Source organism: Eulemur rufifrons, chromosome 19 (assembly GCF_041146395.1).
Source record: "Eulemur rufifrons isolate Redbay chromosome 19, OSU_ERuf_1, whole genome shotgun sequence".
Classification (NCBI taxonomy): domain Eukaryota; kingdom Metazoa; phylum Chordata; class Mammalia; order Primates; family Lemuridae; genus Eulemur; species Eulemur rufifrons.
The window spans coordinates 35,450,254-35,522,342 of record NC_091001.1 but is presented as its reverse complement, the minus strand read 5'-3'; the positions used below and the strand labels follow the sequence as shown (position 1 = coordinate 35,522,342).

Here is a 72,089-nt window from a genome sequence, read left to right as displayed (position 1 = left end):
TAATGGCACTCAATGAATAAAGTCTCGTCCTCCTAGCAGATACATCAGTTTCTTCCGCCATTTGTTCAGTTGACAAGAAGCTCAGACCAGGGACATCCCCCTGGAAGGCAAGTGAATGGATCCTCCTTCCTCCTCTCTCGTTCTTGAGGCATAATTTTTATAAACGTTCAGTGTTCAGTTATTTTTTGCTCACTCTGTAACAGTATTATCTGCAGTTTGCAGAAAGTTTGCATAACTCACACAACTCCTACATGTGGAGGAGCCATGATTAGTTTCAAGCAGATGACTCTAGAGCTTATGTCCTTAACCACACAACGGACTCCTTCAAAGTCTGTGCTGATGGCAGACCCTCCTCCCTGTCCACGAGGCTGGGTAGCATGGATGGCATCAGTGCCTTTCCCTGACCTCCAGCCTCTTGTTGACCTGGGCCAGTGGGGATGGGCAGCGATGGAGCGAGGAGGAGAGTGAGGTTGGGGCATTTGTTCATCCTGCCCAGAGTCTGCACTGTGACCCTGGGCCAGGTCACACTGCTCTCAGGTGGACCCTCTACTAGCTGCCCTCTCTGGGCTGGAGTAATCCCTCTTCCTCTTGCCCCCTCAGTCCCAGAGGTACCCCAGGTGCTGTGCTGTCCCTCGAGGTCTCCGACACCATGCCCACATTCACAAATGATCATTTTATTAAACATTCTTGAATGATGTAATTTGAATGTGACCCCCAATCAGACCCCCCAATGCCTCTAGACCCCGAGTGCTTGTCCATATGTGTTTTCAATGAACTTTATCCAAACTGAGTCAAATGGCTGAGTATGATACTAAGGAAAGGTCATATCGTCTTCAAGTCTACTGTGCTGTGGTACACTAAGCTTTCCTATTTTGAAAGCTCTTTCTCATTTTTAATTTCAAAAAGGTTATCTGTGCCCTATGTAGCACGTGGATCTTATTGCCTGGGATGTCATAGACGGTGACATTCAGGATATTTTGAGCCCTTTCTTCCTCTCAGCTCTCCTGGGACATAGATTAAAACTGTCATCTTCAATTAACAGAGAAGCCAACTCCAGCAGAAAGCCTGACTTTCTCAAGGTCACTACAAGTTGATGAGCAGGGAAACATTCAAGCTCTGACTTCCTGCCTTTCCCATCAATTTCTTAGACTTCTGCAGAAACTGTGTAGTGTATCCATTTTCTTCTTGGTGTGGTTAGTCTATAGGATAAGCTATATGGAAAACAAACAGACAAACAAAAATTAACATTCAATTTCCATCACTCTTTATTGAGGAATTCAAAAGAGACTGAGGCAGCCCTAAACTCTGAGCTTACTGTGTGTGCAGATGCTGTTGGAATCGGTGGTCACACTGAGTAGCCCACTGACACCTTTTAGGCAGCTCCTCACTTCTCCCCATTCCAGCTCCTCTATAATCCCCATAATTTAACATAATTTGAAAACTTTTGTGGCCCCAAAATAGCAGCATGGGATGCTGCAATGTACCAGTTTGTGCCACTTTACTATGTATTCATAAATCACTCTAGATTCTAATTGGAGCCTAACTTCATCCGTCTGAATTTTTTTTCCAGATAGAAAAAGGTAAAGTTTATTCTTTAGAAAATAAGTTCACAAAGGACTATATGTGTGATTCTAGACAACTGTGCTTTGAAAGTTTAAAAACAGTAAGAAGAAAACACAGGACAGACTCCTGGAGCTCTTGTGAGAACGTACCTCCTTGGGATTGCGTGGGGCTTATGTTTTCTCAGAGGTAATAGGGCAAGAGTCCTACCCCACTCTGATCCTGAGGCCATTCATGCTCTCCCAGCCCTGTGTCTCAGGGCCTGCAAGTGAATTCCACCCTGTATTCACTCCCTCCTTTGAGGAGCCCTCTGCAGCCCCTTCCGCTCTGACTGTCAGGAGTTGTGGGAGGTTGGGGACTGAGCTGAGTCTTATTGACAAATTTTCACTGCAAATGGGGAACTGCAGTCTCAGGCTATGATGACAATGGATACTGTCTGTCTCAACCATCTAGAGACATTAACATGCTTAACCAAGTATTACAAGATTTTTAGCAGCCGCTGTGAATAAAACACAAAATGCTGCAGCTCGACCTCTTATTTCTGCTGATGGAGGCTGGGAGAGAGACGAGGGCCGATGTGGGGGGTGTGAAATCAATGAAACCCTTAGTCTTCACTTGGTGGAGGGGTTGTAGTCTCCTCCCCAGCCAAACTGTCCAGAAGAATTGTAAACAAGAAATGTATTTGCTTGATTTAAATTTTTCCCAACATTTTATTGCGAAGAAGTTTAACCATATAGCAAAGTTGGAAAATCTTACAGTGAACACCCATGTTTAGGGGCTGAACTGTGTCCTCCTAAAATTTACGTGAAAGTCCTGCCCCTCAGTATCACAGACAGTGAGCGCATCTGAAGATCAGGTCTTTAAACAGGTAGTTTGGCTAAAATGAGGTGTTAGGGTGAGCCTTGACCAGTGTGAGTGGTGTCCTTACAACAAGAGGAGACGAGGACACGGACGGGCAGAGAGGGACATCACGAGAAGACAAAGCTGGAAGACGGCATCCGCAAGCCAAGGAGAGAGGCCTCAGGGGAGACCAACCCTGCCCACACCTTGATCTTAGACTTCCAACCTCCGGACGGAAACAATAAGTTTATGTTGCTTAAACTCCAAGTCTGTGGAATTTTGTTATGGTGGCCTGAGCGAACGGATACGATCCATATGCCTGTCACCTAGATGCTACCATCAACACGTAGCCATCTTGCTTCATTACACACCTGCTCATCCTTCCATCCCTTTGTCACCCATTGTTCCCACCTGACTTAAATTCACCTCAGCCCAGAGGCCTGTGAGCTACGAGAGACAGCTCTGAACTGCGACTCAGCCCCCAGTGATCCTCCAGCACGAAGATTTCAGGCTAACCTGGTCACTGAAGTTATTCAAGGTAGAGCCTCAAATGGGGCTTCAGAGGGTCGTGGTCACATTGCAGTGTGTTGCTGATGAATCCTTTTTCCTGGAACCCGGGCTCAGGCCCACCATGTGAATTTTAGAGCCCCGCTTCTGTGAGGAGAGGACCCCTCTTCAACGGCTTCACTGAATCTGGGTGGGGTGGCCCTCCAGGGAAGAGGCCGGAGGGGGAGATGCCTTCCATTTTTGTCTTAGGAAACAGATTCAGTTTGACATCCTTGTGATCTTTTTTCCTAATCAATCTGCACTTGACATTTAATATGTGCTCATGTTTGACAGCAGTGATAACCATGCATTTCTGCTGCTTGAGTAATTGTATGCCTGAGGAAGGAATGGTAAACATAGGAATAAAAGCAATGGCTTTTTGTTTCTTGGATAGAGAGGATCTAAATTCTAATGATATGCCTCACAGATCTCTCCTTAAAAATTCCTGTGTGCCGCCATCTGTATCTGTGATGTTGCCCTGTCTTGTCTGTTCAGTGTCGGTCATTCCACTTTTAATCTGACGCGGCAGCTTGGCTGTGAGCTCTTAGAGGACGGATGAAGTCTCGGACATACGACTTGGCCCTGCCCCACCCACCCCAGGTCCCTCCCCCTGCTCTGCTCATGGTAGGTGCTTACTAAACATGTTTGGAACGAAGAGCCCAAAGGAATTTCTATTTATCTTTTGTGGGCACCGATACTCTATGCCTCCATTTTCTCCTGATAGTTCATCTCTCAGAAGTCATGGCCCTGGGGTTTCTGTAGCAACTAGACAGAGTCAAAAGGTCCTCTTGAGTCCGCTGGGCAGGGGACTGCAGGTGGTGGACGTTCCCTCTGTGACCGATGCCTCTCCTGTTAGCGCTCATCACGCCCACCACTCTGCCCAGCTGAGTCTCCCCTCCCGCAAGGCCCAGCTGGGCGCTCCCGTCGCTAAAGCTGTCCCTGAATACCCCGCTCATGGCAGTCCGTGGCAGCAAGTCACCAACCACCAACCGTGGCAGCAACCAGCCACTTTCTGGTAATATATCTAACAAATATAAATATATATTAATATAAAATAGGATTTTTCACCTTTAATACTTTTCATTTTAACATTTATCAAGTGTGGAATAGTGTTAGTAGTACTGCCACAGATATGCCCCACTTCATAGGCGGAGGGTACACACTGGGTCCGATTACTTTTACTAATCAAATTTCACTCTTAGGAGCCCCCATTCTGCCAAACCCAAGAGAGCTTTTTTCCCTCCCCTTGACTTCTGGGTGCCAAATCTATCCAGGAGGTCAGTTTGGCGTTTAGTGCCTTCTAGGGTGAAAACTGGAAAATTCATTAAAGCAGAGTCTCTTAAACTTCCGTGCACGTGTGAAATGCCCCGAAGACCTGATCTGTTGGGAAGAAGGCCCAAAGCTTCCACGTCTCACCAGCTCCCAGCACCTCTGTCCTGGCAGGCTGGGCACCCTCTTCCATTGCTGGCCTGTGCCTGCCTGGTCTCCAAACCGCTGCCTGTGGGGGGGTTTACTCAGGCATCCGAGGCCTCACTGTGGTCACTGGTATGCTGTGACCTCTCGAGGCTCTGGCTAAAGAAATCCTCTTGTCCGCAGTACTGCAGTCACTCTGTGACACTGCAGGCTCAGTCCCCACCAGGGCAGATTTGTGGTCACATGGCATTTTCAACACACGCTCACACACACACACACACACACACACTCTCTAAAGAGCACAGGTAAAATTCCTCCAGAGCTGCACTGTAAAATTTGGTAGCTGTGGTTCCATGTGCCAGTGAGTCTAGTCTGAATTGGGATGAGTTGTAACTGTAAAATACATGCAGAATTTTAAAGATTTAATAAAACAGCGTTTTTAAAATGAATATAAAATATCTCATTAATAATTTTTATGTTGGTGTAAGGAAGGGAAAAACACTTACCTTCTACCATCTCAGATTCAGTGCCTGGGACCTGCAAATTCAACTGACAAAAGAAAGAGAGATAACAGGAGGAAAGGCACAAAAATGTTTTGATGTTAATATTTTTATGTGCATGAGTACTGCACAGAAAAGAAGTGAAAATCCAGAGAAGTGGTTAGACTCAGGGACTTAGACACCATTTTAACAAAGGGTGATAAACTGTGGAGAAGTGAGGGGCTTGAGGCTTCCAGGACTGAAAAGTGATGAGGAAATATATGGGGGGACCACTGGTAGGTGAGGGTTATTTTAGTAAGATTTGTCTGCATAGATTTTTCTTGATGCTGGCTCCCGTCTCTTCATCCTGGTGCAGGAGAGAGGGGAATCTCTCCCCTGCTGTTAGCAGAAAGGGAGAGAGCGGACAACTCTTCTTGTGTCTGCCATTTCTCAATTGCCTTCAGCTCAAAATAATCAATATGCCAAAGTAATATGGCATATCCTGATCCTCTTCATTGAAATGACAATGCTTTATATGACTCAGGTTAAATAAAATATATCATGAAAATTGATTTCACCTGTTTTTCTTTATTTTTTAATGAGGCTAATAGAAAATTTATAAATTTCTTATGTGGCTCACATTCTATTTCCATTGGACAGAGCTGCTCTAGGGAGAAAACAGTTATTGTAAAGCAAATTATTAATATTTTGATGGGCCTTGGACAGTGAGACAATAGTCCATAGAGTAAGATGTAGAGAGAGGGAGAAACCACAGGGCTGCAGACAGGAGCCTCAACTGGTGGATATAGCAGGTGACATCTGGTAAGAGTGAGGATTCATAACATTTAATTAATGTTGTTTTCAAGCTAGTGGTGTGAATCTTGTTTGTCCCTGTTGAGTTGCAGGAAAGTCTGCTCAAAGTCAAGGGTGAGGGGCTGGTTCCAGCTCTCCCTGGTGTGACATGAAGTTACAAAGCCACAGGTTGTGGAGTAGGGAATGGGACTTCATCAGAAGCAGGAAATCCAACTCTGAAGCTGTCCTCACTGTAAGGACACCATGAGCTTTCGTGAAAATGCAGAATCCCTGGGGAGACAATTGAACTCATGAAGAAATCACGGGATGGGCTTGTGGGTCTTGCAAGTGGGGTGGCCTTACAAGAAAGTCCACTCAGGTGTCATATTCTGGGCAGTGGTCACTCTACCAATGAACACAATGTGGTTTCCAATGCTTTATTATGAAAATTTAGAGACATACCACAGAGTTGAAATAATTTTATAATGGACACCCATTACCTAGATTCTACCATTAACATTTTACTTCTAATATATTTAAAAAAGTTACACATTGATTTATCTATGGAATCCTCCATCTATCAATCAATCTTATTTTTGATGGATTTTGAAGTAAATTCATCAATATACTTCTCTCTAAATAATTCAGTGTTCATATTCAAGGGGATCAAGTTATGCCACTCCAAAATATGCAATTTTGGCAAGAAGATTATTTTGAGCCATAGACAATCGAGAGTCAACACAAGCAGGAAGACCTCTCTCTCCTCCCCTTTCTGTCCAAAAGCAGGACACACATTTCCCTGTGTTACTCTCTGCTGCACTTGGAAGACGAGAGCCACTTATCCATCACCAGAGCCAGAGGTGGCACCAAGATGAGTCTGCATAAACAGACTGAACTACAATAACCCTTATCTTTTATTAGTTTCTCCCAAATATTTCCTAGTCACCTTCCCACAATTTATCTCCCTTAGAAGCCCCTACCCCCTTTCCGTTGTTAAAATGGTATATAAGCCCCTGGGGCCTAACCACTTCTTTGAGTTTCACTTCTTTTCTGTGAACTCTCATGCATCTAAAATATTAATAAAATCTGTATTCCTTTTCTTCTGTGAATCTGTCTTTTGCAGGTTAAATTTACAGTCCCCCAGTGGGTGCATCTAAGAGGGCAGAGGAAAAGTTTTTCTTCCATGACAATATCATTAACTATAGTTCAATACAATGTAAAAGTTATATACAATTAATATGTAGTTTTCTAAAAGGATACAACTGTGTAGCCCAAGCTCTTATCAATACCTGGAAAATCACCCTCTCCCCAGAACAGCCCTCATGTCCCCTACCGATCATCCTCACCCCACCCCCAAGAAGCAACTACTCTTCTGATTTTTTCCCACCATAGATTAGTCTTCCCCTTTCTAGAACTTCATGTAAAGGAATCATACAGTTCATATTCTTTTAGTAAGAGTTCTTTTACGCAACATGATATTTTGAGATACATCCATGTTATTGCAAAACACAGCATTCTAACAGCAATTTCTCTCACTAAAAGAAGCCAAAACAGTTGTATTTCTGCTGGACTAAGCATGCACTATTGAAACCGCCCATTATAGACTTAACAAAGGGCCTCAAGGTGGGAACAGTGGTAGGGGCTTGAATTCAGCGAAGGTATTGGCCTAGTTAAAAAACAAACAAACAAACAAACAAACACACACATAAAAAAACAGCCATTGTCTCCTAGCTTGCTTTCCTAAAATTACCATACTTACTACTCAGGAGTCATGTAACTCATGGTCATAAGATTCGTAGATTTCTTAATTGCTCCCATAGATAACATCAACATTGTAAAACCTAAGACTGGTCATTGAGATATTTTCCAGTCTCTGCACTTGGGTGGACTGATTGACACCTACTGGATCCGTGGCCATACTTAGGAACTGACTCAACAGGTCCTGCAACCCTCTAACTGGGAACTGACTCAGGGCGAGAACACAATTTCTGCCTCCCAACCCTATGAGTTCATCCCCAGCTATTCAGCAGACCCAATTCCCTAGCCCTTTGTCTGGCCCCAAAATTCTTCAGGAGGTGGATTTGAGAGATTCCTCCCATCTTATTGCTCTGCACTCTGCGATATTAAACACTTTCTCTGCTGCAACCCTTGCTGTCTCAGGGTCTGTCTCAGTGTATTGGCTTCCTTTTGAGCAGTGGGCAGTACAACCCGGTTGAGTGGTAACACTATGGAATTTAACATAAAAGTATAGAGCATCACTACAGTTCTTATCTAATACTATCTTTCTGACATTGATAATAGTACCAAGAAATATCTGTGGCCTCCATAATCTGTCTCACTCAAAAAGGTCCATGAAGTACAACAATACTCAAACATTGTGTCTTCCTTTTGAGGACATTTGATAAATTCCTCAACCATAAATAGATCATAATGCTGCTTTAATCTATGGGTATTCAATTTTTTCTAATTTTTTATTGTGGTAAAATACATATAACATAAAATGTACAATCCTAGCCATTTTAAGTGTACAGTTCAGTGGTATTAATAACATTCAGAGTGTTGTGTGATTATCCCACCATATGCCTCCAGAATTTTTTTGTCTTCCCAAACTGACACTCTGTCCCCATTAAACACTAATGCCCCATTCCCCCTGCCTCCAGCCCTGGGAAACCACCATGCTACTTTCTGTCTCTATGAATCTGACTACTCTGAGTACCTCATGGAAGTGGAATCATTAGGTATTTCTCTTTTCGTGACTGGCCTATGTCACTAAGCATGATGTCCTCAGGGTTCATCCATGTCATGGCATGTGTCAGAATTTCCTTTCTTCTTAAGGTGATAAGGAGGGACGTATTTTGTCATTTTCCTATGTGGTTTCCATATGCCTCATAGCTTTTTTGTCCTTCATTTCCTGCATTATTGTCTTCTTTTGTGTTTAGCTAGTTTTTTGGTAGTGAAATGTTTAAATTCCTTTCTTATTTTCTTTTGTGTATATTCTATAGCCATTTTCTTTGAGATTACTATTGGGATTACCTTTAATATCCTAAAGTTATAACACTCAAATTTGTATTTCGAACCACTGGACTTCAATAGCATACAGAAACACTTTATATCTTTGTCTCTACACCCTTTCAGTTGTTGATGTCACAAAATTACATCTGTATACTTTGTATGTCTAAAAACATAAACCAGTAGTTTTAAAAAATGCATTAGTCTCTTAAAATATGTAGAAAACAAAATGTGGTTACAGACCAAAGCTATAATAATACTGGTTCTTAGAATAATTTTTTTCAAAAAAATGTATTAATATTAGTCTCTGAAATTATGTATAAAACAAAAGGTGGTGTTAAAAATCATCATTACAATACTACTAGCTTTTATAACTGGCCAAGTATTTACCTTTACTGAGATCTGTGTTTCTTCATATGGCTTTGAGCTACTACTGTCTAATATCCTTTCATTTCTATCTGCAGGACTCCCTTGAGCATTTCTTACAGGGTAGGTCTAGTGGTAACAAACTCCATTAGCCTCTGTTTATTTGGGAATACTTTAATTCTCCCTCAATTTTGAAGGACACTTTTGCCAGATATTAATATAGAATTTTTTGGTTGATGGGCTTTCTTTTTCTTTTAGCACTTTGCGTACATCAGCCCATTGCCTTTTGGTCTCCAATGTTTCTGATGGTAATCTGTTTTTTTGTTCTTTAATATATTATTATTTTTAATTTTTTATTGATACAGGATGATTATACATATATATGGATACATGTGATATTTTGATTACACACATTCAATGTGTAATGAAAAAAACAGGGTATTTAGGATATCCATCACCTCATACACTTATCATTTCTTTGTGTTGGGAACATTTCAAGACTTCTTTCCTAACTATCATGAAACATATGATATATTGTTAACTAGTTACCCTACTGTGCTATTGAACAATAGAACTTACACCTTCTATCTAACTGTATGTTTGTACCCATAATCGTAATAGGATCATTGTATGTGATGAATCGCTTCTCTCTTGCTGCTTTCAAGAGTCTGTCTTTGGATCTGGACAGTTTGAGTACATTGCATCTCAGTGTGGGTCTCTTCGAGTTCATCTGCCTTGGATTTTACTGCACTTCATGAATGTTTATATTCGTGTCATCCATCAAATTTGAAAAATTTTTGGCCATTATTTCTTTGAATAATCTATCTTCCCTGTTTTCTCTCCCTTCTCCTTCTGAGCTACCACAATGCATATGTGGTTCTGCTCAATAGTGTCCTCAAAGTCCCTCAGGTTCTACTTACATTTGTTCAATCTTTTTTCCTTCTGTTCCTCAGACTCAATAATTTCCATTGTCATATTTTCAAGTTCACTGCTCAAATCTGCCTTTGAATTCCTCTAGTGAATTTTTTATTTTAGTTATAATACTTTTTAGCTCCAGAACTTCTTTTTGGTTTCATTTTAGGTTTTCTATCTCTTTATCGATATTTAATTTTGCTCATACATCATTTTCTTTACTTTCTTCACATTTCCTCTAATTCTTTGAATATCTTCAAGACAGTTGTTTTTACCTAGCAGATCTGACATCCATTAGGTTTCATTCAGGAACAGTTTCTGTTGGTTTATTTTTTTACCCTTCAAACAAGCCATACTTCTTTGTTGCTTTGTATCCTTTTAGATTTTTTGTTGAAAATTGGACATTTATATCTAACAATGTGGTAACTCAGGAAATCAGATTCTCTACCTCCCCCAGGGTTTGCTATTTTTTTTTGTTCTTGTTTTGTTGTTGTTATGTTTTTGCTTTTTAAACTGTTGTAAGTGGTCTCTGTGTTGAGGATTAATCTGAGGTGTCAACCTAAGGTCTTCTCAGGTATTTTTTGAACCTATACTTTTTCCAGGGTATGCATGGTCATTTTCCAAATTCTGCCATAAATGTGGCTGCCTTTGAATGTCCTAGTCTTTAATGTCTGGTTCCCAAAAAAGGAAAAGGGAAAATAAAGGAGGAGGGGAAAGGGTCCTGTCCCTTTAAATCTCCTGGAAGTCACTTCAGCCAGAGGGAGAGGGTCCAGCAATTATGAGGGAGGGGCAACGACAATGGCCACCTGCCTTTATGTCTGTACCTCTGTGATTGGAACACACAGATATTTGGAGGACAGGGTCCTTTTTGTCCACCCTGGCTCCCACAAGCTGTGTGCAGTTTGCTCCAGGAACATGTGCACAGTTGCCTGCCACGTGGCTGAAGGGTGGGCAGTGTGTAGCTGCTACTGTGCTAAGAGCTGAAGTTGACCAAAATTAACTAAAATTTACCTCCAAGACTTCCCCTGGAAGTTACAAGACTTCAGTGGACTCCAGAGCTCCAGAATAGTTGTGTCAGAGAGATTCTGCCAGTGCCATACTTGAGTAGGTGGAGACAGATTCCTGGAGCTCCCTACCCCACTGATTTCCCAGAATCCTCTTCCTGTGTGTATTAATTTTATCATATCTGGAGATGGTTTTGGTTTCAGAAGTTTGCTATCCATTATGTTGAGTAGAACTTCATCAAAAGCTGTCCCTTTGTCTAATAGTCTAGGATGGATAATACACTTTGCCCAAACCCAATCAATCTATAATAAGACCCATTATTCTGCATAAACTTTCATCTTTCACAATGGAAAGTTTTTAGTCCTCTTGTAGCTTGGCCATTTTTGTTGCCCCTTTATAGATTTTCAATAGTTTTATTATGTCCTTTACCAATATGGAGTCAGCAGATACTTATCATGGGCTTTCTATGAGGGATGTGCTACAAAACTGGTGAAAAAGACAAATATGGTCCCTGCCTAAATAAATCTTAACTAATTGACTTTAAGTGGGCAAAGTGGTAGGAAAGAAAAGTTCAGATACTATGATAAAGTACAACATGGGCCCTAACTTAGTCTTTCCTGAGAAAAGGCATCAGGCAGGGATGACATATGATCAAAGTGAGGTGGCCAATGCGGTACCCATCAGTCCTTAGGACGGATTGATGAATTGATCCATCAATCATTAGGCTGAGAAAGCCAGCCCCAGACTTCAGAGCTGGGAGCACACACTGCAGTCACACTCGGCCACGTATCATTAAGCAGTCTGTTGAGTTTCTGGCTGCGCAATTCTTTGCCACTTCGGGTTTATGGCCATTGATTCCCAATTCTTCATATGGTTCCTGGCACATAGTTGTGTTCATCTGTTAAATGACTTTGAATGTTCTCATATTTGCAGAGATAAAAAATGCTACTTCCCATGCCCATAGGCTCTAATCTGTACGTGAATAAATATGAATAAGTAGTAACAACGCATATGTTGAAAATATGCCTTCTTAGAAATCTATTACGATTTTTTTTTCATTCTAGGAGTTTCATCAAGAACAATGGAAATCAATAGATTTTAAAGATGTGGATTTTACAAAAAGTATCAAAGTCTTTATTATACTTCAATGCTTTCCTTGAAGAAATAATGTCAAAAAAAAAAAAAAAAAAAAAAAAAACCTTGTGAATTGGCTCCTGGGAAGTTTGTAAATGATTTCTTTCTTGTTCTTTTGTGTCCTTATAAAAAGTAGCCAAGCTCTATTCCTATAAGCTGCAAATTCTAACAGAAAGCAAATTCACACATATGTATTAAATTTCCTAAATTCTCAGCATCACTTGTAAACCATTTCTTCTTAATATGAAAGTAAGGGCAGCAAAGTTGACATGTTAGTCAACATTATAGTTTCATTATGAAGTCTGTGTTTTGTCTCAAGTCTCTCCTGAAATGTCCCCACTGAGTTAGGTGATAATGGCAGCCCTCAGACACCCTGTACAGAGAGGCAGGGGACAAAAGAATCCCAGAAAAGAAGCAGGAAAAGGTGTTTGGTTAAGATTTAAAATTAATTGGGGGAATCACTGAGCCAGAGAACAGACAGGGAAGCTGCTTGTCAGCCTGCAGCTCACGGTGGCAGCAAGGGTGGGAATTCACAGAGCAGAGGACGAGCTGGGTGAATATCTGCTGAGCACATGAGCGACAGATAGAAACAGGACGCAGCAGCCTCGACTCTTTGAAGTGGGTGCTGGTCCCTGCTTGGTACCATCTCCTGTTGAGGGACTGGACTCACCCATCGTTTAAGGAGAGGGCACAGTAGATCTAGTTAATTCATGTGGTAGTCAGACTCTCTAGAACTTAAGTACAAAGCATAATGTGATTTTCTTTGTCAAACTATCATATGTTTCAGTTCAGGAAAGAAACCACCCATTTGATGTAGCTCCAGTGTCCTAAATCTACATGAATTGTGTGTTGGCTGCGGGATTATGACAGGTCTCTGACATTCTTTATTCAATAAGCAAACATTATTTGAATGCTTACCCTGTGCCAGGCTTGGGGCAAATTTTTTTTCCAAGTTGTTAAACAGAAAGGAGGCAAGGGAGAACTCAGGAAGACCAGTTAGAAGGCCCCTTTAATATTCTGCGGAATAGAGGATGATGGCTTAGACTAGCAGTGATATTCAGGACCTAACAAAGGTAGAAGACCAGCAACATTTGTGAAAAATTGGATATGGGAGTGAGAGAGAGGGAGAAGAGTCAAAGATGACTTTATTGTTCTGGCACTGGGCAACTGAAAGGGAGATTTGTCAAGATGGGGGATCTGGAGGTAGTTTTGGGGGAAAAGACTGGGAGCTCAGTTTTGGACATGTTAACTTTGAGAGCTCCGTTAGATGTCCAAGTAGAGATGTCAAGAAGGCATTTGGATATTCAGCCCTAGAATGCAAAGGCTGAAGAATTGGTTTGGTAGTTGTTGGTATTTAGATAGAATTTCAAGCTATGAGACTGGATATGAGCCCCTAAAAAAATACTGAACTTAGTATTTGAATTGTCTGTTAAGTAGATCCAGAAAAATGGAAAAGACATATTAACTTAAAAATCATTACCCAAGGAATAATAAATAGAGACCTTATAACCAGGCTCCTAACAGAGGTGGACAGATTTATAGAGGACTGGAGCTGGGAAACACCTAACCCCAAAGATACACAGTGATTGTCTAATTTATACCTATACTGCCAATGGGTGGCAGAGTGCATAAAACATAGTAGATGCCCATTTAATATCTGACAAAGGATGAATGAATGAAGAATGAATGAATGGAAGCTTGTTGGAAGGGCAGTCAGGCTTCCTAGGGATAGTACTATGATTGTAGCAATTGGGTGTCCCTGGGTCTTCCTCCCACTGGCTGTTTTCCTGGTTACTGTGACCATTCCGTAGGATATGACTCCTTGACCTCCTTGCTTGGGGTATGAAAATTAACCCTACTATTTACCTTATAATAGGGATTCATGGATGAGTGCTCAGGAATCGTTAGGCTGAGAAAGGGAAGGGTGAATAAACCAGGCACCCCCTAGAACAGCTCAGAGAGAGGTAGTATTGCGGGGGGTACTTCCACAGTCACATCCTTTTTATCTTGCAGCAGAAGCGCTCGGTGTGGAATACCAATGAGCTCAGGCACACTGCTAATTTGCCAGATCGACATAACCTCTGGGGAGAAAAGCAAAAAAGCATTCCTATTAACTTCAGCATTGGGATAATTTGAATCTCTCTTCTAAGAAGTCTTGTCTCTTTTTTGGTTAATTACTGTGGCAAACCTTATTTTCTCTTTAAATTAAGCCCTGAGATGCCTTTAATTCAAATGGGCTGCTTCTAAAGTGCAGTTTTCACGGGAAGGAATTAGAAGTCTTTCTTTTCAGAAGAAAAATATACTGTCTTGGGTGCAGTTGCCACTGATCTTAGAGAGGATGGCCTAGTGTGGGCCAGCCAGCACCTGCAGAGTGACCCCCCCCTTACAGCCCTGCCCCCAGTGGGAAGGGAAGGATGCCGTCTCCCCAGTCAGTGTTCCTCTCGAAAACCACCATCTGTATTCTGCAGCAGGAGGTGAGCGCTGGTCAGGAAACTCAGAGAGCTCTACGGTGCAGTGCTGGCTGGGGCAGGCTGTGGGCACCAGTCAGCAGAGGAACACGCAGACCAGACTGGCTCACATTTGTTGAGCACACATTGCGTGTCAGCCTCCTGCAGGTCCACTCACTGATCTCGACAACCCGAAAGCTGGTGCCAGTACAATATCCTCACTCTAATAAAAAAGAGACCAAGGAAGCATCAGCAATTTACCAGCTGACACTCCACCAGCGTGGAGTGGGATTGGCAATAAACTCATCATCACCACAATCGGTCCTTCCATGCTCTTTAACCGGACAGCTCATTGTTCTGTTATTCCACTCAGGCTATAAGCTCCCAGAGGTCCATGGCTCCCGTCCCAGGGCTGGGGGAGCCCTGTGCTAAAGCCACACCAGACAGCTGTGCACCGGCACTGGCCAGGCCTCCCGCCCTCTGCCCTTTTCACAATGCAGTGGCACGTACTGTCCTTCCTATGGCAACTCTCGCAGGGCTGCGCTGATCTCCCTCCCCGAGAGACCACGTTCCCTGAGAGCAGCAGCCACCGCTTTCTGTCTGGCAGCCTCTTTTCCTAACTGACCTCCGGGAGTTAATAGGGGATGGCCCTCTTTGCAGGGCTGTGGTCACTGTGTCTTCTCACTTTCCCTGGATCCATGTTATTGACAGGTGGGGCAAACGGGAGTGAGAGGACGGGCGGTGGCCTCCACTGAGCAACTCTTTGTTCACACATATTCATGTCTCTCCCATAAGAGGTCCAAAAAGCAGAGACTTTGTTTCTCTTCTTTGAGCTATCAGCTAGAATAGTACGTGGTGCATAGTACATGTTCATATTTTTTTGTGTAAATACATCACACAAAAATCCACTTACTTTTTTTTAATCTGTTCAATATGTATAATTATTTTTCTTTCCTTTTCTGATATTTTCCCTCCCATTATGAGTGGTGAAAACCAGTATCTTATTCAAGAATTATTTTAAGCATACAGTTAGAGTAAAATGATCAAAAATGAATTTAAGACTGATGGTCCTAATTGGGACACCTTTCATTAACAACAGCAAATAAAATCTCCCTGGCAATTTTAATATTTTTCTCCTATTGTTATAAATTGTGGCATTTCTTAACAGACACACATATATGCAGTTGGTACTCACATGAATACAGAGCTTGTCCTTATGTTTACATATTACTGAGTCATGATGATTAATGATATGCATGGAAAGAACACCAAGAACAATGCTATTAAATATCTCATAAAAGAGAATAAAGCCGCTGAACTTTTTCTATACAATTTCTGATGAATGGTATAAATAGAATTTCACCAATAAGCTAAGCTTAGATTCTCGTTTGAGTCTTACTTTAAAACTGCACCACAATAAACACTCATTGTGTACCTTTTATGTGCTGGGCACTGAAGATACTAAGTCAATAAAACACACACAGGTGAATAAAACCCTCAGGATGCTTAGACCTTAGACTTTCCAAGATCATTTTACAGATTGAGGTTACATAAAGGAAAAGACAAAACTGAACACAGATCCTTTGGAAACATAGCCGGGGCAGAGGTATTATTGTCTTAGTCGGTTTGGGGCTACTATTACAAAATACCATAAACTGGGTAGCTTACAGGAAACAAAAATTTATTTCTCACAGTTTTGGAGGCTGGGAAGTCTAAGATCAAGGTGCCAGCGGAATTGGTGTTTAGGGAGGGCCCTCTTCCCGGTTCACAGAAGGCATTTCTTGCTGTGTCCTCACAAGGTGGATGCAAAGAAAGCATCGCTCTTGGGCCTTTTTTGTAAGGGCACTAATCCCATTCATGAAGGTTCTGCCCTCATGACCTAATCACCTCCTAAAAGGTGCCCCCCTCCTAATATTATCACTTTGACGGTTATGGTTTCAACGTACAAATTATGGGGGGACACAAACATTCAGACCATAGCAGGTATTTATATGCAAGTAAAGGAATCAATTTTAATTTCATTCTGATATCCGCTTTGTAGATGTTGGGAGATAATTCTCCAGGGGCAAGGATCTTTTCAAGAGTCCTTTAGAAAACATGGAGGAAGAAAATTGTCATTTATTGAACATCTACTGTTGGACAGACAAGTAGCTCACAAATGCCGATGATAAGGACCACACTGACTTGTAAGCAACACAGATTCCTGGGCTCCACCGCCAGAGGTGCTGAGTCAGGAGGTCTGCGAAGGTGGCCTGGGAAGCTGTATTAGAATATGGATGGCCTGAGGCTACATTATGAAAAACACTTTGGTAGACACTTCCAAATACCTTGGTTTAAATCACAGTGGAGATAAGAGAGATGAATCTGAAGCAAAGGCCTGCTATTTACGGGCTCTAGGATGCTTGGCTGAGAATGACAAATGTGGCTTTTCATGACAAACTAGATGGACATTTGGTCTCAGACTTTTGTTTCTGGCACTATGGGGAACTAGGTACCCTGGGAAACCTCACTATACAAAACACCTGTAAATACCAAAATACAACTAACCCCCACCCGCTGGTCTTTCATATGGAATATTGAGGTCTCTTCAGTATTGTGTCAGATCAATGCAGCTTCCAACCCTACTGCTGCTCCCAAGCTATTCTCAGTTTAAAATTTTAGAGATTCTGGAACTACCTATATAAGGCCTTTTTGCCTCACTTGACTGATTTATTGGCTGCTTTTCAAACTGGCCCCCCACGCCCCATCCCTGCTACTCCTTTAAGACTCCATTTATTTCAAAACCTGGTTTCCTCCTCACCTCAGCTGTCAGGTGTCTGCTTTACATGCAGATAAACCGTCAGGAGTGATCACTGCCTCCCCCCTGCCTGGGTCTGCAGTTGGATTCCTGCCTCAGGTGCCCCTTGCTGTGTTGTCCCCAGGCCTCCTTGAGGGTGGCAGGTTCAAGTCTACACCCGCTCCTTTACTGAAACTCTCCCCATGCTGGCCCTCAGCTAGTCTGAAGTCACTCCATGCAAGCATAGCAGAATCACACCCCTCATTTCGTCTCTGAAGATGTTTGACCTCTTAGAATCAGACCGATGAATTTTTAAATGAATATGGGTCTGTCTAAGGTAACAATTACCACATTAATGTGAGCATTCACTGAGCACACATGGAAAGGTTCTGTGTATGCCACCCCAGAATGTGCCACTTTGGCAAAAGGATTATTTTGAGCTAAAGGCAATTGAGAACACATGCAGGAAACATTCTCTGCCCTCTCCTTTTCTGCCTAAAAGCAGGGCATAAATTCCCCTTTGTGAAGGTGGCATGAATTATCCCCACTCTCCTGGTACCAGGATGAGGACAGCAACTCTTATTACCAGAGACAGAGAACAGCTGGCACTGAGAAAAGTTTGCATAAACAAACCTACTAAAATAACCCTTATCTTCCATTGGTTTCCCACATATATTTCCTAGTCACTTTTGCATGATTTATTACATGTGGTAGTCCAAACCCCCTCACCTTTGTCTAGTTACTTCTCCAGAATTTATCACCTTTTCTTAAAATGGTATGTTAGCCCCCAACTCTAACCAACTGTGGGTTTTCATTTCTATTTTGTGAAACATGTAAAAAATATGATAAATATTTTATGCCTTTTCTCCTTTTAATCTATCTTTTGTCAGTTGATGTCACAGTCTCCAGCTACTGAACCTAAGAGGCAGAGGAAAACTCTTCCCCCTCTTATACATATTGTGTAGCAGGCACTGTGCTGAGTATTGGCTGGACGGTCTCTTCCTCATTCCTCACGTAGCCATGCAATGTAGTTCTGTTATTATCCCCAGGGCTTTGAGACTTAGAGAGCTTGCTTTGTCTGATGTCTAAGAGAGAATAAACTGAAGAAATATCTCCAACAGAACAGCTTTAGGCCCTGGAACACAGGGGGCTCTTTGGAAGCAGTACTGGTAACTTTGTAACTGACTGCCTATTCTTAAATGCAACTTTGATTAGTGGCTCAGGGAATCAGAAAAATAGAAGGTGACAATCAGTATATTATTTAGGGCAGTGTTAGGATAACAAACCAACCCTCAAAGTACGTAATAGCTTAAAGCAAACCTAAACTTATTTCTTGCTCATATTGTAGTTCTGCATAGTTCAGATCATTGGGGAGTCTGGCTCTGTGCAGCCATTTAGGAACCCAAGCTGAATGGGGCTCTGCCATCTTCAGCTTTCACAGCTGCCCTGGTCTTGTCTCTCCAGTCAGGGGAAGAGGAAGGAACCTGGAACATCATATGTGAGAAGTGTGCACGAGCCAGCCAGGGATGGGTTCCCATCACTTCCCGTCCCATTCCATTGCCTGGAACTCAGTCATGCTGCCCCACCTACTTGTAAAGGAAGCTGGGAAGTATCATCGTGCTGAGTATCCACAAGGTAGGCAAGAACATGAAATTGGGTGTGAAGCTGGGAGTTTGTCCTAGCACACCCTTCTGCTCCCCAAACATCCAATCATACCCTTATTCCTATAGAGAATACACTTTCCCTCCCCACAGAGACAACCTAAGGTTATATGCAGTCCACCCAGCAGGTCTGAATGTTGTTCCGTATGGTTTGACAAACTATAAGGCAAGTTATCCTCTTCCTCCCCTGCCTGTTATTCCCCCACCCCAACTCACTTCTAATACTGGAGCAGGGATAAGATAACCACAATGAAAATGTCCCACTTGAAAGAGGGAAGAATTTTGCTTGCAGAGCAGTCACTGGTTCGTAGTAATGACGCAATCCTTACAGGCAGGCACTGCAAGCCCTCTGCACTGGCTGGGCAACGTCCCTGGACTCGACACTGTTTCTCCTCTCTAGCCTAGAAGCACCTGCCCTGTCCATTGATTTCTGTGAGTCCATCTCTGAGAGGGTTTCCTTGTTAATTATTTCATGTGTTCACAGCTGAGGGGAACTTTGAAGCTTTAGACAGGATACCCTCTTTAGGGTGTACTTTTACAGCCCACTTTCTTCTGGTGTGAATTTGAGGAAACAAAGGTACAGTAAGGCTCATGCCATCAAAGTGCTTGTCTTTGCTTTGTTTAGTTTTGACTGGCCTCCTTGGCAGGGTGACTGAGAAGGGGATGTTTTTCTCCACTGAAGCCTCTTCACATATTTCCAGGAACTCCTCTATGTCATTGCAGTACTGCCTGTGACCAAAGCTTGGCAGACTTAATAAATTATCAGCCCACTCCCTCGGGAAAGGAATTATATACTTGACATTTAGGTTCATGAAGTTTTTAATCTCAAATGCTGCTTTTTAGAAACCCCAGGGTCAGAGTCAACCGTTCTATTGACTCCCCTGGGAGCTGTGGCAGCAGATGAACTTTAGCCTTCCTGAAGCCCTGTTCCCCTGCCCCAAGCCAGCGAGGGATAAATCAAGGTCAAGGCTTGATCCTACATGCACATCCCATTAGCATCACCATCATTCTTGATAAGCATTTAATTGAGCACAATAAATGTCTCAGCACTGAATCATGGCAGATCCTATACTTGGGGTCTCCTGTAAGGTAGCTGTGGAGGAGAGGAGCATGCGCAGGGCATGGGCTGTGGTCACTGGTCTGAAAGATCTGCAGCCACCTCTCTGTGCTGTGCTGGGATCCACTGCCAGGACTCTCACCCAAGGAGAGGATATCAAATCCAAATGCAGATTTGGGTAAATCATCTAGGAATATAAGAATAATGTTCTAGTAACCAAAAAATTAAATTCTAGCCTGTCCTTTAAAAGCAGAATGGCTTTAATCTCTCCAAATTATAAGGTTAGAAAAATGCATATCTTGGACATATGCATGTCTATTCGTGTTCCATTGGCATAAGTGAGTACTGTAACCAAATCCAAGGTCAGTGACGTGGAAAGGGGAACCAATATTCTGCTAGTGGTTTATGAAAAGTTCCTCAATCCACGTATTATAGCTATGGGCAAAATGACAACATTTGTTGGTCACTGGTCTGAATATATACCACATCACTGTTAGCTTGCTGATGCTATAATGTATAGTGAGAAAGTATGTGGTAAAACCAGCAATTCTGTGGGTGTTAGCTCACCACCACACTTGCTGCATTGTAAAACGAATTCCCTGGTCAGATGCTTTGTCCTATGGCATGGTATGACAGTGGATGAGGCCTTCTAAAAGGACGGAGGTGCTCACAGAAGTATTGCAGGCAAGACATGCGAATCCATATTCAGAGAGGGTAATAGTTCCAGTGAAGATGCATCCTGTCCCCTGCCCCCACCTGCTCTGGTAGGAGGGGTCCAGTTGTCTGCCAGGAAGAGTGTTGCTGAGTTAGAGGGCTTGGTGTTGCCCTCTGCAGTGGCCAGGCTCGGCGTTCAGCAGAGGTTGTGGCCAGGCAAGCTTTGGGGGGAGCCCATGTGGTTGAGCCCACGCCTGACCACCAGACCTGCCAGTGTGACCACTTCATGAGCAGGTCCACCGGGCATGTTTTTCGGGGGGTGACAGAAAGAGTGACTGACATACACACACCAGGCTGTCTTACCTTGCTCTTTGGTGAGAGTTACCTCTACTGGAGCTGCTGTTTGGAAAAAATCCCCAAGGGACCAACATCCTTACGCTCTGTGACTTCAGAAAGTTGCATTCAAGCACTTTTTTCCCAGAGCAACTTGTCACTGATTTCTCATTCTAGTTCCTTCCAAGTCCCTGAACACCCCGTGAAACCATTAGCCATGGTCTCTCAATCAGTGCAGTTCCATAGCACTGGCATCTCTCCCTGCAGGCATAGTGAGCAAGCCATAGTCCTTAAGGTCACTCCCCTGTGGAGCGGTGGAGCTGCAGCTGTCCACTTTGAAATATGCCAGCAGAACCAGCTGAAAACAAGGTCCATGTTTTTTTGCCCTTAGTTAACTGGTCACTGGGAGACCCAGTTGGGTCACAGGTGTGGGTTGAGGGAAGGTGTCAGTGCAGGAAGAGAGGTGCACAGAAGCTGCAGGCACTAGTTCAAGCAACTTACTGGTGGACTTAAGCCCAGTTTCCCACATACCAGTTCAACTTGCTGATGGACAGCAGCTATCCATGCCCAGCTACGTGACTCAGAGAACACCCAGCTCTCAGTGTGCATCTTGGGTCGCATAGGAATTACCAGGGCCCCTTAGCAAGCCAGGAGCTATTTTTTATAAGGAGAGGAGTTAACAAAAGGAGAGGATGCTCTTGTTCTAAAATCCTAAGGGACTATCCACATATGACCTCCTGTCAGGGCTTGCTAACCACCACACTGGATCTACTGGAACATATACACGGTCCCTGTGCAGAGCAGCTTGCCCGGCAGAGCCTTCTCTAGCTATGGGACCCACTCAGATCTGGAGCCTGATGGGTAATCTGGGTCAAGGGGTCAAATGTTGCACTCCAAATCTATTTCCATATATATTCCTCAGGTAATACGCAATATAAACTAGTAAAAGTTTGCAATTATTTTGATGTGTATGGAATCTTTGAGATCAGATTTTATACTCCACAGTGAACCCATAGCTGTTGTTAGACTCTAATCCAGATGTGGGAGCATTGAGAGGTGGAGGGGTGGGTCTGAGGAAGAATCCGCATCTCCTGCGAGATAAGCAGAGCACATAGTCTCTGAGTAGAAGGAGGCTCACCTGCTCACCCCAGGAGGAGGCTGCTCCTGGCAAGGGAGGCATGCTGGGATGTGGGATTCAAGGTCCTCAGAATAGTAGGAATCTTTTCTAATGATCCCATTATAATCTCAGGGATTCTTTCTTTCCTGATCAACACTTTGACTTTACATATGAGACCTGGCAAGGCTCTGATTTCCATTTGTATTGTATTAATAATTCAGCCATATTCAGGATTCAACTTTGGTTTAGCCGGTTGTCCTATGTCTTGACTATCTGGCTATAAGAAATAAGGGACTTGTCGAGGACACCATAGAAGCTCCCTCCTCCCTATGCATGCCATGAGATGAGAATTTAGAACATTGAGCTTGTCACTTTCTTGTCCCCAAATATTCAGTGCAGTGAGAAATAGCCATTAAGCCCCACCTGAACACTTCATTTCCATCAGAGCATTCTATGCAGCAGCCACTCAGTCTCCCCATACTTGGCCTTCTATAGGCACTTGATTCCAGGAAACTACATTTGAGCAACTTAAATGGCTTTGCCACAAGCCATGGATGGAGGACATCCCATTTTCCACTAGTGATAAGATCATTACTATCTTCAAATCTGGTCAGATTGGAGGAACAATCTTCTGGTACAAAAAACTGTCAACCAGCATTCAGAGAGGGAATAAAAAAAAGCCACTGTATGTACCCAAGGTTTAGAGGCTTTAATGTAAGGAAACAATGGCTTACACAAACTGTCGGAAGAGCTATGTGAGCAAGGGTCAGGGAAGTCACCAGCAGCTATCTCAAGCTGGCACACCAGAGTGTGGTTCGTAAGCCCTTCCCAGGAAGCCACCGTGATTCTCCAGAACTCCTGGCAAGCAAGCTCTCGCCAACCCCTCTGCTGGAGCAATGAGCACGTGGCTCTGCAGAGCTGGCTGGGAAGCTGCTGTGACTCACATCTGCTCACAGCCCTACCCCTGCTGCCTCCAGACACCGACAGCCCTTCATCCTTTTGCATCTTCGAACTCTCCCCTGAGTGTTTCCAACAGCCAGGGTCTTAGCCAGAACCATGTGGGGTAAGGATTCTGGGGAAATTGAGCCCACAGCTTCTCTTCTGCAGTGTAGGGAGTCCCTTGCATGTAGTGTTGGTGATAGTAAGTCAACCCCAAACTGTCCTGTGCAAGAATATCTCTGTGCTTTTCTGTGAGAGAGAAATCTTGGCTTCCAATTTGCATAAAGTGATAGGAGGAAGAAAATGCAGTGATTGGGGCGGGGAGTGACGATTGGCTTGTAGCAGAACAAGTGAGGACTCATATTCAAGTGTGGTAAGTTGTTCCATAACCACAAATTTTCCCACCCCAGATGCGTGTTCCTTTACCAGGGTCCCTTTTCACCCCTCCCTTCTATGAGGTGGCCATCTTTCTACCTCCCTGCTTTTGCAGATAGAATTGGCAGATGTTGTGTGAGCTCTGGAGCCTCAGCCTCAGGGGGCTGGTGCTCTGCCTCCAGGTCTCCCATCAGGGAGCCGCTCTGGCTCACTGGAGCGTGGGCAACCCCATGGAGGAGAAATGAGGGGACCCAGCTGACAGCCAGCACTGCCCGCCATGTGTGGACATGACCGTCTTGCACCCCCCAGCCCGGCCACCTTTCCAGTTGAGTGTCACCCAGGAGTGTGCCCAGGAGACATGAGCAGAGGAACGGCCCAACTAACCCTCCCAAGCACGAGGAATAATACATCACCCTTGTTTTAGGCCATTGTGGTTTGCTGTGCAGCACTAGGTATCCGAAACATCCATGGCGGGAAACTCAAATATGGTGAAAAGCTGTGAAGAAGAAGGAAACAAATGGCAGCCGTGCTATCTACAACACTCTCCTGTTAGCGTTATTGTTTACTGAGTGCTTGTGCAGATTCTGGCAAGAATCAGTTAGACACGTTTAACCCCTTCCTCGGGATGATGAATGGGAGACCTCTTGACAGCAGGTACAGTTCCTTTACGTGAAAAAAAGGGACAGGAACAAGAAAAAAAGTGTTCAAAAACATATTTACCTATATTTCTTATTTCATGAAAGAGGATTTCTGTAGGGTTTTGTTTAGAGAAACTTAAAAGCAAATCATCATCACAAAGATTTGTTTCATTTTACTGTTAAAACTTAAGCAGATGAAACTGTTCTGAAAAAGCAGCTATGTGCAATGTCCAGCATCCCTCAGTGTTCTCTTCTATTAATTATTTAGATATACTGCGCTGGGAGATCAAAATATAATAATAATTATACCACCAACAATTCACATTCACTAGGTGTCAGGCTGTGTTAAATAATTTACATGCACAGTTTAAATTAATAATTGCAATAATTCAATGAACAGGTACTGTTATTAGCTCTGTTTTACACAGGAGGAAACTGAACTTCAGAGAAAATAGGTAATGTACACAAGGTCACATAGCTGGTTTGGGGGGTAGGGACTGGACCGTGTCTTTCTAATCAATAATGTGACTCCAGGTGCTTGCCACATGGCCGGGTGATTGGTGCGGTGACGCTGCTGGTCACTCAGTGCTATGCCAGCCTGTACTGCTGTGGATGTTTGGGGCACTGGTCCCCAACACACTTGGATTAAAACAATGAATAAACAAAAAGCTGTATGTGGATTTTCTTCTCTGATCACACACACCATCCATCAAAGCCCAGGCTCTTTCCATGAGACCACAAGGTCTCCCAAATGTTTTCTGAATTTCCTTTTTTTGTGTGATTATATTGTTCTTTTAAAAATGTGTATTTATTTTTCTTTTAAAAATGTGTGTGATATAAATTATTAGGACAAGATAGAAACTACCTATTTTCCCACTATACAGAGATAATCACTATTTGTAATTCTTTTGGTGTTTTAAAAAATATTTGGCGTTTATATGATTTTTAAGTCCTTGAAGTATATATGCATGATATATATAAATTTATAAGTAACATATGTATGTGTGTCTATATGGAAAAGAAAGACATTATAACATAGATGTGATTTTCTCATCTACTTGTTTCCCTTAACATATTCGTCCCCAGGTCATTCACTTTTTTTGTAAACGTGGTGTCCATGGCTGCACGGAATCCCCTAATGCACTGGCACAGTCACTTTATGAGGTTTCCACCAAGTTAGGACATAAAAGAGTTAAAGCCTAGGACAATTTCCTCGTAAATCCCATCAATTCATGGTAGAGGCCCCAATGTTTTCGACACGAGCAAGCCCCAATCTTTATACCTGCTTTTGCATTATTTCTTATAGAAAGATGACGTGAAAAAATTGCAGACTTTGGGTAAACAGACCTGGACTCCAATCCTGCCCTGTCACAGTGACCTTGGTAAAGTTAGAGCCTCAGTTTGCTTGTACATCAAATATGGGTGATGACATCTTCCTCCCAAGGGTGCTGTGAGATTCATGAGATAATGTTGGTGAAGCATCTGCTATATAGTGAGCGCTCAGTCTTAGCATTTCTGCTAATTCCTTTTCCCAGGCTTCTTTTCTTTGGGGAAGGGAGAGAAAGGCTAGTTTTTAAATACGAATTATTTGTTTCTGAATGTCCATTAAGAGTGTCTGTTTTGTATGTCTGGTGGCTACTCTGGCTTTGGAGCGGGCTCCTTGCAACAGTCGATGACACAGCAGCAGCACAGCACAGTGAATGAGGCCTGCGGAACCAACTGCCTGGATTGGATCCCAGTTCTACCCCTCCCCAGCTCTCTACCTTTCACTCTCTCTCCTTGTCTCAGTTTTCTCACCTGTCAAATGCAAAAACAATTGTACTTCCTCTACAAGATTAAATAAATTAACACACGTAAAGTGTTATGGCAGGAGATTGGACAGAATGAAGTGCTTAATAAATGTTAGCTCTTACTGTTCAACGTCTTCAACCTCACAGTAGGCAGGGCGTTTGAATGATTTCAGGCCAGGGATGGTGGGCAGAAGTCGTAGGTACCATCTCTAGGCCTGGACCCTAAAGCATCCCATGGGGCCCTGCGGGGGCTCTTTCTCCTCATCCTGTGGTTACTGGAGGTGCAGGGAGGGCTCTGAAGCCCCCACAAGGTGGAAGAGCCTCAAGGCGGAGGAGCCTGTATCCCCATCCAACACCTGGAAGGATGTTGGCCAAACACCAAGCAGCCTATTGAACCATCATGTGGGCAAAACCCAAATCTGGTGTTTGGGAGCTGTTACAGCGATGCAAACTGTTTTATTAGCATAGGAGTCATTTTCTAATTTGCTGGGAGAAAAACTGTGATAATCAATCCATTTTCCTCAATGTAAAGTGTACTGTCTACATTTTTCTCTTAAACCTTTGGCCCCTTGTATTGTCTGCTTATGATGCCAACAAGGGACAAAACTAACAAGTCACAAATGAAGATAGATTGTAAATCTGAGGGATAAATTATCATTCTTAGCTCAGAAATTTATTCTGTTGGTCTTCACGTATGCCCATGGTTATAACTGTACATTGGACACACATGAGTGACAGTTTTTCTGCTGGAAAGAAACTTTTTTAGTATGTGAGATGAATTCAGCATATTATTATTTTACAGTTTCACAAAAACCTTCACGTGTTGAATCGTTAAGGTGGTGCACTAAATGACTGAGGAGAAGCGCCTGGACCATGGACCCTTCCTGTGATTCGCAACTCACCCAGAACTTGGCCGTCTGGCAAATTTGGTGTGTTGTGATATCATGAAACAGTAATTTAAGGTTCTCCCCCCAGCCCAGGGAGTTCGGGCACGCCACCACCACTCCACTGTATGCGGAGGAAGGGATATCACTGTATACAGAGAAATAAAGGGTCAGACTTTTGGCTTCTGAATTTCATCAGCCACAGTTCAGTTCTAAGACAAAAGGTTTGGGGAAAGATGCTTCTGGAAGAGCTAGCTGTTATCCAATCCAGACTGGCTGAAAGGTTTCCAAACTGGGAATGGGAGAAAAGCTGGAGAAAAATCAAGAGAGTTAGACCCTGGGGGCGCAGAACAAGGCGCATTTCCCCGCTCCTCCCCACCCCAGGATAAATCCAGGGCCAGGGCGGAGAAAGCGTCCCCAGGCGGATTTGAAGATCCCCCAGCAGGTAACACAGGAGGCAGCCGGCGCGCCACAGCGCCCCACTCCCAGGGCGGCACCGAGGGCGAACGTGAGGCTCCAAGTGAGGAGCCCGAGCCTCTGGGGTGTCCCAGTGCCCTAGCAAGACAGCGCTGTGAACTGTGTGCCCCAGAAGGAAAGGAAATAGCTTGTGAAAAAGCCAGCCTGGAGAGTCCCAGATCGGCTCCGTCGGACCTGCGGCTGGACACCAGACAATCACCAGGACATTCAATGAATGCAAAGCCTAGTGGCTGAGAACCACAGCCTGCCTTCCCGCACCTCACACAGTGGTTTTTAATTTAGTAAAACCTTGCTTTTATCTTTCAGTGTAAGTTTGAGTATAATTTTGATAAGTAAAATTGAGTATAAATTTTTTTATACTTTGTTGAGATAAAATTCATATAACACAAAATTCACTCTCTTAAGTGCACCCTTTGGTGGCTTGAGTACATGCGTAGGTTTGCGGAGCCATCACCATGATCTAACCCCAGAACACTCCCAAGCCTCGGGAAGAAACTCCATACTCATCAGCAGTCACCCCGTCCCCTCCTCTTCCCAGTCCCCAGCAAGGGCTGGTCGACTTTCTATTTATAGATTCTACTGTTCTTCACATTTCCTATACATGGAAGCATACATTTGTCTTGTGCCTGACTTTTTTCACACTATTACATAATGTTTTCAAGGCTTATCCATATTGTATCATGTATCAGTACTTCATTCCTTTTTATGGCAAAAAGTAAAAATCTATTGTATGGATATACAGTACCACATTTTTTGAATCCATTTATCAATATAGATATTTGGATTGTTTCTACTTCTTGGCTATGATGAATAAGGCTGGTATGGACATCCCTGTACAGGTTTTTGCATGGATATGTTTATATATCTTGGATGTTGTGTTAGTTTTGTATGCCTGCTGTAACAAATGACCATAAACAACAAAAAATTACCATCTTAAAGTTCTGGAGGTCAGAAGTCTGAACTGGATCTCACTGGGCTAAAATCAAGGCAGCAGAGCTTCATTCCTTTCTGGAGGCTTGAGGGAAGGCTCCGTTCCTTGCTTGTTTTGGCTTCCAGAAGCTGCCAGGTTCTTTGGTTCATGCCTTTCTTCTTCTATCATCAAAGCTAGCAGTGTTGGGCAGAGACCTCTGCATGCTGCTGTCTCTCTGGTTCTCCTTAGTCCTGTCTCCCTCTCAGTCTTTTAAGGACCGTTGTGATTCCACTAGGCCCGCTGGCATAATCCAGAATAATCTCAGTATTTTAAGGTTAGCTGATTAGCAATCTTATTTCCCTCTCAGTCTTAATTCCGCCTTTCCATGCAACAACAGATTCACAGTTTCCAGGGATTAAGTACAGATGTCTTTGGAGGGCCATTATTCTGCCCACCACTGGTATCTACCTAGGATGAATTGCTGAGTCATATGGTAAATTAATCTTAAATTATTTGGGGAATGGCCAAACTATTTTCCTAAGCTGCTATACCATTTTCCATCCCCACTAACAATATAGGAGGGTTTCTCTTTCTCCATATCCTCATCAGCATTTGTTATATCTGTTTTTTTGATTTTGCCTTACTAGAGGGTATGAAGTGGTATCATATTGCATTTACATTTTCCTAATGACTAATGATGTTGAGCATCATTTCATGCACATAATGTCCATTCATATATCTTTTTTGTAGAAATATCTATTCAAATCCTTTCCCCATTTAAATTGGGCTTCTTGGCTATTTATTGTTGAGTTGTAAGAGTTCTTTATATATTGTGGATACTAGACCCTCATCAGATAAAAGATTTGCAAATATTCCCTCCCATTCTGTGGTTTATTTTTTCACTTCTTTGATGATGATCTTTAAAGCACAAAAATTTTTAATTTCTATGATGTTCAATTTAGCTATTTTTTGTCACTTGTCCTTATTAGGTGTGATAGCTAAACAACTAACTCATCCAAAATCATGAAAATTTACTTCTATGCTTTCTTCCAAGAATTTCATTGTTTCAACCATTACATTTAGGTCTCTAATCCATTTTGAGTTAATTTTTATGGATGGTGTTATGTAGCAAGGGTTCTACTTTTATTCATTCTCATGTGGATATCTAGTTATCACGACATTATTTGTTGAAAAGACTATTTTTTGCCCACTGAATCTTTTTGGCATTCTTATTGAAGATCAATTGACCACAATGTGAGGGTTTATTTCTGTACTCTCAATTCCTCTCCACTGATCTACATTTCCATCCCTTATGCCAGAACCACACTGTTTTGATTACTGAAGCTATGTAGTAAGTTTTGAAATTGGGAAATGTGGATCTCTTACATTTTGATATAAATTTTAGGACCAGTTTGTTGATTTTTGCAAAAAAAAGAGCAGCTGGGATTTTGATAGGGCAATATTGTGTTGAATCTATAGATCAATTTAGGATTATTGACATCTTAACAATATCAACTCTTATGATTCATGAATAAAGGATGTCTTTTCATTTATATAAGAGGTCTTTAATGCTTTCAGCAGTAATTTGTGGTTTTCAGTGTTCAAGTCTTATACTTCTTTTGTTAACTGTGTTCCTAAGTATTTTATTTTGCTGATGCTGTTGGAAATGCTATTGTTGTTTAGATACATTTTTAGATTTTTCATTACTGGTGGATAGAAATAAAATTGATATTTTATATTTATCTGATCCTACAGCCTTGCTGAATTCATTTATTAATTCTAATATTTTGTATGTGTGTATGTGTCTCTGTGTGTTTGTATGTATTTTTTCAGGGGTGGGGAACCTGCAGCCTTCTATTTTAATAAAATCTTTTTATTTTTATTAATACATTTTTGTTCATCTTTTATATTTTTATTTTATTTTTAAAACAAATCTAGGATTTGTTCTGTAAAATTTGGATTCAATCAAAAGGCTGCACTCAAGGACCTAGAAGGCCACATGTGGCCTTAAGGCCTCAGGTTTCCCACCAAGTTCTGCTGTGTATAGAATTCTTGGTTGGCAGTCTTTTTCTTTCTGCACTTTAAATCTGCTCTCCCGCTACTTCTGGCCTCCATGGTTTGATGAGAAGGCAGCTGTTAATCTTATTGAGGATTCCTTGTGTCAGATGAATCACTTTCCTCTTGCTGCTTTTAAAATTCTCCCTTTGTCTTTGGCTTTTTGCAGTTTGACTGTGTGTGCTGGAGCATGTCTTCAACACTTGAACCTCAGGTCAGCCAGATGTGAGGTTAGGCTCTTCTCAGGCTCTTCCCGTCTTCCCTGGGCATGCACATGTGCACGGCCTTCTGGCTTCACGGGAATATGTCAGAGCTTTTCAATGCCCATTTCAGACATCTCATTCTCCGATTGTTCCTTATAAGTTTTCAGGTCAGCCTCTTTTTAGCCCCAACTGATATCACTGCCTCAAACAGCTGTGATGTTAAACAATTTCCACTGGTTGTTTTCAACAAATACCCTGGGTCAGAGCTTTTAGCCCAGAAGGAGCTCTGAGTCAGGTAAAATAACTATAGTCTCTAAGAATGGAACTTTTCAGGAAGCTGTAAGAAAGGTCAAATAGTGACAGCTCTCTGGGGCTTTCAGGAAGCTCCTAAATGGTTCTGATCCCTCCCGTGGCTGTAGACTTCTTGTTTTACAGCCACCATAACGCTGAGACTGCAAATGTTCAGGGTTCCCATGGAGCTGAGGAGAGAGGGATAGAGTAGTGCAAGTAAAAATGTCACAAGAGTCACTGTTGTTACTTAAGAGTTAGCCATTTTTCTTGAATAAATACTCCTTAGATTGTTAATTTCTAAGTTCTGAAATTTCTAAAGTTAATTTCCAAAGTTCTGAAAAATTTGATTTTGACAACTTTTTTCTAATATTCTTGCTTTTATGGAGGGAGTAGATTTTTAGAAGGCTTTACACCACCATAGCAAAAGTGCTTTTTTACAGCCCAGCATTTAAACACAACTCTGGGGGGAAAGTGGGGCTAACCCCGTACGAAATTAGAAATACTGTTTTTCATCCATACCATGATCTATTTTCCTCCTTACATTTTAACATCTCTGACATTAGAATGCATCTTGCAGTCCCTATTTGCTAGTCAGTAACCTTGAATAATTTGTCATTGCTTACTTGTGGACATCAAAACTGCAAAATGTGTTAGTAGCTTTTAGAAGAAAATCCTGGAGACACTGGTAGAGCACTCTTTAAAAGTGGTGTCATCATTGCTTCTAATGGTGCAGACGACAACTTGGGGTGGAAAAGTCATAGAAATTTATGACTCATCCAAAAAGTGATTCAGAAGGAAAAGACTCTGAATATAAATACTTTAAGAATAACTTAAATGATCAATTTAACTTATATTGTACTTTTCTGTAGACCTCCAGGGATATGTAGTAAAAAAATCTATGTCTAAATAAGTCTAAAAGCTTTTTCAACAAACATAAAATAAAATTCTGAGTTACTACTATTTACTGGAAATATAATGTGAGCACAGACTTAATTTGAAATCTTCTAGTAAGCTTGTTAAAAAATATAAAATGAAATGGTGAAATTAACCTTAGGAATATGTTTTCATTTAAACAAATATTAAATATCTGTTCAACATTTAATCAATATAACAAAACTACTGAGCTATTTTACAGTTTCATGTCAAGCCTTGGAGATCCAGGATGTATTTTCCGCTTCATGTCTCAGTTCAGGACTAGCCACGTTTCAACTACCCAATATCCGCGTTTGTCTCACGGCTACTGTGTCTCACAGTGCACACCTGAGTGAGACATAAGACTCATGTTAAAGTTTAATTACAATATTTTTCTTTGTAGTGGGCGAAAAGATTGGTGCATCTTATACTCAGTGATATCTTAGATGAAATATCATAGTTTTCACCTCATGTTGAGAAGGGGATTCAAGATAGAAATTAAGTTTAGTTAAGGAAAAATAGCTGTATTTCTCACACAAACCTGCTATGCAGTTTAAAGGAGAGCTTTCTGAGAATATGATTGTTTACACAATATTCCTAAATGCGTTCTGGGGGTCACCATGGCCGCCAGCTCTTCATCTGCTAAGGGCCCAGCACAGGATATCTTCTCTTCTTTTGTTCTCCAGTACCAACCTGGGCTCTCCCAAAAGCTCTTTAATCTCTTCAGGTCAGAATCGTTTTTAAAACAACTAAAGGGCATGTTGCTGTTTCAATCTTCTTTTTTCTCCACTCTTGGAACAATAAGGAAGTCAACAAAGACAGGAAAAGACATGTTTTCCAAAGTCAGTGACTTTCCTTTTACCTTGATTATTTGATCAGTTTCTCAGTGGGTTAAGTACTGCTTATTTCTCCAGACTGCTCCAATTTAGTTAGGACGGTAGTCGGGAGTAGAGCTTGTGCAATGTTAACCCTCATGGCTGTAGCAGAGGCACTCTTTTCCTCGGGCTGTGACAATCAGAGAGGCTGCCTTCTCGTATCAAAATAAAAATTGTCCTTGGCTGACATGAGTATTATAGTTCAGATACATTTCTGTGCCCTGGGGATTTAGAGGACTGGAAAGGGCTCTGGAAAAAAGTCTGTTGTTAGTCTTGATAAATTTCAAAGCACAATTTCTCACAATATTCAAAGTACAATTATCCTCCAAAGTTGGACCCCTGGAATATTTTGGGGTATAGGACTTTTGAGTACTGGGACGGTATATCAGGGCAGGGGCTGCTTTTAAAAGACTAACATCATGGCTCTGAGCATGAGCTTTGAAGTCAGACAGGGAGTGCTAGCCTGGCAGTCATTTCCTGGCTGTGTGACGGCAGGTTGATAACTTAACCTCTCTGACCCCAACTTTCTTGGGGCTAATACAATATCTACTTTAGAAGATGCTCTGGAGAGGATACATGCATACCATCTGCCACAAGGCTAGCCTAAATAGTTCTCCACAGGTTGTATTTATGACTGGGGTCAGCAAACTTCTGTAAAGGGCCAGATAATATTTATTTTAGCTATGGCAGGCTGCCATGTCTCTGTCAGGACTTCCAGGCAGCCACAGACATGTAAACAAATGAATGAGCTTGGCTGTGTTCTGAGGAAGCTTCATTTGCAAAGGTAGGCTGTGGGCTGTGGCTTGCCAGCCCTTGCTGCAGGCAGTGAGGGCCTGGCAGAGACCCCATTCTGTGCACCAGGAGTTCTTGAACACAGCACTCAAGTGCATTCGCTGGGCCTACGGGTTATGCCATTGTCACATGGTAGGCTTATTTCTGAGTTAATGACTTTGACATGCAAATGGAGTCAGAGACCCTGGCATTTATTTTTACTCAGCTCTCCTTAGCCTTCTCTTTCCCTACCCCTGCTGTTCACTCCCACCTCCTTCACCTAGTTCCTGCTTTCTCTGAGTGTAGTCTTAAGTAATTCCTTTTCTTTTCGTCTTAATCCTCCCAGCAGCATCCAGATCGCAAAGGATGCCAAATCCCCTGTGTGCCCCTCAGTCTCCGGGGTTCGCCCATCCCTGGCTGCTTTGGGAGCAACAGCGCTTGGACATTCCACCCCTGGGCCCTTCCTGATCGGGACTGATGGAGCCAGGCCCATGTTTTAATTACCTGGAAGAAAGTAGTCATCTTGTGGGGAAAGAAAAATGACGATGGCGCAAAGGTGGTGGGAGTCCTCTCCGATTCAGCACAACTGTCCCAGGTGATGGATTGTCCCCCGAATTCCCCACCTGCTCATATCGTCCTCACGTCAAGAACCCTGAAGGATTCCCTGATTCGAGGATTCCTTCACATTCTAACTAGAAAAGCACAAATGCTGAGAATTTCTTTCCAGAAGCCTAGTTAACTGGTTTGCACTTTATGTGGCAAGTAGGAAAATACCAAAGCTAATTTGACATTGTGGTAGGTTTGAGGTGACTCAGCTGTCCCTAGACTTTCCTCTAAATAAGACTTAAAGCCCTGTCAAGCTGGGGAAGAGTCCCCCAAGGCCATACATTAATCGCACTGCAGGGTTACTAAGTCAACATCAAGATTTGTTAGCCTAAATACGCCTTTGCTTCTTGGTTTTGCCACTTTCATTCTCCTGCGTGTGGCAATTAGTCCCTGGAAGCAAAAAACCCACCCACCTGTGGTCTCAGGCCCAGGCTGTGTCCGTATTCACGGTCTGAAGGCCTGACACTATTATTTCTCCTGCCACTCCGTCTTCTAATTAGGTTTCGGATTTGTGCCATTTTTTTCCTAGGGATGGCTCATTATTTTGCCACTTGCTCATTTGTATGTGTAACTTCAACAAATTCAAGCAGGGAAACTTCCAGACAAATGAAAACATGTTTTATTTACAAGAGAAAAGTCTGTACATTGTGTACACATAAAAATATACAAAACCAAAATAGAAAATATCGAAGTGTTAAAATGTATACAAACACTTTTTAAATGCGACTCCTGCAAAACCTCAAGCCTTAATTAGTTGGAAGAGTACACGTTTCATTTTAAAAATTATTATACAAAAAAATTCTCAAAGCTGTTAGAAAAGTTCACTGGTTTCCACTGGAAGAATTTCCTAAGTATTTCACCTAGAGTAAAACAGAATATATACTATAAATGTTAGATTTTAACACTATCAATGCCGTTTCTTTTGTTTGAAACCTGCCTAGTAAGAAGATGATTTTCCATAGAACCAATAAATGTTTCTTCTCCTAATCTTTTAAAGCCATGCGCTATAGATAAACTTCTCTTCAAAGTTCAGCATTAAATCAGGCTTCTGACTAGGATAAAATATGAAGGGAGTGCTCCACCTTCATAGTGCCTTTTAAATATTTCTGTCAGACCTTTTTAAATGTAGCCATGATGTGCTAGTGTGAGTGTGTGTATGCAGGGAAAGGGGGTTAGAAGACTAATTTTTTTTTTTAACAGAAGGACATATAACATTTGTGTCCTTCTGTTAAAAAATTAGTGTTTACATAATTAAAATAAAATTTAGTGTAAAGGTTTCTGCCAAAAAGATTGATGAAAAAAGGCAATATAAAATCAACCATGGGTGCAGATAAGGATATATACAATTATATATCTACATGTACACTTTTTATACTAAGAGTAAGAACTAGATCAATGTCTTTAATTCTTTAAATTTCATTAGCCCAAGCTTGAATAGGAATATGTTGGATTATTGTTTTTCTTACTAAAAGGCTTTATTCGTTTATTAAAACAAGAATTTAAATTCTATTTCCTTGAACTGACAGAGAAATACCTTTCATTTATCAAGTGTGTAAATAATGCCCAAGTGACAGAAACATGCATAATAATCTCACAATGAAAATATCCAGAGTATAAAAGACAAGTTTAAACTCAGGCACCTTTTACCTAAGTAATTAATTTCTAAATGGAGCTGCCTTGATTAGTCATGGAACCACTGGGTAAGAGTTCTAAACTATCAGAAAATCATAAGTCGAAACAGATGATATGATAGAATATATTCCGAGGCTATTTGGCCTATATATTCACTCGAGTCTCTCTGATAATTCCCCTGGTCCCACCCCACACCTTTGCTCTGTCTCTTCCCATAGCTAAGCAGAAATGGGACCAGGTACCTTTGACCACATGCAAGGTGCATTGATCTGTAAGAAAAGCTGGAGAGAGGACTTTAATCATACCGGCTGTGAGTACAAAATTCTTCCATCACATACCATTGCTCATCTGAGACTGATCCCACTTAATAATGTACCCAAAGAGGACCTAATTAATTCAGTAGATGCAAGTGTTCCTGCTCAGAAGGGCCAGCCAACACCACAAGGTATAATCTGTTCCAGCAGAATGAACTGGCTCATGAGCACGTAAGACAGACAGTGACCCAGTGACTTTGATTTCACAATTTTGAAAACGCTAACAATTATTTGAGCATTGCTTTCATCCGGATGCTATGTCTACAATGGCCAAGGACTACTGCAGAATGCAGGATTGATTAAGTTTCTGGCTGAGAGATTGAGGGGACGGGACATGTGGGAAATGCTGTCTCTGAAGCAGGGCACACTGGGCTCTGTGTCCAGGAAGAGGAGGAAAGACCCAGGAATCCTAAGATATGTAACAGCCCCTCCCTCACCCATTTTTAATGCGTATCTCTGATACAACTTTTAATTGACCACCTACTTGTCCAGAGCACAAAGTTCTCTGTAAAAGCAGCCCAGCAAGGATGGAATGGGGGAAGGTCAGCTGCCCAGGACCAGCACCTGTATTCCATGGAATGCCATGCTCCTTAGAGGTTATGCTCCTGCCCGGCCTGATAGGTGATAACAGTAACAGCAACGACAAAAGACAGAGTGAAATTAGCTTGAAATGCAAAGTAATGTGATGTTTGTTAATCCTGAGAGTGAACAAAGGAATGCCTAATGGCTTCAGGTTGCACCATGAGGACTGTATCAGCTTCCCTTCACAAAAGAGGACGGAGGACTCTGGAAGGGACAGAGCCCAGGAGAAATTCAGTGGGGTGCCATTTATCGTTAACTACTCCACAGAAGGGCTTGGGTTTATTGGAGTTCAGTAAATGTTGCATGTAAGGATTTAATCAATGTCTGGCAAAATACTGCCACTTAGGACCCATTTGGCTAATGCTAGAAGCAGTCATCACATTAACTATAACTGCCTAACATTTTTTTAGAAGCTAAACAATTTAAACTTTTAAATAAAAGAATGCCCAGCCAACACCATATTAATATGTGTACCACATTTTCTGAATATTTAACAGACCCTGATTCCCAAGAGTCTTTAAGGCTATAATAAATTCAAAAATTTTAATTAAATTTCCTTTATGTCTTCAGTCTTTCTTGTAACTTCAGTGAAACTGAAAGTACTCTTTTAAAAGTACATGTGTTACAACAAAATGCCATTTAAAAATCTTTGAAGTGTTTTCTGGGGCTTTTGAATTTGAATATTTACATTGACCCCAATAAACTATTCCCTAGCCAAGTTCTCATGTCACCAAAGGGGACTGACCTGGATAATAAGGATGCCTGCACATAAATCCACTTGGAAGACAACAAAAGGAACTTTAATAATTGGTGGGATTTAAAGGCAAAGCCTGGAAGATCCAGGGATTGTAGGAGGAATATCCATCCCACATCAGAGCTGCCTCATCTGCGCTCCGGAGTTACTGAACTTACTATGCACATGTGAACGTGTGGACAACACCAAGCTCTTTTAGGAAATTGGAAAGAAACATGACCATGTTTGGAAATTAGAAAGAAGCTTGACCACGTCTACTCAGGCATGCGTTAATGCACAGGACAAAGTTATCTATCCCGTCTCGCACACTTAGTAGTGAAACTCCCCAAATGGGCTTTTATTGGATAGTGTCAAGATGAAAACTTTTCAATTACTCCTGTTTCACTATTATAATAAGCCACAAGAGATGTCTGTTATCCAACTGATTTCTATTGAGTAGACTAACCAAACAGAAGCTGCCAGTCTCTGTAAACCATTCTTGCTCAAGAAAATGGTACTGAGAACAGGCTGGACAAAAACAATTCTGAAACAAATAAAACTTTTCTGCTAAACCCTCCTGACATTCACACGCTTTGCAAGACAATGTATTTACTTAAGCTGCTACTGTCATTGTCAACAAGTCTTCACTATACCACTGAGATATGTTTTAGTTATATATTGAAATAAGATGTTTAAAGTATTACAAATGTTTCTGTTTTACTATATTCATAGCCAAAAAAATTTCAATGTATCAATGACGGAAGTTGAGATTAAAAAAAAAAAATCTAAATTTACCTAACACATTGGGATGAAAATTTCCCTCTAGCCGTTTTTTCCTCTGAAGCATATACATATCTTCCTTGTCGTTAAAGAGCAATGCTTTCACAATTTATTTAATTATATGGCTTTGTTTTATGCTGCTGACATAAAACATGTCTGTAAAAACAAAAATGGGATTCCCAAATGTTTGTTTGTAGGAAGAAGTTCGTGAAAATTCAGTGCATGTCACTACTGAGTTCCCAATAGCTGATAAAAACCTGCAAGAAATCCATATATTATAAAAGGGACAGGTGTTCATCCCCAGCAGCACAGGGCGATGGCTCTGAAGTCCTTATTTCTAGTTTGAAAGGAGCAAGGTGTCCCCTGCCTTCTCCCGCAGGGCTGTACCAATTGTTACGTGTGTCACAGCAAGAGCTGTGGGGCAGACCTGCAGGCAGGGAGGTATAAGGCAGAAGAGCCAGAGCCAGGCAGCACCCGGGCCACCCTGTTGCACCAGGGTCCGTTATTACTTGCCAGTGGTGTTCCTTTCCATCTAGGTGACACTTAGGCTCCTGATGAGTCATGGGATATTGCAGGGAAACAACGGGTCTCCTCTGTGGTGTTATAAGGGATCTTACTTTTTTCTTGGACCCCTCAAGATGGATGTTTTATGGGTTTAGAAATCTGTCTTGATACACAGAGAGCAAAGCATTCAGCGCACAATGGGAAGCAGAGACGAGGAACGCCAACGGCTGGAAACACGTGCATCTGATAGGATACGGCGGGGATTTCTGCTGTTGAAATAAACACATCTGAGTGATAATTCAAAGGTTCATCATACAATCTAGGATGTTTAATGATTGATGCATGTATCAGTGATACACTAGGTGCTGTAGATACTACACCTCAACTTGGACGTTTCTAGACAGAAAGCATTTCATACGATCAGGAGTATCACCAAAAACTGTACTTGAAACCACCCTGATGAGGGGTACCCCTGGCATAAGAAAAGGCTGACAGTTTTGGAGGTATCATACCCATGGTTACACATTTTTCTTTCTAGCTATCTTTTTTTTTTTTTTTTGCTTCTTTCTTGAGCTTTAGTTTTTAATTCCATTTCTATATTCAAAGCAGTAATAAATACTCAATGGCTTAGAAAGAGAAGAATTCTCATGACCACCACTATATTATGATTTAAAGACTCAAAACTACATTGTCTAAAATCTATCTTCAAGTATTCCTTTGTGACTTTGAAGTACAACAGTAGTACCTTATTGCACATTGATTCCCAAGAGACCCTTTTTAAGAGTGTGGACCAGTTGGGTTGGGCGCAGGGCAGCGCACAGCCCGAAAGCCCGGCAGGACCACCTTGCCCTTGCGATGCAGATCCGCCTGGGAGCCCGTGTTCAGGCGCTGCACCAGGAGCTTTTCGTAGAGCAGCGGGTGGTAGGCCCCGAGGGTGCAGGCCGCATCGTAGTACAGCTCATGGTAGTGGCAAAGCTCTGTCTGCCGGATGGACGGGATGTATTCATACACGTGCACCTCTCTGCACATGGACATCATGATGAGGATTCCTGATATGAAAAAGACAATAATTAGAACCCAATGAACAACTCCCAACAAGAGGGATCATCTTTTTGGAGTGGTGGCAATGGGGAATGACTGTGGTGGGAGACACTCGCTTTGCACTCACTTTCTTGTTACCTTTACATTTGCAATGCTAGAACTTCCATTAAGTGGCATGCTCGCAGTTCATAGGGTGTGGGGGCATATTAAGATGTAATACTCTAGTATATTCACGGGTTCAATTGAGTACTGTGGGTCTGGGAACAAGAGATAAAAAAAGTCATTGAACTTATGGGGACACACTCTAGGGAATGACAGATTTGCAATCCCTAAATCAGACTATCCCGTATCACGTTCTACACACATATCCCTTGTGGTTTGCAATGGTAGGACTGTTGTGTTCCAAAGAAACATGCTATGAAAAATTGATTATAAAATAGTTGCTTGATTATAAATTGACGATAAAACAGTTGTTTGAAAAGCTGTAAAATGGAACTATAACAATGGAACAGCTATTATAAAATACTATCATTGTTTGAATGGAAAGAAATGGAATTAGGGTGACACAGTTTAAGAATAGTATTAACAAAATTATTTTTCTCACTTGAATATCAGTATTGAAGTTTTAATTTCTTTTTTTTAATGTTACAGATAGAGAGCTACAAAAGCCAACTGTCACTGAGTGAATTTTATCCTTGATCTAAGCTAACAGGCTTTCTTTCTTTGTCTACCATCACTAATGTGAAACTTTTTTTTAAAAAACATGCTTATCACCTTTCTGGAAGGATATCCCTTGTTATGAAAAAACAAAAAGCCACACAATTAGTTCCTGTTATAGCCAATATTTGTCTTCAGAGGACAGTCATATTCCCCAATTATTAACTGTGTTTGCATCACAAAAATTCCAAACCAGAGAAGTCCTATATAAGGGACACTGTGAGAGAGGAGGGAAGGAGCCTAATTTTGCCTGGAGGAATCCAGAAAGGCTTCCAGAAGAGGTGAAGCCTGAAGCTCCAGGGGCTGCCTGGTAGGCAATGGGTAGAAGGAAACAGGAGAAGGGATACTGATCCAGAGACAGCAATGTTCTACTGTTCAGAAGACTTTAGAGCCATGATTCAGTATTGTTTCATTTCACACACTTCTAACAAAGAGAAGGAGATTATGCAGGTCAAATTTTGTGAAGTTAAACTTGTTCTCAAGGGCAATGGTCAAAACTTCAAGTGGCTGGTCAGTTCCTTTTATTTTCCTCCCAGGTCTACCAGTTTCCTCCCCTTTTCCATGGCCGAGCTATCGCCTGGCTGTGGCATCTCCCTTGGGCTGGCCTAAAGCCACAGTGGCTCAGGTGGCACCAACTGAGAACAAGGAAGCAGCGCCTCCTAGACACTGGGTATGTGGGACGGGCACCAGCACGGGAACACACAACGCAGGTGTAAGTACGTCTTCCTCCTCTGATCAGCAATTACTGCTCTGTGAATGTTTTTCTCCCCTGCATAAAACCATTTACAAGGAATTAACATGGTAAATGAGAAAGCCATCTATGCAGGGAGAATTAAATTCTTTGATTCCCAGTAACTTTAAACCTAAACAAACAAGAAACGCTCTGGAGGTGAAGTCTTCCTAGGGCCTGTGTCTGTGGAGCCAAGGATGGCTTCGTGTTTTCCAGCGAGGGGCTGTGGACCAGGTTCCTATGCACTGCCCAGCACTGGCGGCTCTCCCTCACCCGGGCATGGGGTCTGCTGTGCTGGCTGTGGCTGTGCACATGGAACTCCCTCAAAAAGGGTGCCCTTCACATATGGACAGGATTGATCAATACATTTATTACAACATTTTTCCGGCACGTGGCAGTGCAGTGGTTTCAAGGGTGTCTTTTGCACAAAGACATCTTACAACCTGGCAGTGGAACTATACCCCAAAATCACAGGTCCCTGCTACCCGGGCATTTCTATGAGCCAATAACCTGTCAGTATCCGTGGGTATTGGAGTCAACTGTGTCTTGAGCTGTGACTGTTACAATTCTGGCTCTTACACTGGGTGGCTTTCAGAAGCCGACCTTCTATTTAGGAAATTATGCTGGTCACGCAGTTGGCCCTCCCCCTAAAGCAGTAGTTCTCAAACTTCAGCAAGAAAAAGAAAGACCCAGGCAGCTTGTTCAAATGCAGTTTCCTGGGATTTGTCCTCCTTCCCAGAAATGTGGTTTCCATTGCTTTGTGTTGAGGTCCAGGAATCTGAATTTTTTAAACTGTGTTGAAGGGCCATTTAGAAAAAATTTACAGTCTATCACAGACCAATACATTTGTAAAATACAGTAATGATAAATTACTAGAAAAATGATCACCCATTCGGATGCCATAGCTATACAAAATTGCTATAAAGTGTCTAAATACTTGCAATTTCTACAATAATGTAGTTATCAACCAATAACAAGCCTTCCTGGACCAATGCTGGCTACTGATGATGCTTTGAGGACCAGGCTGGGCGAACACACATATTCTCTGACAATCACTGTGATAGATCCCCAAGCTGTCTCATGGGAAGTGAGACATTCTGCATGTTGACAGCTAATCTAGAATTGAACTGCTACCCAAACCCAAGTAAGAAGAACCTTGGGTAGTTTCCCTACACATCTTACACACTGTGATCTTCTTGGTCTCAAAGAGCTATCAGATGCTTGAATCTGATTACTTTTCCTAGAAAGTTTTCCAGGGAAAATGTTTACTCTTGCTGCTAGTTAATTGTTATATCTTAAATCTTATATCTGCTAAATATACAACATAGATTTTGTCATTAAGACTAGGCAAAAAATTATGCTCTCAATATATGTAAATAGGTATACTTATTTTCTCATATGAGTACTTTATATTTTAAAATAATTTCTAGAGCTTCAGAAATAGAGCAATTTGTTGGTTAGTTCACAACCGTCCAAACTGAAAGCCAATAGATGCTAAAAAGGGGGTGTTTGTTGCTAACTATCTGAACAGTTCCTCCTGATGTTTGCCCATGAAACAGAGATTTAGCAACAATGGTTTCCCTATCTTGTTTTGTAGTCTCATGTAAATTTGTGACTTCCTGTAACTATGAACCACAGTCTACCTAGTGCATCCTAAAATGTAAGTAACAGCAGCATCTGCTCTGAGTGTTTAAGGGACAGCAGGCTATAGTACTGATATCAGAATTGGTATGAAGGCAACTTCAAGGGGAAAGGAAAAGATTAATTTACAGCTCCTTGGGTATATGTGAAAGGTGGACAAGGAGGTTTATGGTACCAAAGGAGGAGAATATTCTTTAACATTTTAAACCTTTCCTAAAGCAGCATGATCAATTCATTTGGCAAATGCATACTTTGCCTTTTAATTTTAAGGCTTTCATTATACATAAATTTGAGTTTAGATTCAGATTCTATCATATAATAAATATTGAAATCATTATTATTATATCCAATGTGGTTAAATCTACACATCAGTTTTCCTAAGATTTATTGATAGTACTTAACAATACACAAAAACTTGAAGGATAAATTTCTTTATACTGTGTGAAAAGGAGCTAGGTGGACGTCACCGTTTGGAGGTATGTGACAGCTCTCACATAGTTCTGATATGTGCGTTAAGAACAGGGTGTGTGGGCAGCAGATACTACAGGCAGGCAGGATGGGATAGGATTCGGGAGGAACAGAGTCTTCAAGCGCTGTTGGAGGCCTCTTCAACTAAATTCAACATTTACCAAGCTGGGCACAGAACTAATCATCATTAGGGACTTAGAGAAAATTTCTTCAAAAACAAAAACAAAAACAAAAACAAAAAAAACAAACAAAAAACAAAACTAAACTAAACTAAAAATCTGACCTTTAAATTTAAAACAGGTAGAAAGCCCATGACCAGACCATACTGAGGTTGCCTTGAAGAATGTAGCCTAAATATTATACTGAAAAAAATGTTTGCACCCTACCACCAGATCTTTTCTGCAAAGTTCTGACATTGAGCCTTGTCCTCTACAAATGACATAAATGAGAGGACATGGCTCTCAGAGGTTCTCTGAATAACCACCAATAAGGTACTATGTCAGGAGTTCCCAGCACACCCCTAGGTTCAGTGATTCAGCAGGAAGACCCGTAAAATCCAGCACAGAGTTGTAGTCATGACTAGGATTTATTATGACAGGAGATACGAAGCAAAATCAGCACAAGGAAAAGGTGCAAAAGGAAAAGCCCACGGGATACCAGCAGCAAGCTTCCAGAGTCCTCTCCCAGGAGAGTTGCACAGGGACTTAATTCCCCCAGCAATGAGTTGTGACAACTGCTATGGACCAAATGTGTCCGCCCCCCCGTGCACATGTTGAGACCCTAATTCTTAAAGTGATGGTATAGAAGGTGAGGCCTTTGGGACATTATTATTTCATGAGAGTGGAGACCTCGTGAATGGGATTAGTGCTTTTATAAGAAGACATGTTGTAGAGATGATCTCTCTCTGCAACAACACCATGGGAGGACAGAGCAAGAAGGCAGCCATCTATGAACCAGGAAGAGAGCCCTCACTGGGAACCAAGTTGACGAGCAACTAATCTCTGACTTCCCAGCCTCCAGAACTGTGAGAGAAAAATTTCTATTGTGCAAGCCTATAGTCCCCAACCCTGGGGCCACAGACCAGTACTGGCCCGTGGCCTGTTAGGAACTGGGCCACACAGCAGGAAAAAGAGTGAGCAAAGCATCATCTGTATTTACAGGTGCTCCTCATTGCTTGCATCACTGCACAAGCTCCACCTCCTGTCAGATCAGCTGCAGCATTAGATTCTCATAAGGAGCACCGCCCCCTACTGTAAACTGGGCATATGGGATCTAGGCTGCACACTCCTTATGAGAATCTAATGCCTGATGATCTGAGGTGGAGCCGAGGCAGTGATGCTAGTGCTGGGGAGCGGCTGCAAATACAGATTATCATTAGCAGAGAGGTTTGACTGCACAACAAATGTAATGCGCTTGAATCATCCCAAAACCATCCCCCCACCCTCGTCCATGGAAAAACTGTCTTTCATGAAACTGATCCCTGGTGCCAAAAAGGTTGGGGACCGCTGGTTTAAGCCACTTAGTCTACGGTATTTGTTATAGCAGCCAGAAACGATTAAGACAACAACACATGTGAAATGTTGACAACCAGAGAAGCTTGTTAGAGACTCAGTACTCGGGGTTTTTATTGGGAGCTGGTCATGTAAGCAATCTGCCTGGCACGTACCAAAATTCCAGACTTCCAGAAAGAAAGCAAGTATTCAATATAAACCATATTTCTTCCATAAACAGTACAGACCACTGAACCACTCTTATCAGTTAGAGGGATGGGAACCTTCCCAAATCCAAGTTCCCAGAAACCAGCCCAGGGCCAACCTTGTAAGCAGCCTCCCAAGGATAAGCAGTCAAGCCTGTCGTGTTGTTTTTTCTGCACAGATACCATAAATGCATGAATTCAAAATATCACAGTAGTTCATTATCATTTCTTCATGCCAGACTGACGTGGGGAATTCACATCTGGTTATGCTAAAAATGTTATTGATTTCTTTTCATTTCCTCTCTTATGCCTGCTTAGGATTACCTAACATGCAAGAATACAAATAATCTAATACTATGCAATTCAGTAAAGAATAACTTTTTAAAAAATCACTTATGGAACTTTTATGTTAAGTAATTTTGCTTATGGACTACCAAAGATTAACTATTAATACCTTCATCACTAATAAAAGTTTTACTGCTTTCAAGATGAAACTGGACTTTTTGAAGGAATATTTAGACACCTTTTAATGTGGTTTTCAAAGTCAATCAAATGGGCATTTAGCCAGCTGTTTAAAATCTTTAAACAGAATTTAACTAATGTTAAGTTTCTTACAAGGCCAGTTTTTACAAATGAGTCCATATGAAAGATTCACTTGAAGAAAAAAAAGTGTTAGTACCTTCCAGGCAATTATGACTCAAGAGGTTTCATTTGCCAAACTGCGTATTTTTAAATACTGCATAATGTAAGATAATTACCAAACCAATTAAAAAGCATTTCTACTGGTCTTGATAAAATGTCATGTTATATGATTCAGTATAACAAGCAGAATGGACACTTATTTATTTGCTCTAAAATATGAATAAAAAGCAAATTTTAAGGGATGTTCAGATTATCACAAATTCTAAATAAATGAGGTTTCCTTTATAAATCTTTACTTTGCGTGTGTAGATATATTTGCTATGTTATCAGAATCTAGTACAGTTTAATCATTTAGCATTTAGCTCAATTGTGATTACAGCAGAACTATCTTGCTGTTCACCTGACAGAATATTTAAAATAACATCCAAAATCATTAAGAATAACAGACTCTGCTCCTTGATGACAATATCCTTTCAGTAAACAGCAAAATAAGCTGTGGGTATAAAACAGAACATCATACGAGCAACAAGAAAAAATACCAGCTTAAAGCAATGCTAATAAACACTTGAACATAATTCATATGCGAGGTAAATTAGGAATTTCTGAGAATCACCAACAGAACACTGCAAAACATTTTTTCTGAACGAGGGGTGAAGGAGAAGGGCTAAGTTTATTAAATATGCCAGGCCAATGGAAATCTAGCAGCTGTTTTGTGGTTTCTCCATAAATTCAATGGTAAATGGAAAATTATGAGAGCTACACTTAAGATTTCTTAAAGAGAAAAAGTGACTTTTTAAGTGGCATTTCCAGAAAATACTTTTAATTAAAAGATGGTTTGGAAATCTGAACTTGAAACAATTTAAGAAGCCTCTACTACATTAAATAAAATAATATAATATAAATTGTCCTTCAAGAACAATAACTTGAAAGCCAATTTTTAGCTCACTTATATTGCTTTATTTGCTGCTAACACACATTCCGGATTCATTATTTACAGGTAAATGCAAAAGGTTGTTTCTAAAAAACAAAATTGTGACACATTTTATACAATCACAAATATGGATGTTTAGTGGCTTATAATTTTGTGTTAATGTTCTGAGTCTAGATGATATATTGGAAAATTAGATCCCAAAATACAATACAAAATGGGAAAGAAATGAAGCTATACTCTGTTTTTATAAGCATATTATTCTTGTGCATATATTAAATAGCCTGAAATTATAGTGTTTACATCTGTGAATTTCAAAAATATTAGTTATAATATTATCAATAGTGGCTGCCTTTAAAAAAAGGGAGGGTAGAGGTGTTGGTGTTTCCTGCAATAAAAAGAACTGGCAGTCGTACATTATAAACGAGTTCCATGTCTGTGTGTATGTTGGACTGGACTGCTGGCTGCGAGGCCTGTCTGCCCGTCAGCGCTCAGGCTGTGAGCCAAGGGCAGGGAGGCTGGTGTCTCCTAGTTTGCCTGGATGCCCTACTGCATGTAGGTGGCAAACCAATCCAGGTGAGATCACTCACCGCCTATAAAAATATCTGTCATTACGAGGGCAAAATAGAAGCTGTGGGATCCCAAGTAAATTATTCCTTATCCTCAGTCAGGCTACGGCACAGTAAAAATGACTTCATTGCACCAAATAACAAGATAAAATCTCTAGTATCCAACTAAGGATAAAAGAGAGAAATTTTCCTTACATATGAACAAGTAGCTCCCTATGGGCTGAGTGTAAGGAACCTAATGAGATGAAGCTGTTCCAAAGAAACGAGTCCTTATGGATCTTCTAAATTACCCCGATCAATGTTACATCCTTCCAATTTTAAAAATACATACGCAGTCCAACACTAGGTATACAAATCCCTTTACTGCTTCTCTGAAGAAGAGGATGATGCAAATGATACATCTCCCATATATCTACTAATGTACATCTTTCTGTCAACTGTGAGGACACACGTGGAGTCTAACTAGCAACTCAGCCAGGTAATCCTTGGGAAAGCAATATGTCGGCTCTTAGCAATCATCAAAATGTTATACCCTTTTCACTGGCACTAATACTACTGGGAATTTACCTTAAGGAAATGCTTTAAAGGAAAGAAAAGTCTATATAGTCACATATACAATATCCTATAGTTTGTATTAGTACGTGAAAATGGTAATGACTCATCAACATAATTGTATGATAATATCAAATACTCTGAAACAACCAAAATACTCAACAGCTAAAGAAAGGCATAAATGATCAACCTATTTGATGTAATTATATGGCCTCTGTAATATTAAAGAAAACAAAAGTCCACTTTCACCATGATTATAGATCTTAATGAAAAAGCAGTCCTTTTCTATTTGGGAGTACAATCTTATTTAACCTAGCATAAAGTTTTAGGTGAGGTACGTCACAGTAACAGTAAGTAGTAAATATTTGTTATTGTGCTTAGGCAAATGGTGATTCAAAGTTAAAGATACTATGAGCATATTCATTTTAGAGATGAAAGAATTGGGGTTTAGAGATGGTAAGTAACTGGCTCACGTTCATACAGCTAGTTGAGTGGTGGAGCCAAGATTTGATTCTGGTCTCTCCAGAGCTATAGTAAAGTGACACTTGAGGGGGTGGGCACTCTCCGCATGTGAGACCAGCTAAGTCAAAGGTGAGAGTCTATAAGATAACATAAATCACAACCTCCCATTCATTCCTTTGTTCATTCATTCAGCATTACGGGAGGCTCATTCATTACAACAATATTAAGCTGCAAATGTGGTCAAGATTTGGAAGCGTATATGCTAAAATAAAATCAGGATAGCACTACCATGAAGAGGGGGTGGGGGGTTATTTGTTGTTTAAAAAAATGTTTAAACATTTAGTTATGTTATTTTCCTTCTTTTTATAATATCTGCAAAGTTCTAGGACATACTTCAAAAAAGCCGCAAAGAAAAGCTAATGAATCAAGACAGAGTGGAACCCATTCTACTAAGTGAAGTATCCCAAGAATGGAAAAATAAGCACCACATGTACTCACCATCACATTGTTTTCACTGATCATCACCTAAGAGCACATTTAGGAATAACATTGATTGGGTGTTGGGCAGATGTAGGTGGGGGAGGGGATGGGTGTATACATACATAATGAGTGTCTAGGGGATGGACACGTTTGAAGCTCTGACTCGGGGGGTGGGGGGGCAAGGGCAATATACGTAACCTAAACTTTTGCACCCCCACAATATGCTGAAATAAGAATTAAAATAAAGACAGAATGATTCTGTTCCTCAAGGTTTGGTGAAAGCTTTGGACCCATATCTATGTGAGGATGAATCATATCTCTAAACCTCCTTAGCTTAGATATGTTAATAAAATAGGATTTCTTAAAAAGCTAGTCAAGCTTTTACTGATTTCCAAGCAATGACCTTGTTACCATAAGTCAACACATATTTGCATAGTTATTTTTTACTGTTTTGAAAAATAATGATCAATAATCAATATACAACTTTGAGCAAGGTTTTCATGTTTAATCACAGTAACTTTTTAATAATAATTCTTCAGAATATTTTGTTAGGTAGAGTTGCTCAGTCATAATAGGAATCTATTATATGTTAAAATGTAGAAAACATGATTTTAAAATAATTTAGAAATTTAAGAGAACTTCAGTATACATTATAGGTATTAAAACTGTAATAAGAATCTTATTAATATTAAGCTTGTAATTAAAGTATAGTTTAATTCATTTAATGTTAAAATGTATTTATATTATATCAATATTATAATTATTTACATGTTCTCTAATTCAGTTATTATAAGGAAAACATAATAAATTACTATCTTTGATAAATTCTCTATGTACATGAATTGCAAACTTCTGAAATCAGATGTTTTCCCAACAATAAAATGACTTTTGGTGAAGAGCTGTTTAAAGTTTTCTTTAATGCCAGGTCAATGTGTTCCTCAAATCTCAAAACTTACTGTTCTTTCTCTTTAAGCATAAAAGGAAGTCCTATTATTTGCAGATAAAAGAAGGAGAATTTATTTAGTTGCAAGCTAAGTATTTCTGTCCAAATCTGATTTTACCAGGAAATCTGATTTCCTTCTCTATAGGAAATGGTACCAGGCAGATCCTGCAGTGGTGAAGGAAAAGCTCAGCCCTGCCACGGGGTGCTGGGATCAATGCCAATTCTGATGTCACAGTATCTCCAAGCTCACCAACCAAAGGACACTCACCTGGTGCACTAAACAGAAATTGTATCTAGACTCTTCCTCCCTTCAATATTTATTGCTTCCCTTTGCCCAGCAGAAAACACACGAGTACATGCACACACACACACACACACACACCAGGCCCTAACCCAACAAGGTGAGACCACGTGATTTATAAGCCATCAGGGATATTGTTGGTGCTAGGCTAGGGGTTACTAATGAAGGTGCAAGAAGAATGTTACACTTTTTGAGAAGAAGGTGTTGGCTGAATGTCTTATTCCATCTGGCTGCTGTAACAAAATACCATAAACAGGGTGGCTATAAACAACGGAAATTTATTTTTCACAGTTCTGGAGGCTGCAAAGTCCAAGATCAAGGTGTCAGCAGACTCAGTGTCTAGTGAGGGTCCACTTCCTGGTTCACTTATGGCTGTCTTTTTGCTGTGTCTTCATGGCAGAAGAGGCGAATGAGCTGTCTGGGATCTCTTTTATGAGGGCACTAATCCTCTCCATGAGGGCTGCTTCGCCTTCATGACCTAATCACCTCCCAATGGTCCCACTTCCTAATCACCTTGGGGGTTACAATTTCAACATACAAATTTTGGAGAGAGAAACATCCAGTCCATTGCACCGAATTATCTGCTCAAATGTTACAGAGAGGATGGTTTTTTGAAATCAGTGAGAGCTGGGATTTGGCTTGTTGATTTCCAACTTATTCTCCACTACTCAGTATGTCTAAGAATCTGGTTCCCAACTTGATAGAAACAAACAAAAACCCTGTTATTATGTATGTCATTTCATGATAAGTTTTATGAACATAAAATGAGTTCATTAGAAATGGGAACAAATTTCATAGCTATGTCTTCAAAAGAATAATTGTATTTGTAGTTAAAAATATAATAACGCTGAAATATCGGATTTCATGCTACAAAATTTCAAAAGACAAAGATACAGATAAGTGATATTTTTGGTAATAATATGTTATATTGTTTTAACTAAACACAAATAAAAATAATTATTCCAATTGTGTTTAAACACTGCAATAAGTAAGTGACTAGTAGTTACTAAAGAATTTTGTGTCTGCCCGCTGAGCCAAATGCATATCACCTTGCTGGTACTTCTATCAATATAGTAGTAGAATCTGTAGACTAGATTTCTAAAGTTCTCTCTAACTTTAAGATTCTAAAAAGCTAAAAGAGTGGTTCTCAAAGTTTGGTCCCAGGACCAGCAGTATCAGTATCACTTGAGAATTTGTTAGAAATGCAAAACAAATTCTCACCACCTTCACATATTAAGCAACTCTGGGGTGGGCCCAGTAATCTGGTTTAAAAAGCTGTGACAGCCACCCTCCAAATTGGGTCCCAGTGATTTCCACCTGCTACTCTTGCCTTTTGTGTACTTCTCTCCCATAACAAAGGTGCTGACTTGTGTAACAAATATTATAGAATGTAAATGTGATAGTTACAACATCATAAAAACATGTGGCTTTCTCCTTGCACTCAGATTCCTTGTTCTCAGGAAGCCAGCTGCCATATTGTGAGCATGTCCAAGCAGCCCTATGGAGAGGTTCACGTGGTGAGAGACTGAGGCCTCCTGCCCACAGCCATGCAAGTGAGCCATCGTGAAAGCAGACCACCTCAACTCCATCTGGATGGCTCAACTGTAACTCCATGGGAGACCACAAGCCAGAATCATCCAGCCAATCTGCTCCAAGATTACTGACCCACAGAAACTGTGTGAGATAATGAAAGCTCACTGTTCTTTTAAGTATCTAAGTTTTGCTTTGCAGCATAGGATTATTAATACACAGATCTTCTGGGTGATTCTGATGCATGCTAAACTTTGAGAACCACTGAGCTAGAATATTCATTCATTCACTAAATAATTATTATTGGTGTTTTTTTTTTTTTTTATATCTACTATGTGCCAGGCTAAGAGGAGGAACACAATGATGGGCCAAACAGACACTGCCCAGCTTTTGATGCAATCTATTCTTTTCCTTCAATGCACTTATCACAGTCTGTAATTATATTTTATCTACATCTGTCTCCCCCCATCCCCCACCAGCACCACAAGGTGTGGGCAGCACCCTTGCCTGGTTTCCATATTACCGTGTCCCCAGGACTAGCCCTGTGCCTGACACACAGGAGGTGCTCAATTAATATCCACTTGATGGATGACTTCCTTGTTCACTGCCTTCCTCCTACATGATGAATTCAGGTCCCATTAACCAGGCCTCTGAAGAGCACCAACAGCACTGTATTTAAAGAGCTCAAGAGCCTCTCCCGGGGAATCTAACTGCTACTGGAACCATTTCCATACAGAGAAATGTCTTTTGTGTTCAAAATAGTCATCTTTTAGAGTCCCTCTGTTTCACACATGCGGATTCCTAAAAACGTATAAGGAAAATGTATGTGTTGGGTTTAGAAATATAAATAATTACACGGGAGACTATTTTTCACATACGGATGAACACATCAGTAAAGGTTTCAGCCACAAAGATTGAGGGAAAAAGGCAATATAAAACCAGCCATGTGTGTAGATATGTGCATCTATCCGATGAACACATCAGCAAAAAAAGTGATTTGTGCTCCTTCACCTCCAGTGCAGCCCTGTGTGGATCAGAACAACAGGAGGCTGGGACACTGCCAGGGTGCTCTTTTCTGACGATGACCACCCTGCTGACCCATGCACCTGGGGCACAAGACAGAAGGTGCAAACTGAAATGCTCTAATCCCTCATAACTGCTTGTCGATGGGTTCTTTCATTCAGGAGCTGACGTTAGAGGTTAGAGTATTTGGAAATGATGAGGTGCTGAGACAACAAGTCAATACCTTTTCAGCATGACCTCAGAACACGAAGGAGCATTCGGAGAACCTTTTTGATAAAAGAAAGAAATACACTCATTGATTTTTTAAATTCTTATGACAGATTGAGATGTGGGTGACATCATTTTATTGCTATTTAAGGATATCAGATAAATTATAAAACAGACTCTGGCTCTCAACTGATTTCTGGTCAAGATAAAAGAGGAGGTGCAAAGACTACAGTAGCTTTGGGGATAGTCAGTGGGTGCTGGTGTTTTGCTGAGCAGAGCTCACCCAGGCTGTACCTACTGCCTGTCCTTGGTGAGGGGTCTTACGCTTGCCTGTGGCAAGACACAAGAGCCATAAAAGAATTTATAGACACCAGACCATGGCTTCTGTTGCATCTTCTGTCCCCACCCACAGCTTGTCCAGTGGGAACTTAATGATTCCTTATCAACTTGCTGTTTTTCATTCTTCTGTAATTAGGAGAACTTAACAGTGCTGTCCTATATAACTTCTGGGACCAGGAAATGTTCTCTATCTGCACTGTCCAAGATAGTAGCCATCAGGCCACGTGGCCACTCAGAACTTGAAATGGAGCTAATGGCACCAAGATGGAAGTTTTCTTCTTATTTAATTCTAATTAATTGAAACTTAAGTAGTCACATGTGACTAACAGCTACCATATTGGGCAGAGCAGTACTAGGAAATAATGATTAAAAATTGGCTAGCTACCTCATTCTTGGAAAGGTTTTATTGTTATTTCCATTTCTCATCTGAGGATATTGAGGGTCAGAGGATTAAGTAACTTGCCCAAGGTCAGACAGCTAGCAAGGGGCAGAGGAGAATTCAAACGCAAACCTGTGCAACCTTAACCTACAGTCTGGCAATGACATCGAACTGCATCCTCCTGCTTCATGTCAAAGAAGCCTTAAACACAATCATCAGCCCCTGAAATCTCCAGATTCTCAGTAAATAGCTTTGAAAGGAAGCTGGCCACATGTGGCATAATTTTTTTTTCAACAAAAACACATGGGAACTCACTTTTTTTCAGCTATGACTCTCTAACTTGAATTTTTAAACCACATGTTCATGATAAGTATATCTGACAGGGCCCCCTCACTGTGCTTTAAAACTTTCGCTCAAATCAAATATTAGCCACATGAATTCATGAAAAGGTGACAATATGAAAAAGACTTTATTAAACTCCTGTCACATCCTATTGTGCCGCCTAGGCATTATTTCATCCTGTTTACCCTTTGCTGACAAACTAGATTATACTTTCTTTTCTAAATCAACAGGATCCTCTGAAATTATACAAAAGATAAAGAACTTGGGGTTTCAAACGAGTCATGTGGAAACAAAGAGTGTCAAAGGCATGACTTTAAAGGCGAGAAAAAAACTTGTGGTTAAGAAAAATAATAGGCAGTCATGTTGCAAATGTTTTCTTGAGTTCTATGTAAAATATTTCACGTTACAAGACCATAAACCCACTTTAAAATCTGCAAGGCTCAACTCGGGATATCTGTGTGTCCTGTGTCCATAACCAAACCAGTGCTATCTCTACAAATCTGTCCTTTATGCACAGGGACTCACTGCACAGCCCAAGGAAGGCACAGGGCTGTCAATTCATTGAAATTGGTGCAGAGAACATTACAGTTTCTATAGACAAAACCAATGTCCCTGGTTCTATTGTGGCCTTTTGTATTGCCAAGGGGATCTAGGATTTTCCTTAGTATTACCCTACTCCAGTAAAAGCACAGAAATAATGGGATGATAAGCTGAAACACAGTTAAAGAAATGGGGTAAAACCAGAAACTTTGAGGATCAAAGCCTGGCTGAAAAAAATATAAGCCAAATGTGATTACCTTGTTAGATAAAATCCATCTTTGGCTTAGAGCCAGTGGTCTCTCTGGTCGAGAGAGCTGAACAAGATACTGGAACTAGTCTCATCAAAGCCCCACCTACCAGTTATCTTGCAACACGATGCCCTACCCTGTGGTCACAAACTCAACTCCTCAGCCTGGCATCCCATAAGCAGTGTGAACAGGAGTGGGTGGTGGACTAAAGATGCCGCAGATTCCTGGAAACGCCTCCCTCACCTCCCCTAAAGAGGCAGGGTCTATGTTTCTCCCCTGGAATCTGGTGAGCGCTGTGCTGGCTCTGACCAACAGAATAGCACATGGGATGCTGTGCAAGTCTCCGGGTGTCTGTCCTAAGAAACTGGCAGCTTCTACTTCCCGTCTTTTGGAACACACTCCCTAGGATCCCTACGCTGCCATTTAAGAAGCCCGATTACTTTGAAACCACCATGCAAAGAGGCCACGGGCAGGCGCATGGTCAACAGTCCCCGTGGAGCCAGGCCTCTCGCTATCCCTGCCAAGGGAGGGGCTGGACATGTGAGTTAAGCCATCCCATGAAGCAGCTGAATAGCACTAAGTGACCCCCAGCAATGCCAGGTGCAACAGAAAGAAAAATCACTGGCCCACAAAATCATGAGAAAAATAAAATAGCTCTTGCTTTACACCTTAAAATTTTGGAGTAATTTGTTATGTGAGTTTTTCTTGTTTTCCTTAGTTAATCTACTTTTCCTCCAAAACCACCGGTTAATTGCTCTTACTATACAGGTTGAGCATCCCTATTCTGAATATCTGAAATCTGAAATGCTCCAAAATCTGAAATTTTTTGAATGCCCACAGGACGTTTAAAGGAAATACTCACTGGAGCGTTTCAGATTTTTAGATTAGAGATGGTCAACCAGTTAAATGTCTGTAAATATTCCAAAATCCAAGAGAATCTGAAATTCGAAACACTTCTGGTCCCAAGCATTTCACATAAGGGGTACTCAGCCTGTATAACATGACCGTATATTCATTAAATATTAGGCCTCCCCCGCCCGCTGCCCGATCGTTCCTCATTCCAGTTTTTGACGTACACCTACCAATGAAACCAGAAGATGGTGGGTTTGGCTGAATCTTCTCCTTAGTGTTCTCCTGGATAATGTCCCAAAGCTGCCATATAAATTTGGGATGAAGAATGTAAAATGGCTGATTTGGGTTTTTCTGACGATGCTGAATATATGGAGTGAACAGGTTGTAATCTGGCTTCTTGTACCACTAAGGAAACAAAAAATCAAAACAGTCAAGTAGAGAAAAGGAGACAGGCAGCACCCAGGCAGGCTGGGCTGGAGGGAGGGGGAAGCCCACGACTCGTCACTTCTACAGACACTTCCTCACTGGGTGTGGGGACGAACAGACCAGGGTGCTCATCCCAGCAGGGATAATGCTTTCTGCTTTAGTAAAATGAGGGAAATAGACTAGATCAGGGGTCAGCAGACTTTTTCTGCAAAGGGCCGTAGAGTCTCTATCTCTTCTACTCAATTGTGCCGTAGTAGCACGAAAGCAGCCATAGACAATAGGTACTGAACAATGTGCTAATAAGACTTTAGTTACAAAGACAGGTGGATGCCAGATTTGGCCCAAGGCTACAGTTTGCTGACTCCTGGTCTGGATTGGTGTATTTCAAAAATAAGTTTTCCAAATTTCATCCATAGTGACAGAAAGTATGTCAATGCTGTCTGGGTCTGGGCAGTGCCACCTGGCTTGGGGCTGGGAAGACTGACTAGGATGGATTGACAAGGGAACCCTCTAGGGTGATGGAAATGTTCCACTTCTTTATTGTGATGGTAGATACATGGGTATATAAACTTGTTAATGCTCATCAAAATGTACACTTACATTTACTGTATATAAATTATTGTAGCAAAAGATTGATTTTAAAAAAAAAGAAGTCTTCAGGAGTGTTTCAGGTGCCATCGTGACACGGGATTTCGAGAGGGTGGGTGGAAAGAGGCTTAGCTCATAGGCTGCCTTCAAACAGATGCCATCGGTATACAGTGGGTGTATATTAAGATCCCAAGTAATACTCCACTGATGAAAAGCTTCTGTGGGTTTAAAAACTTTGAGAATGACTGGACCAGATCATCTCTAATAAACTAAATCCCCAAGCCAGGTGTCCCATTGGCAAGGAAGCAGGAATGTGGGACCAGAGCGGGAATCGCTCCTTTGCCCTCCCACCTCCCAGGTCCTCACAGGGCAGCAAAGGCCCCACAGAAAGGAGCCTTTGTGCTTGGATTTTAGCACTGTTGGGTGGGCCAGCTCATGCCCTGGGCTCAGATGCTTCCAACAGAGGAAGAAACAAGATCCAATAGCTAGAAGCTCTCAGCTGTTCACAAACAACAAGAAAGCTGCCAGAGCTTAAAACTGGGAAGCTTGGGCCAAGAAGGAAGTTGAAAAGGTCCAACACCCATCTCATGTGCCATTCCCATTGAAGGGTATGTATGAGAATCAGTTGGAGAGCTTTCTCAAAAACACACACTGAGGCTATATATTGCCTACATTTCTCGGAATGGGGCTTTGACAGATTTTGAAAAATATTCTCCAGGTGATTCAGATTTGCACCCCTGGTTAAGAACCAGTTAGCAATTATGCTAGGTTAATGTCCAGCCTCAGTCTCAAGGTAAACAGTGACCAGACCCTCCTTCTGGAGGACCCCATTCCATCTCGGAAAGTTACTCCCTGGAAGAGCGAAGGAGCAAAGATCTGTGCCTCACATCCATCTTAAGGAATTGGCATCACCCCACATTCATCTTAAGAAGGCTGCATCCTCGCTGGTCATGGCAAAACAAGTCAAAGAGACTCATTCGCACAACTGACAGCATCTCTTACGAGGCTCAGTATAACCTCATTAAAAAACAAGTACACTGGCTTTTCATGCAAAGTTTCACCAAAAGTAGTTAGCTGCTTGTTTAGATAGGCGATGATTGACCAGAATGTCACAAATATAACCCATTTGTATTTTGATCGCTAGTAATAAACTTGTTTCAGCTCTATTGCATAAAATTAAACAGATTTAGAAGCAGAAGCCAGTGAAGAACACATGCAAGAAAAAGCCCCATTTAAATAACCAATGAGCCGCGGATTCACAAAGTTTAGATTCTCCTGCCAACCACTTTCAACTTATTTCAGTAAGTATTGCAACTACTTGGAAAGTGATGTAACCCTATCACAATGGCACAGTCCTGAGTTTAATCAGCCCACCCATTTAGATGTTCTACATTTTTTCTCTTAACCCCCCAGAACAAAATCACTCTGGCATTAAACAGCTAATGCTCACCAAGGGTGCTACCCACCAACTGGGTACCAAAATGGTGTGCACATGCATATATTTAAGTTGTACCCACGGTCAGTTTCACTCTGGAGTCAAAGCCGAATCCTTGACTTGCTCCCATGATTAATCAGTGAGAGGCGTGTCCGACAACTGGGTTGGGCCCCCAGGGAAACACTTACCAGGTTAAGATTTGAGGAGTAGGGAGCGGGGTCCCAGGCCACCAAAATGACATCTTTATATAATGGACTGTCAATGAAGTGATGGTTGGGATTGGTCAGAATCTGCAATCACACAGAAAAACCATCTCAAAACCAGTGTCTGCTTCTTCAAAATTATATTTTAAAAAGAGGTGAAAATTAAAAAGAGGAACAAGAGCAAGAGAAAAATGGCCCAGACTTTGTATTTTCCTCTGGGGGAGGGAGAGAGGCTGGCATTGTATGCTGAGGCACTTAAAGAATGTTTGCGGAAAGGAGGTTTTTTAAGGAACCACAAGTTCTTCCATTCTCCCCAGCACTACACTCATATCTAGTGTGCGTGAGTCCAGCTCCCGAAGGATGTAACTCCAGAGCTAATTCAGGCCCCACAGCCTCTTCCACAACTGCCTTTGTGTGTTATGTGAGATACAGTTGTGGGTGGGTGAAATGAGTTATTAAGGAGCCTCCCGGGTTCCGGCTGCAGTCCTCTCTCTGCGGCCCTACCTGGTTCAGGAGGAGTTCTTCAATATCACCTGCTAATCATTTTTTTTTAAACTGTAGTTTTGGAAAAAAATAACGTATTGTTTTTCCTCAGTTTTAAGACATGATTTTTCACCTTTATTACGATGCACCTTTTTCCTTCATATGTTAAGGTTTCTGAAGTTAGGGTGCATCTTACAGGTGACACGTATTTTAATTTGGTAGGGTTTATTTCCACCTCTCTGGGAAGCTTTTATTAAGCGAATGGTGGATCTCACAGTCAACGGCATCTGCGAATTAAGGAAATACGGTAATTGTCTCTTACCCTGCAGCAGGCTGCCTGGCGCGGGGAACCGCGCAGAAAGCTAATCTTTGTTCGCAAGCAACTCACCAGAAATCACTCGTCACCTCCTTTTTTTCCTACATATTTTTAAAACTCTAGAAATTGTTGTAGTTTATTCTGAGAATAATTTTCCTATAAATTTGGAAGGTGTTCTTATTAAGAACATGAAGAAAACAGGTATTTTTATTCCTAACTAAACAATTCCTTTCCATTTTTTAAATTTCCAAATAACGGCCAGAAGTTTCAAAGATGTCCTATGGACCCACAGAGTTTGTACCTTTGCGTTTCTCTCCTTTCAACCCTGCCCTCCTCATTGCCAAGTTTAACTTTCTGAGTTCACAAAAAGCAACGTGCCAAGTCTAGAATTATAAATACATAGATGTATATTTCCATTTCTACTGTTTTTTTCCTTTTAATCTTATTTATTCATTTCTTCATATTCATATCATATCTAAATTCCCACTTCTCTACATTTTTTCCTTACTAATTTGTATAATTACAAGACCCATAGAAACAAGCAAGTACTAAGGCCATGGGTAACCAGGTAATTTCTCTTCACTCATCCAGTTAAACCTAAGAAGTGTACATTTGTGAAAATACTCCATCCACCTTACCTGGGAATTAATGATGCGCATGGTGGTTTTATTTCCAACATCTTTCTCATAACCACGCGTAGGAGCAGAGTTAAATCTCAAAACTGCATCATGAGAATCTAAGGGCACATAAGTGACAAGCTTACTTTTTTTCTCTGTAGAATCACATAATCTAGGAAAAAATGTTAAAGCAAATCTTTCAATACCTGAAGCTAATTAGACACCACCAACAAAGTTAAGATATTCACCCGTTTTTCAGATAATTTGCTATTGATTTAAAAGAGATCTTGGCTAGGAGGAAAATCAACATGGAGATATATATATATAAATCAATTCAATCACAGGTGATCCTGTATCACCTAAAGTTATACTTAGATGCTTGCTATCTTTTCACAACCTTTACAAGTGACAAGGTTTAGGCAGTCATTCTCTCAAAGGTTCCAAAACATTTTTTTTTTTTTGAGACAGAGTCTCACTCTGTCTTTGCCGTGGCATCATCATGGCTCACTGCCACCTCAAACTCCCAGGCTCAAGCAATCCTCCTGCCTCAGCCTCCCGAGTAGCTGGGACTACAGGCGTGCACCACCATGCCCAGCTGATTTTTTCTATTAATATTTTTAGTAGAGACGGGGTCTCGCTCTTGCTCAGGCTGGTCTCAAACTTCTGAGCTCAAACAATCCTCCCATCTCAGACTCCCAGAGTGCTAGGATTACAGGCATGAGCCACCATGCCTGGCCTGTTCCAAAACATTTTGAGGGTGACTCCTGCGAGCAGGTAAAGACACTAGCGGTCAGGGCCTCATCATCTGTGGCTCCGTATGGCTTGGAGAGCCCTGAGGCCGGCCAGTCAGGGTAAGGACTGCATCTAATGCTGCTGCCTTCATGAAGATCAAGTGTAGCTCGCACACAGCAGGAGCCACAACCTTCAATTCCACTTGACCACTTTCTGGTGCTGGAGTATGCTTAAAAAGAAAGTTAGCTCAGATTTCCGTGCAGCCTTACCCACTGCTAGTGATGCCAAGACGGATGCGAGAGCAACCCTGAAGCATTCTGCATCTGCAGCAACAGTCTGACTGACTGCCGCCACCTGGGAGGATGGCAGAGCCACCAATATCATCAGCTGCCAGGGCTCTTATGCTGTGACGGCACACAGTGGTCCATCAAGTTTGAACTACAACATAAATCTACATCTCACTTCATTCAACTTGACTGACACCGAGACTTGCCCAAGTCCTCTGAATGCTGGGCTGAGAGGTCCTGGTGAAAATAGGCTTCTGTATCATGGAGGCCAACGAGGAGGGGAAAAGTGGGGGGTGGAGGAGAGTGGGCTCAAGTGATTAAGGGGTGAGAAGGAGGGACAAGGTCCCTCTGCATAAGGCAGTCTATAAACATATATGTGTCTTGAAATTCCTAGAAACCAGAGCCAATGAACAATAAAGGAATTCCTAAGGGCTGTCTTCAGCTTCAAACATCCCACGTGGACACAAGGGTGCTGCATGGACAGCAACCACAGCCCACACAAGTCCTGAAGCAGCTCACGTTCTTCCCTTGAGTCATGCTACCCCTCCTTGGGACTTGTCTTCCTACTCCCCAAGCTAAAGAAACTCACCAAGATGCCACCTTAGAACAATGTTAACAAAAGGTACCTTTATTGACAAGCCTTGAACTCAAAAGAATTCAGATTGCAGTTTTGAGCACCAAAATTAATACACTTTTGGAACACAGTGAATGCATAAAGGGTACCTGGCTATGTCATCACAAATCCTATATTGTTCTTTTAGAGGAAATTTTGCAGTTGGCAAGCTATGACCTACCTACAGGCCAAATACAGCCTGCCACTTTTTTAGGAAATAAAGTTTAACTGCAACAGACACACTTACTTCTGTATACACTGTCTATAACGGCAGAGTTGAGTTGTTGAGACAGAGATCCTATGGCCCACAAAGCCTAAAATATTTAGCCACCTGGCTCTTAAAAATAAGTTTGTCAATCTCTAGATTCAAGGGGATCTATGCTTTGTATAAATGATGCCAAAATACTTGAATGTTTCCAGTTAAAACCTGGCTCTTTATTTCACAATTTAAGTACTGGTTCATACTTTTCTTTGGTAATGAAGTGTTTTTTATTATTAATATTTATTTTGATTGGACAGTGTTTTGTCATAAAAATTCATATGATATTTGAGCTAGAAAAATTAAATTACTCAAAGCTGAACACCTCACATTCTGGTCTTACAATCCCTCTATACTCTTGAAAATTGTTGATAACCCAAAGACCTTTTTGTGTATATGGATTATATCTATTGATACCTACCATATTAGAAAGTATAACAGGAAACTTGAAAAAAATGCTTATTTATTAATTTATTTTAAAATAACATTTTTAAATTAAATAAAAACTATATTTTCAAAAAATTAGTGAGAAGACTTGCACTGTTTTAAATGTTTGCAAATCTCTTTGAGTCTGGTTTTTTAGAAGACAGGTGGTTTCTCATATCTGCTTCTGCATTCAATCTGTTGCAATCTGTTGCTTCAACTGAAGTATGTGAAGACTTGGATACACTGTTGAAAAGGAAGGACTATTTTAAGAGTCCTTTGAATAGTCTTCTTTGATACTTCATCAAAACTTGACAAGTACCAGTTTCTTAAAGGTTGGTTGCAATGTGGAATCTGAAACACATCAATGAATTTTTGTGCTCTATACATGAAAATCCATTGGTCTGTTTTGCTCTTAAAATGGATCTTTCACCCATGTGTAATTTTGTAATATCATGCAATGATCCCTAGAAAACTATGGGGTCATCAGGTTAAGCAGATCTTCCAAATGTGGATGCATTTCATTAAAAAGTATCAAAACACCACATTGGTTAATATCAACATGGATCTCATGGGTTTTTAAGCATGATAAACTTCCAAGATTATGGTTGGAAAGCTTGAATTTTATCACTGGCAACAAATACTGTCAGTTATTTTCCTAAAAGTGACAGGCTCATTTAATTCCTTTTTGAGAAAATACCTGCCAAATATCCAAGTTTGAATAATTAGAGTGTGTCTGTCACTTTTTTCAAGCAAAGGTTGCATTTCATGACAAAAGTGGCTCTTTCAGCTCACAACATAATCACACGAGTGCTTCTCCACTGTGCACAGTTTGCAGAAGTGCTTTTCTCCTGTCTCTCAATTTGTCATACGGAATCTGAAAAACACTCAAGGGTTGAGATTTGGGTGCTGATTCCTTGATTTGTGTGAAGAAGCCAGCAGTTTCCTACATCATTGCTTTTGCATTGTTAGTGTAAATGGCACCAGTTTTAAACAGGAAAAGACCTCTGGGTATTACAAAATAGTTTTTACTTTGTGGACCCCCAAAAGGGTCTTGGGAACCCTAAGGGTAGGAGGACTGCACTGTTCCATCTGCTGACCCAGGGCAACCCTCTGACAAGGCAGAAAGTGAGGAGACTCCAGACAGTGAGGTGATGACAGGTGCTCAGGGAGAATCAGCCCCAAGACCAGGGAGGAAGGGCAATGGTAGCAATGGTCAATCAGGAGTCCCCCCGGAACCATGCTGCCCTGCACAGACACAGCCTCACATAAAGGTAAGGTGAGCAAGCCAAGGGCCCAAGATGGTCGGTGCATTTCTATTCACTGAGTAGTAATTCCAAATTAATCACATTAGCCTTGAAATCATCCCAGCATTTAAATGCCCATTATCCTACATGGAGCTGTGTTCTAAGCCTTCCAAGGGCTTCATGAGAACAAGGCACAGAAAGGCAATGTAGTGTAACTCCTTGGGAAGTGTTATCAGTCTGGAGAGTTAAAAGGCCACCTCTGTGGAGGGAGCAGGGAGGCATAGTGTTGGAGACTCCTGCTAAGCCTGCAGAAAGCTCTCAGTGAGCAGCGTCAGGTCTGGATGGGAGGGGAGGACACACTGAATGTCTGCCATGCAGGCATGTTTTGCAATGCCCGCCTGGCTGTGCATCACCTTGATAATGTGCCTTAATAATAAAAGAAGGAACAGATCAGACAGCAAGCACGAGGGGAAGAAAGGCAAGCTTCATTTCTAGAGAAGGCATTTCTGGGCCAGAGCCATGCTATGTTGACCTTGAGAATGGAGCTAGACAAGTGCATCCACTGAAGGAAAATTGAAACCTGTCAAGGAACTGCTCCAGTCACTAGGGAATTGCCTGCCAGGGATCAGGACAAAGCACTGCTCCACCTCTCCCAGCTCCCTCCACCCTGGGAGTCCTGTCTGGCCTGCAACCCTCACCTCTTGACTGACTTCCCTTGTGCCCTCAAACCTAGGCTCTGAAGCAATGTCTCTAAAGTGGAAATCTGCAACACCTTTGCATCATGGGCATGGGGTGAGAGACCCAGACAGGGGTTTGAAACCAGGCTTCACCATGTGACTTGAGGTGTCTATGTTTCTTTATCTGTAAAATGGGAATAATCATGTCTATCACTTATGGTTGTGAACCTTAGAACAGTTAGCACAAGAAAAGCATTTCAAACAGGACTTTGTCTGTAGTAAACACCCTGTAAGTGGTACCTACTATTACATTTATTAGGTAAAGTCTAATTTCTGTAGAACAGTGTGCAAGGATGTCCATGAATTGATCTGTCTTCCCAGCCAGCTTCTCTGTTTCTTCTCCCCACTGGCCCTGTTTCCCTGTGGCTCTCACCACCTGCACACCGTGCTGTCTCTCACCTCCCTGTGATGCTGGGCCTTCAGCCTGGACCCACCCTTCCAGAGCAGTCTTTCTTAACCTCCTCTCTCTGCTCAGCCACCAGCCCTGGGTGGGGAGTGGGGGGCAGTTAGGATTCCATAGCCATTTCTGCCATGTCCACCTGCGGATCTCTCTGTCTTTCTCCTACCCACATGACACTGGACTGTTGTCTGTTTATGGTCTGCCTTCCCCACTGGACTGTGCAGGTGCTGTGAGTTGAGTCTGTACTTTATTCATCTTTGTGTCTAGCACAGGATCGGGCAGAGAGTTGGTGATCAATAAATAATTAATGCTTGTTCAATGACTCTATAAAATACTTTCTTTCTTTTTTTTTAAGGAAAGGTAATATGACATGCTAAACCCCATGCTTTCTCCAGTAAGTTCTCTGTGTCACACCCCAAACTCACCCCATTCCCCTACCTTCCATTTCCCACCCACTTGCCAGAATTTGCGTTTCAAGTACACAGATCTTGGTTTCCCACATCAAGGGTGTTATTGGTAGTGTAGATCTTTCTCCTCTGTACTGTGTTTCCACAGGAGTGCTAGTAATGATTTCAACTAGCAAATTATTATTGCTCAAATGCATGGCCGAAAACAAATCATCTCATGACTCTAGGAAAAAATGGTCCATGTTTCCAAAACAGTTCAGTTTGCTTTTCAATAGCATATTCAAAGTGGAGATGTTTACAACTGCTACACTTTTCTAACCAAAAACAACTACACAGTATGACTCAGTCTAACAGAAGGCTGGGGGAACAGGACTGCATTGCCAACAGAACAAACGCCAGGGGGAGCTAAAGGGCAGCCAGTAAGCAAACTGAGGCTGGCTGGGTCTCCCTGGGGAGAGCGGGCCAGCTGCTGAGTGTTCAGGGACATCCACCTGGTGGACGCCTCAGGCAGAGCTGGGGTGGGGCTGAGAAGCACTGACCACTGTAGGTACTATCTAGCTCTGCCGTCAATTTTTCATAAGATCCTGACCTTGGTAAGTCTTTTGATCTTCACTTAACCAATTCTCAAGCAGATACTTAAGGGCCAACATGAATTTAGCTGTAGCATGCTTCAATATTCCAAGTTGCCTGGAGGAATGCTACGTGAATTTGTTTTTATTCTGAGAGTTGTTAATAAATATGCGGGTTTGCGTATGTACATTTAGGTGACTAGGAAACAGAGTGATCAGCACCTGGCAACAGTGCTGACACTATGAGATGCCAGCTTATAAAAATGAAAGACTTTTTGCTTTTACAAATTGAGTTGTGCTATGATTATGTGTTCTTAAAATGGTAGGTACAAAATCTGATTCAAAGGAACCTAGACAAAACAATAAAGAGAAATAAAAAAAAAAATTCCAGGCATGTTCTTCAGTTGTGATTCCACAGTTCTAATCATGAAGCCTCATATAAATGCAAACAATATTAATTAAATTTGGACACTAGAAACTACCAAAGATATAACTCTGGCATTTCATGTTCCCCAGAAACATGGACTTCCCAGTGCCTTGCACATTCTCTTGCAAATTCTGGATAGAGCTTACAAGACTCTGGTCAGAGATATCTGTGTAGGAGTACAGAGTGAGGGAATTCTTCCTGAGATGCAAGAGCCATCCGGATATGCATCCCCGATGCAGAGGTGTTTAAAACAAAACAAAACCAGAAGCAGGTTACTGCCTGCTTCAAGCACAGTGCTTAAATCCCTTCTCTACATTATTAATATCGGTCCTCAGAAATGAGAAAGAACTGTGGTGTTATTTCACCCCAGGGACCTCTAAAACCACTGCTCTTTCTTAATAAATTGCAGGCTGCTCCGCTCTGGCTTTGGCTACAAGCTTCCGTGACACATGGACTGTGTTATTATGAGCCTGCTGTAATGTCAGCATGGGGACACAGGGACCCCAGACCTCAAGTCCAGACTTACTGTCTTGTTTTTTTAACTTTTTAAAAATGTCTCATTCAGCCTCATTCCCAAGGACATCTGAGCGGAGGTCTCATTTTCTGAGCCTGCCTACCATGGCTCCACCCGACTCCAAGGCGGCTTGGGAACATTGGCCACTCTTCAAGGACACAGAACAACTAATGCATTTGCTTAAAACCAATGCAAGAAACAAGGATTATTCCTTCGTAAGAAAGGAGCAACACCCCTGGAAGGTCACTTCCAGACTACTTATGACCTAATATCGTCTACTGTAAGAATGTATTAGCTAGGGTTATTTTACATCTAGACTTGAGGCTGAGGCTACATCAGATTCACATTTGTTTTCCTGCTCCTAATACAGTATCAGGCACATAGTAGGGGCTAAATACATGTCTGTCAAAAGAAGAAATGAGCCTAAAGAGACAAGATGCTTGCTCTCTGGTGCAGCAGTGAAATTAGCCTGGGCAGGAAATCCCAGGAGCAATAGCAGCACAGGAGACTGGGTGTCTCTGGTGACGAGGGTGAGAGGCTGGAGAAGGTGAGGAAATGAATGCTATCCAGCCGCGCCAGTTCTGTAGCTGACCAATGCAGGCCCACCCAGTGCAGGGCTGCATTATGCGGGAGGGGAATGTACCTGAACGCTTCCCTGCCCCCTTCAACCAAAACATATTAGAACTGTTATTTTACTTAAAGACTGGGAAGAAACTGTCTTGGTTATTGTTATGTGCCAGCTTGGCTAGGCTATAGTACCCAGTTGTTTGGTCAAACACCAGTCTAGATGTTGCTGTGAAGATGTTAGCTGTAATTAACATTTAAATCAGCAGACTTTGAGTACAGCAAATGGCCCTCCACAATATAGGTGGGCCTCATCTGACCAGCTGACAGCCTTAAGAACAAAGACAAAAGTTTTCTAAGGAAGGAGGAATTCTGCCTCAAGACTGCAACACAGAAACCCTGGAGTTTCCCACCTGCTGGCCTGCCCTAGGATTTCAGACTTGCCAGCTCCCATAAGCACATGAGCCAAGTCCTCAAGTTTTTCTTTCTGTCTCTATTTCTTACCAGTGGACTCTCTGGAGAAACCTGACTGACACAGGAGCTATGAAACAGATGTGCTCCACGGCTCTTGACAGGGATTTGAAGACACGAGTGTGGCAGGGAAGATGAAAGCCCAGGTAGGGTATGTAATTTACCATCCTGGAGAAGGTCCCTGCTAGCTGCACTGGCCATGACCTAAAGGTTGGCTTTGTGTCAACAGTCGGGGAGGCCAGAACTCATTTTCCAAGGAGAAGGGAGTTCTCCACAGCAGGTGGTCTCTTCTCAGAGCCCAAAGAGGACAACTTTTAGGCCCTGAAGTAATCAAAATAATCTTCACTTAGCCTTCTCCTTGGAGTTGGCACCTGATGGTGCTTTCTCCTGCTGTCTGTTTCTCTCCCATACTCCCACTACACGATGGGTGTGCCAGGTTCTTGGAGGCCAGGCTGGGAGCCTAGGCCAGGCTGGGAGTGTAGACCATGAGTTCTATGGGAGGTGAAGTCTGAAACAGGAGCAGTGAGAAATGATGTCGGGGCAAAGGGAGTGCTCCCCTTCACTCCTCACTAGTACCATCTATGGGGAAGGCACCCTTCCTGCCCCCGCCCCAGCAATCTCCAAGAACCTGCTCTAAGACTCCTCCGAAGAACATCTCTGCTGGGACCCCAGACAGACTCACTCTGTCCCAGCAAGGAGAAACCATCATCGGAAGACTCTCCAGGTAACTCTGGACACACCCAGAGTGGATACGCAAGCCTGCCCCGCCAGTGACATCCAGGGGCACGCACAGAAAGAACCAGCCCCCAATTACCCACTGGCCCAAGACAGGGCGTCCTGCCTGCCGCCGTGAGACCCACCTATTTCCTCGCCCAAGGAGGAGTTGAGGATTGCTCCTGCAGACATGACCACGGCGCAGCTGCGCAGGCCGCGGGGGTGCAGCCGGCTCAGGGGCACGGCGGGCACCAGCCGCCGCCAGCCGAGCGCGGAAAAGGGCGCCTCGGTGCCGTCCAGGGTGCGCAGGCGCGCGTGGCTCCGCAGCCGGCACAGCAGCTCGGCCCTGCTGGGCGCCGCCGCCCGCCGCCCGCGGAAGCGCACCCCGTGCTTGTTGGCTGTCAGGTAAGCCTTCATCGCCTTCTGCAGCCGCGGGCTCAGCATCTTGGAGGAGACGTTTCCCTTCCAGAGCTGGTACAGCAAGGCCCTGGACATGAAGGGCCTGCTCTCGTCGTCGTCCTCCAACACGTGGCTCCTTCTCTGTCTCCGGTGCCTGTCCTTCACCCGCCCTCTCTGGACCTGTCCAGCCTGCAGAGCCCGCTGCTTCTGGCCTGGCTCCCCGGGGGAAGAGAATTCCAGTGTCCTCTGAGTGTGGCTGTGCCACCCTGGCTGACCAGCAGCGAAAAAGTAGGCGTCGTCCTCCGCGTAGAAAGCATTTTGAGATTTTCTCTCCACCTGGGAGGAAAAAAAGTCTTCATTTTCAAAGCCATCTTGCGCCTGGGCCCATTTCTGCGGGTCACCAGGTCCCACGGGAAAGGGGCCGGCCGGGCGTCCCGCGGGCAGCGCCGGGTCTGTGTCCATGCTTCCCGGCGAGGCGGGCTCGTGCATGGCACCCATGATGACCCGCTGCTTGCCCTGCACGGGCAGGAGCCTCCTGGTCTCCAGGAAGGAGAAGGAACTGGGCGCAGGCTCAGCAGGGTTGCTGTCGGTGAAGTAGATGAAAATCACCAAAAAGAGGAGCCCCCAAGCGAATATCCCGAACAGCATTCGTTGTCTCCATTGCTTCAAGTGTGGTTTCATGGCAAGTCTCTGGGGTCAGCACCTTGTGACCTAAAGCAGGTGGGAGGCAGAATGAACCTGAAAGACAGCCAGATGCTACAGTTAGCCAGTGTGGGACATCTGCTCATACGCCGCCGGGAACTTCCATCTGGAACAGTGTTTCCAGGGGGAGGGGGGAGTATTAGGAGCAGCATCAGAAACTAGAATCATCCCGGAGCTTAAGCTAAATCCAGGTGTCATATTTACCCCTCCCTCACCCCTGACCTCTGCAGGACAGGGGATCTCACCATCTCAGCTGAGTGTCTAGGGAGCGAGGAGGTGGGATGAGTGTATATTTGTGAAAACCTCACTCAGGGACATATCTGCTTCCCCACCTTGAGAGACACTTAGCAAGGTGCCTGCCAACAAGCTCCCCCTGCATCCACGTTTACAAAATTCCAGTTTGGTAAAGCAAAGCAGGAGAGTTAAGCAGAGTTTGCCCTCTCTTATCGGCTTATCAGAGGGCCCAAGGCTCAGACCGTTTCTAAGGAGTTACTACCATATCTGATTTCCTCACCATCTCCCCAGGCCTGGCTGGCTACTTGGAACATGCCAGAATTTCACCTATGGCACTGAATGAAGCAATGCTTACGTGACTGTGCATGCCAGGGTGTCTGCTGACTTCAAGAATGCCTTCCTACTTCACCCTTGCCATGAGCCACTGGTGGGATAAGAGGGACATGTGCTCAAATTTTACATGGAGGGGGAGGTGAGGTGAGAGCTTGCTGATCCTAGATAAGATTCCAACAGAGAAAGAGTGACCAAGGAGGCAGAGATGAAAAGTATCCGATACAGCGAGAGAGACAATGTACCAGTGTTACTGCTATGTGGGCAGCACAGGGCTTGGTACTAAGGGAAATCATAAAACATTAAGAAGATATGCTCCTAAGTTTCCAGAACTTATGCAAAGAAAGGGAAAAACGTAGGTATGTTTGTGGAATAAGAATTAAGCTTGCTAGAACTTCAAACTGAGCACAAAGCCAAGCACAGGCAAATAATAAATACTGGTTGCATGAATGATGTAAGTCTGTGTATGTGTGTTTCAGGGAGGGGCTGTGTGTCTGGGGGCATGCGTGATTGTGTGTTTGGGTGGTGGTGTTGGAAGAAGAATGGAGACCACTTGGGGACGATGTAACTGGAGAGGTACATCCTTCCTGCCATGGAGAGCCTCCAGTACCTGTTGAGATGTCTGGGCCACATGCTGTATGAGAAAGGGGGAGTGACTGACATTCTTAGAGCAGGAGAGTGACATGGTGGTTCCATGGGCTTTCAGGAGATTACTCTGGCAGGCAAGGCAGGGTGGCATGCAGGGAGGAAACACGGGGAAGGAGGAGGTCATTGGTATTATGGAAACCAGTCACCAGAAAGTAGAGAGAATCTGACAGGAGGTGCTGCTAGGGGACATCTGGGACTCCCACCCTCCTTCTCCGGCTGAGGCTGACTACTGCTAAAGCACAAAGGCATGCAGGTTGTGACCACAATGCAATGGCTGGTGTCTTTACTCAAACAGATGGTAACTGAAATCAACATGAGTGCTCCTACGGTCACTTGAGAAGTGGTCAACTTGGGAAGTCATACAGTGTCTTTGGTGGAAAGAGATGTGCCAAGTAAGAAAACTAAAACCACATTTCTTTTGTGGCTCTATAGCAGATTAAAGGTGGACACAGATTTTTTGACCTTCCACCCAGGGAGAGGTAGGGCCTATATTTCCCTCCATTAAATAAAAGTGGGGCTCTGTGACTGCTTGCACTAGTAGAATAGGGTGGTGGTGACACTATGGCTGTTACCGGGCCTAGGTCTAGCGGCTTTCACTTCCTGCCTCTTAGAATGCTCACTTTGGGGGAAGCCAGGCACCAACGAAGACATGTCCCTAAGCTTAGTCCACCATGCAGTGAGGAAGCCCAAGCTAGCCATGTGGAAAGGCCACTTGGAATGAGAGATGCCAGGCAGCCCCAAGCTGTTCCAGCCACCCCAACAGAGGCACCAAACGTGAGGAATGAAGAGGCCATCCTGAATGTTCTGCCCTGCTAACCTTCAGGTGACTCTATCCCCAGCCAACAACTGACTGCAACCCATAGAAGACCCTAAAGGGAGAACCAGCTGAGCCCAATCAACTCGTGGAACCATGAGCAATAATAATAGGTTGTTGTTCTGAAACACTAAGTTTTAAGGTGATTCGTTACATCAGATCATTGGAACAGGCTCTAATTCAAATGCCAAATACTAAGTTCCAAAACTGCTTCCAACGATTGCAGCATCCCAGAAGGATTCTACAAAAAGCAACATTCACTTACATGTATAAGTTGTGGCTTTTAAAAAAGTGTTTGCTTTATTTTGTATTCACATAAAAGCAAGGCTGTAGATTTCATATACAATCATAAATCAAACATACATATACAGAATATGCTTCAACCAAGCCAGAATCATTGATGCCAAGAAGCAAACATAGAAGAAATAATACCAGCAGTTAACTTGCTATATGCCAGGCTATGGTTAGCATTTGTCCTGAGTTATTTCATTCGGTCTTCCCAGCACCTAGTTAGGTAGGAAATACTACTATATCCATTTTCTAGATGAGGAAATTGAAGGCCAGAAAGATTAAATAACTTCCCCAAAGCACAGAGATAGCAAGCAGCAGATATTACATACAAATCGATCTGTGTGATTCTCAGGCTCACACTTTTTAACACTAAATTCTGGTTCCATCTGATCACACCAACTGAAGCTATATTTTCTAAATTAGGCGTCTCAAACTGTGGTGAAGGATCATTTTTTTCCCCAAGTTGTCACTGTCTGATATTTTATATTTCCAAGCCTAAATGTCTTGGCATTGTCCAACTGCTAGAAAAGTTTCTAAATTCCTGCTCTCAAGTTCTGTACATACCTCATCGGGACCTGGTAACGAACAGTTTGTGGACATGCAGTCTGGCCCACACTGTGAGTAGCAACTTCTCCATCATCTGTCTAACCTGTCCACTCAGTGGCCCGTGCTTCAAGTTGTAATGCGCAACATGAAGGGCTAGAAGCTGTTTCTGATGTTTCAAGATTTCCAACAGAAATTGGAAAATTACCCTTAATAACAGTGATTCTGTTTCTGTCCCAGTGGGGTGCACTGCAATATAATTCTAACACTCACTACTAAGAGTTAGAGCAGACCCCCTGAGTTAAGAGCTGTTTTCCACAAGACTGCCCTCACTTCAGATGCCAGCTGCATGTGGGGTTCCCAGGCCACCCACACTAACAGCTGTCCAGCTACCAATCCCCGGATTCTTAGGACACCCTTCAGGTTCGATAATTTGCTAGAATGACTAATAGAAGTTATTATGGTTATGATTCTATTGTAAAAGATATACATAGGGTGGTATCTGGAAGGAATGCAGTTTCCACACCCTTTCCCCTTGGAATCTGGCTGTGTCACCCTCCTGGCACATCAATGTGTTCACTAACCAGAAAGCTCCACGGAGCCCCAGCGTCCAGAGTTTTTACCAAGATTTCATTAAGTAGGCATGATTGATTATATCATTGGCTGTGTGACTGAATTCTATCTCCATTCCTTC

The 72,089-nt window shown here is 42.2% G+C and overlaps 1 protein-coding gene across 1 annotated transcript; it reads right to left on the bottom strand.

Moving 5' to 3' along the window:
• Positions 1-39,149: 39,149 nt before the first annotated feature.
• On the bottom strand, positions 39,150-68,514 carry ST6GAL2 (ST6 beta-galactoside alpha-2,6-sialyltransferase 2). The gene is made up of 5 exons (XM_069494869.1): positions 67,581-68,514; positions 59,092-59,189; positions 57,640-57,741; positions 55,233-55,407; positions 39,150-39,421 (listed from the first exon to the last, which is right to left on the bottom strand). The coding sequence occupies exons 1-5, from the start codon at positions 68,512-68,514 to the stop codon at positions 39,150-39,152; spliced, it is 1,581 nt and encodes a 526-aa protein (XP_069350970.1).
• Positions 68,515-72,089: the final 3,575 nt, after the last annotated feature.

What these genes read in the sequence shown, in the direction of transcription:
- ST6GAL2 (XM_069494869.1), bottom strand. Translation starts at nt 68,514, where the DNA reads ATGAAACCACACTTGAAGCAATGGAGACAACGAATGCTGTTCGGGATA. An exon ending in ACTCCTCAAATCTTAACCTG is followed by an intron (nt 55,408 to 57,639) that starts GTAAGTGTTTCC and finishes TTGTTTCCTTAG; the next exon opens with TGGTACAAGAAGCCAGATTA. An exon ending in ACCATCTTCTGGTTTCATTG is followed by an intron (nt 39,422 to 55,232) that starts GTAGGTGTACGT and finishes TTTTCATATCAG; the next exon opens with GAATCCTCATCATGATGTCC.